This window comes from Lithobates pipiens, unplaced genomic scaffold, assembly GCF_037356315.1.
Source record: "Lithobates pipiens isolate NorthernLeopardFrog02 unplaced genomic scaffold, aLitPip1_a1.2 Scaffold_3, whole genome shotgun sequence".
NCBI classification, from domain to species: domain Eukaryota; kingdom Metazoa; phylum Chordata; class Amphibia; order Anura; family Ranidae; genus Lithobates; species Lithobates pipiens.
Window position 1 is genome coordinate 276,607,174 of NW_027507790.1, and position 72,089 is coordinate 276,679,262.

The window sequence follows — 72,089 nt, forward strand, 5'->3', positions numbered from 1 at the left end:
CAACTTGTGGCAAAATATAAAATATTTAATGGACTCAACATGCCTCTCAGTAAATAGCTTGGGGTGTCTACTTTCCACAATTGGGTCATTTGGGGGGGTTTTGTGCTATTTTGGCATTTTATGGCCTTTGAAACTGTGATAGGTAGTGAGGAGTAAAATCAAAAATTTGCACCCTTAGAAACCCTGAAGGCAGTGATTGATTTTCGGGGTGCGGTACGCAGCTAGACTCCCAAAAAGTCCCACATATGTGGTATCCCCGTACTCAGGAGAAGCAGCAGAATATATTTTGGGGTGCAATTCCACATATAACTATGGCATGTGTGAGCAATATATCATTTAGTGACAACGTTTTGTAAACTTTTTTTTTTTTTTGTGTGTGTCATTATTCAATCACTTGGGACAAAAAAAAAAATATTCAATGGGCTCAACATGCCTCTCCACAACTTCCTTTGGGTGTCTATTTTCCAAAATGGGGTCATTTGGGGGGGGGGGGGGGGTTTGTACTGCTCTGCCATTTTAGCACCGCAAGAAATGAGATAGTCGTAAATTAAAAGCTGTGTAAATTCCAGAAAATGTACTCTAGTTTGTAGACGCTATAACTTTTGCGCAAACCAATAAATATACGCTTATTGACATTTTTTTACTAAAGACATGTGGCTGAATAAATTTTGCCCTAAATGTATGACTAAAATTGAGTTTATTCGATTTTTCTTATAACAAAAAGTAGAAAATATTTTTTTTTCCATTTATTTTTTCCATTTATATAGCAAAAAATAAAAATCGCAGAGGCAATCAAATACCATCAAAAGAAAGCTCTATTTGTGGGAAGAAAAGGACGCAAATTTCGTTTGGGTACAACATTGCATGACCGCACAATTACCAGTTAAAGCAGTGCAGTGCGAAATTGTAAAAAGACCTCTGGTCCTTAGGCTGTTAATTGGTCCGGGGCTGAAGTGGTTAAGGTTCTCTAAAAAATCTTTGAGGGCTTCATAGAACAGCTGTTTTTATACTGAGATTAAATTACACACAGGTGGATTCTATTTGGTTTCTTAGGTTCCACTAGATTTTAGTTGCAAACCATGTATAATTTTCCTTTCACTTCACAATTATGAGCCACTTTGTGTTCGTCTATCACATAAAATCCCAAAAAAACACATTTACGCTTTTAGTTGTAACATGACAAAATGTGGAAGGCAGTGTATATAAAGAAAAAAATAATAATCTCTATGATTTAAGTTCTGACAAGTACTACTTTTTTTTATTAGAACAGAAAAAATATGATAAAGAGACCTTGTTCCATCATTTATAAATTGCATTTCTAGTTTTTTCATTGTCTGAATAATAATATCCCATTAAAATATTTCCCAACATGTCAACCAGGTCAGTTATCAAGTCACTGACACTCGTCTGAATAATGGAAAACTGTATCCAACTTTATTCCACATGACACCAGACAATCGGATCCGTTATGCAGCTATTATAACGTTTTTGCAGTATTTTGGGTGGAACTGGGTTGGAATAATACTATCAGATGATGGCAGCAGTGATCAGGAGTCCCAAGAACTGAGTAAAATATTGAGCCAACATGGGATCTGCGTAGATTATATCATTAAACTGACACTAAATATTGTACGTGATACTGAAAGATTAATGAAAATGAGTAAATCAAAAGCTAAAGTTGTCATAGCGTGTGAAAATTTCACATCACACTTTTATTTCGTTTCTCATTTTATGCCCTCTACTTTAGAAAATATTACATTTATTTTCCCGCCTTCATGGAATAAGATAAGTAATAAAAAATTTGAAGACCTAACAGCCATCAACTGCAGCTTCATATTTCTGTGGGAACAAAGAATATACGTACAAGATGAAAATCCTGAATATGGTATCAGCTTCTCCCGCTGCCTTATTGACCCAATACTGGAAGATATTTGGATTTATTTGTTTTCATGCCTTTCCCCTCACCCACGGAAAAATGACTTTTTTAATTTGTTATATAACATTTCTGCAAAACCTTGTAGAGGTGTAAAATATTGGAGGGCATTTGAGGGTTACACATCTCTGCCTTTCTATGCATACAGGGCTGTAAATGTTCTGGCCAATGCTCTACACTGGATGTACATGAAGAAAAATAAATCTGAACAAAATGGATTCCAGCACAGAGTAAGTTGGATAATAAGTGTTTATATTACTATATTTCCTCCTTCCCAGTCCCCCCCCCCCATGACTTTGCCCTTAAGATCAACAACACAACCATTGATTCCTCCACACATGCCAGGGTCCTGGGTGTAATCCTTGACTCTGACCTCTCCTTCAGCCCCCATATTCAATCACTGGCTAAATCCTGACATCTTCACCTCCGCAACATCTCCAGAATTTGACCCTTCCTGACTAATGACACCACAAAGCAACTTATTTACTCCTTAATTATTTCCCACCTTGACTACTGCAACTCTCTCCTTAATGGCCTACCCTTACATAAGCTATCCCCCCTTCAGTCTATTATGAATGCTGATGCTAGTCTAATACACCTCACTAACTAATCTGTGCCTTCAGCTCTTTTCGGCCAATCCCTTCATTGGCTTCTCCTACCCCACCTTATAAAATTCAAAATGCTAACCACAACATACAAGGCCATCCACAACATCGTCCCATCTACATCACCAACCTCATCTGCAGATATCACCCAAATTGTCCCCTCTGCTCCTCCCAGGACCTCCTGCTCTCTAGCTCCCTCGTTACCTCCTCTCATGATCACCTTCAGAACTTCTCCAGAGCCTTTCCCATCCTCTGGAACTCCCTGCCCCGGTATGTCCAATTAGCCCCTAAGCTGTTTACCTTCAGGAGATCCCTGAAAACTCACTTATTCAGGAAAGCCTATCCCACACCCACCTATCAACTGTCCCTGAGCCACCCCCATCAAATCATTCCCCACATCTATAACCTTTTGTACCACCATTGTCTCCCTTTTGGAATGTAAGCTCTACGAGCCGGGCCCTCCTGTCCCTTCTGTGTTGAACTGTACTGTAATTGTGCTGTCCCCCCTCTACATTGTAAAGTGCTCCATAAACTGTTGGAGCTATAAAAATCATGTATAATAATAATAATAATAATAATAATAATTATTATTATTATTATTATTATGATCCTATCCTATAATATATAATAATTATGTGAATGGACAGCTATCTCCTCCCTCCATCTAATTCCCCAGGCAATAAGGAAAACATCAACCCCCCAAAAAAAAAAATCTTTTATTTCTCTATACAGGTTTTCAATATAGATAAATAAATGGTTGTTGTTTTTTTTTAATGGGGGAAGAATTGATAGTATTTTACTAATTGCTTTGTTTAGGCCATCTTAAGAGATGCATTTAAAATGGTTCATATTCCTATTTCACATATTTTAGCTGTGTTGTATATATTTATATGCAGTTATATTCTGTATACTTATATCATGCATACAGTATCTCACAAAAGTGAGTACACCCCTCACATTTTTGAAAATATTTTGTTATATCTTTCACGTGACAACACTGAGAGGAGTCTAGCAATGGCTGCATGCCGTGAGGATCGCATGATCCCTCTCCCTGCTTGTACAGTGATGGAAGACAAAGGCTGTTGATGCCCCCCCCTCGGGTTTTACCAGCTTACCCACACTCATTCCTCTGACACTCTCTGGTCGACGATCCTTCCCCCCCTCGTAGGGCCCTGTTCTGGTGTGGGCGTGGCACGCTATAAGCCGGTGAGCCAGGGGAGGACGTGAGGGGGCTGGAGGAGTCTCTCTACCCGGCACCGCTAGCCGGGCAGCGTGTTGCTGGAGCGGCATGGTGTGGTGCTTGACCACTAGAGGGAGCAACGATTGGATGTCAGAAAGGCGGTCTGAGACTGCAGGAGGGGACGAGGAGTCCCGAAGGAAGTCAAATAAAGCTGAGCTGGACTGACCGACAGGAGTGAGGATGAGAGACCCCCCCCGGACTCGAGATAAGTAAAACTTATATTAAAACCTTGTTATAGCTCAAATAAATTAAGAGTGAAAGGGACTGTAAAATATTGAGAAAGGTAACAGCTGGGATCAAAGAAAAGTGTGCCTGTTAATCTGTGGATTTATCCTGGGATTCAGAAAAATAACTGTGTACATAAGGAAAGAAATTGAAACAAGCAGATAAAGGAGGAGAAACATCCATTTAAATAACACATCAAATATTATATTCTATGAAATTGATACCCTTGTCTGGTCCATCGTTAAGGTCATTAAGGTGGTAGATTACAGTTGATTGTTCTGATGGAACTTTTTTTTGTTTTTTTGTTTTTTTTCTTCTCTGTCTGTGTGCTTTTTTTTCCCCTTAAAGGGAAGGGGAGAAGGGGAGAAAGGGAAAAACATAAAAGCAAAGGGTCGGTGACTATACCCTAAGGTACTGCCTTTTTTTCCAACGTATATAGAGAAACATATAGGAAATCTCAAGAAATAGGGGGAAGGGAGGAAAGAAGGGAAGGAGGAAAGGGAACACCTATATGAGGTGTTGCACCAATCCAGCCCATACAGTCCTAATTCAACCCAAGTCGCAGACCACAGTCACAGTCGATCGCTCTGCTGGAATTTTTGGAATCACGCACCTGAAAACTAAGGGGAGTATTTGAATTTCCAAACCCATATATATATATATATATATATATATATATATATATATATATATATATAATTTTATTTTATTTTATTTGAAATTCAAATTTTGTAAAATGGCTATATTTTTTCTATTTTTTTTTATTCTTTTTCAAATTTCAAATTTGGTAAGACGGCTATGTTCTTTCTCTTTTATTCAACTCCATTCAATTTTAATCTATTCCACTTTTGATATTTGGGAGACAGCTATATTCTTTCTATTTCAGTTTATTTTTTGTCAAAATTCTAATTTTGATATTTGAAATTTTATTTTGGATGACGGCTATATTCTTTCTATTTTTTTTTTATTCTATTCAAAATTTAAAATTCTAAATTTTGGAATTTAGCTATAGATTTGATTCTATTCCATTGTATTTAAAATTATGGATTTTAAAAGATAGCTATATACTTTCTATTCCATTGTATTCAAAATTTTAAATTCAAATTTCAAACTTTGAATTTCAGTAGAAGGATATATTCTTTTTATTTTATTAAATTATATATTTGTTTCTATTCTATTATTTTCTGTTCAAAATTTGCATTTCAGAAGAGGGCTATATGCTATATATTTTATTCTGTTCTATTCTATTTAAATTTTGAAATTCACATTTCAGAAGACAGCTACATTCTTTCGATTTTATGCTATTCCATTCTTTTCTATTGAAAATTTCAATTTTTAAATTTAAATTTGAATTTTGAAAAACGAATGTATCTTTTTTACAATTGTTTTATTCTATTTTAAATACAGATTTTGGAAACTATCTACCTTTATATTTTATTATATTATATTATAGTCAAAATTCCAAATTTGAAATTCTAAATTCAAATCGTGAACGTCACCTATATCTTATTCTATTCTGTTAGAAATTTGAATTTGGGAAATAGGTTATATTATTTTCTATTTTATTCTAAATCTGATTTTCTAAATTAGATTTTTGAAAGGTGGCTATATTTTTCCTTTTTTACACTATTCTATTCAATTCAAAATTCAAACTTAAAAATTTAAGATTCTGTGAAAATGACACTTTGTTACAATGTAAAGTAGTGAGTGTGGGAGGAAGAGGGAGGAGTCTAGCAATGGTGCTGTAAGGCTGCATGCCGTGAGGAGCCCATGATCCCTCTCCCTGCTTGTACAGAAATGGAAGACAAAGGTTGTTTATGCCGGGGGGCCCTTCGGATTTTACCAGCTTACCAATGGGAGTGAGGATGAGAGACATTCCCCCTGGACTTGAGATAAGTAAAACTTATATTAAAGCCTCGTTATAGTTCAAATAAATTAAGGGAATGAAGAAGTGTCTAGAGGAGATAGTATGTATCGTAGGATGACACTACGAACACACCAATATTAATGTGCCAACATCCCGATATGGGTTACATAAGGAAAAAAGACTAATATTAGGTGGACTTTATACAGCACTTTAGAGCATTCAATCTAAAAAGTATTAGAAATATTTTATTATTTAATTACCAAAAATGTCATACACATAAAACAATCACATAAATACAGCAATTATTTACATAAAACATAGTGTTGCTCGACCCATATTGCCTGACCACTGATAATCTCCAGTCCCAGAGAGTGGTGTCAGGTATGTGGGTCCGTATTTTTAGTTAGCAAGATAGCTCGACATGTTCCGCTCTAGTTTAGCACTTCTTCAGGAGAGATTCGTGCTACAAAATATATACATATACAAATCAGTAAACAATTAAAACAATTTTGTAAATACATAAGTAATCAATAAAAACACAGAAAAATAAGATTAAAAAAAACACCAGCTACAGTGTTAAAACACATATAACGCATGCTGATGCCCACAGGTTGCCAAACCCTACATACCCAAACACGAGAGGGGATGAAGGAGCAGATGGGTAAAAACACATCCCTCTGCTCCTGGGGTGGATAACACACACAGGGTGGATAATACACCTGTTTTTATGAGGCACCAACCTCTGAACAGCAACAGTGGTGGGCGTCTCTTTTTGAGTGCCTCTATTTTTGTATCGAGATATACACTACCTTATTTTTTGTTTCTGAATGAATGAATGAAATACTTATATAGCGCACAATGCGAACTGAATCGCCTCTAGGCGCTGTGGCGAGCTTTGATCATCTGCTAAAAGAGGAAGGTCTTGAGTTTTTTCCTAAAAGCCAGGTGATTTTCTTCCAGGCGGATGTTGATTGGTAGAGCATTCCATAGCCGAGGCCCTTGGACAGCGAATCTCCGATCCCCCTTGGATTTATACCGGGCTTTGGGCACGAGGAGGAGGTTTTTGTTGGCTGATCGAAGACTGCGGTTTGGTGTGTAATGATTTATTTTCTCCATTAGGTATTGCGGAGCTTCTCTATGCACGCATTTGTGGGTGAGGCAAAGGGTCTTGAACGTGATCCGATTTTTTACGGTTAGCCAATGTAAGCTCCTCAGTGAAGGAGAAATGGATTCCCAGGGTTTTTTTCCTGTTATCAGCCTTGCCGCCGTGTTTTGGATCAGTTGTAATCGCGCAAGTTGATATTGTGGTAATCCTATGTAAAGCGAGTTTGCGTAGTCCAGTCGTGAATTAATGATTGTTCCAACTACCACTGCTTTGTCATTCTTTGGGATAAAAGGGATGAGTCTGCGAAGCATGCGCAGCAGATGGTGAGATCGACTGACTACAGATCCTATTTGCGCATCCATTGACATTTGTGCGTCTAAAATAACCCCGAGACTATTCGCTTTGGTCTTTGGGGAGATAGTCTGCCCAAAGACGGTTGGTGGAGACCAGGAGGTTTTGGTTGCGGGCTTATGATTTTGTTGTAAGATAAGAAGCTCTGTCTTTGATTGGTTCAGCTGGAGGGAGTTGGTGGTCATCCAGTCCTCTATTGATTTGAGGCAGTTTTCAAGTTGTTGTTGGTGATCTTTTTTTCCATTGATCCGGAAATAAAGTTGCGTGTCGTCAGCGTAAGAGTGGAAGCAGAGATCTGAGCATCTGATGATTTGAAGGAGTGGGCGAATGTAAATGTTGAAGAGAACGGGTGACAACGGAGAGCCTTGAGGGACTCCGCAGGTGACTGCCCGAGTTTCGGAGAGGAATTTGCCTAGTTTCACTGTCTGTGACCGATTTCCTAGGAAGGACGCGAACCAATGGAGATCTATGTCTTGGACTCCGGCTACTTCTGTGAGGCGGACGAGTAGAGTATTGTGATCTACTGTATCAAACGCTGCACTTAGGTCTAGCAGTACGAGGAGACACGGCTCTCCGTCATCTGCCGCTTCGAGGGCGTCATCCCAAATCTTGAGGAGAGCTGTTTCTGTTCCATGACCCGGGCGGAAGCCTGATTGCAGCGGGTCCAGGAGTTTGTGAGTATCCAGGTGAAGTTGTAGCTGATGTACTACAGCTTTCTCCACGATCTTAGAAACGGTGTTGAGGCTTGTAATTGGCCTACGGTTGTTTGGATCCTGAGGGTCCAGGTTTGGTTTCTTGAGTAGAGGTTTGACGATGCCTTGTTTGAGGATGCTGGGAACAATCCCTTCGTGGAATGATCGGTTTATGAGGTGGGTTATGGTTGGAGCCACGATGTCGGAGCATTCTTTCAGTAGTTTTGTGGGGATGATGTCAATAGGTGAGGTACTGTCACGCAGTTTATTAATGATGTTTTTTGCGGTGTCTACGGTAATTGGGGATAGTGAAAATTTTGCCGGTTGCGGTATGTTGGTGCGGACATCCTCTTTATGTATTTGCTGGCTGAGGTTGGATGTTTTCTTCTGACAAATTGTTTCCCTGATGGTTTTGACTTTATCGATGAAAAAATCCGACAGTTTGTCACAGTAATCCTGGGATTCGCTTTCTGGGGGTTCTAGGCACACCGGATTCATTGATTGATTAACCAGTTTAAACAGTTCCCGTGGTTGGTTTGCGGCCGTTGAGATTGTATATGAGAAGTGGTCCTTTTTGGCTTTGAAGATTGCTTTCCGATAATTCTCTGTCAGACCTTTGTAGTTAAATAGGTTTTCCTCGGTGGGATTTCTTCTCCATGTTCTTTCCGCTCTTCTGCGTTCTTGCTTTAGTACGGAGAGGGAGCTATTAAACCATCCAGCATTTTTCTTCCTGATGAGAGCCCTGCGTTTTGGTGCTACCGAGTCTGCTGATTGCAGTAATGCCTTGTTCAGGGAGTTGAGTGTTTCCTCCGTAGAGTGGTTTAAGGTTATTGTAGATATTTTTTTGGACAGAGTGGTTTTGAAGGCTTCGGAGTACAGTTTTTTATGCGATCTGGTCCAGTGCGTTGTTACAGGTTTCCGTTTTGCGTTGGTGATGTTGGTAGTGATTTTGAATTTGATGGCGTGGTGATCCGTCCATGGCAGAGTTATGTTGTCGAGTATGTTGACGTCGATGTTCTGTTTGAAAATGAGGTCCAGGGTGTGTCCTGACCCATGCGTGGGAGTCTTTATCAGTTGCTGTAGACCCAGTTCTTCTAGTTGATTGATGCAGGCAGTCGCGATGGGGTCTTTAGGCTCGTTTGCCCAAAGGTTGAAATCTCCGAGTGCCAGGAAATTTTTGAATTTTAGGGTGTGCATTGCAAAGGATTCCATGAGGGGTGAAAGAAGATTGGACTTTGGTCCCGGTGGTCTGTAGCACAGTAGTATATGAGTGGTGTCATGGGGTGTTGGTTGAAAATGTAGCGTCAGGGTTTCCATAAAAGACACTGGGTTCTGAGATGATGGTTTAGTGAGATCCAGGTGACCTTTAAAGATCACTGCTAGGCCTCCTCCTTTTTTCCCTATCCGGTGTTCGGTTAGGATCCTGTAGTTTTCCGGCACCAATTCGGTGAGGATGGTGTTGCAGTCAGAGGTTAACCAGCTTTCGGTGATGAAGAGGCAGTCTACATTGTTCTCGATGATGAAGTCGTGTACTTCCAGTCTATGTTTGACTGCAGACCTGGCGTTAATCAAGGCGCAATCTAATTGTAGTGGTCGAGTAGATGTCTTCCTGTGGTTGGGAGCTGGTTGTCGTCCGGTTTTTAATAGTTGTTCTCTTTGAAGTATTTTTTGTATGGAAGATGGCAATGTGGTGTTGATGTTCCTTAGTCTGTGCAGAACTTCAGCTGAGTATTTGAAGTAGCACATGGTTTGTGGATGCTGTTGATGGTACTATGGGCCTAAGATGATGATCCTGATCAGGGTATTGATCCTGAGGTGGGGCTAGGTATCAGACTTGCCGCCGTGCTTGAGGCTATTAGCGCGCAAGTTGATCAGGGGATGCCTATATGGATGTGGAAGGAGTTGTTGTATTCGGTTGCTGGCTGTTCCAGCTGCCTTTACTTAAGGTGGAGGTCTCCGCTTAGAAAAGAAGTCTGGCTGTGATCTGGAATAGTCGTCCTAGGATAGCGTAAGAAATGGAAAGGAGGCCGGAGGTAGGGGTATGCTAACCTATGGTTGTTCCAGAGGAAGGCGAAAAACCCCCTGACAGTAGCAGCCAAATGCACCAGTGGGGCAAAAATTCCTTCCTGATCCCCGTAGGCGGTCTGACGGAGTCCCTGGAACAATCACTGGGGGGGGGGGAGTGGGGGGTGCAAGCTTACCTGGCTGCGGTTGTCCCCTTTAAACACTCTGGTTCCGGTGAATCTGGCTTGCTGTCAGCCTGACGTTTCTGGAAAGCTGTCTGGTTGCCCCTTACAGTGGGATCTTTAAAATGGAGGGGAGGATGGATGTAGGATAGAGGTTAGAGACTCCTGTCTTAACTCCTGTTTTCAACTCCTGGTTATTAACTCTCCACTTTAGTTCAAAAAATCCACTTGTATTCAGAAAATCCACATTTCTCACCACAATAGCTAGTGGGATTGTCATTCCTTACATCGTTGGTGACTCTGAAGTATTAGTTATTCCCATGCTTTGTTTATTACATTATTACCTTGATCATACGGTGGCTGCAATATTATTGTTATAATTATTTTTGTATTTTGTGAATGGTGTTGCTGTAAAGGAGTTCCGCTCCCCCCTGAGGGAAGCTTGGGTCTTTCTTTGACATTACTTATGTATTAACAAACTTGTTTTAATTGTTTACTGATTTATATATGTAGATATTTTGTAGCGCGAATCGCTCCTGAAGAAACGCTAAACAAGCGTGGAACATGTGGAGCTATCTTGCTAACTAAAAATACGGACCCACATACCTGACACCACTCTCTGGGACTCTGAATATTTTTCTACTATTGGAGACCAAACCAATGGCTTTGCATTGTTAACTACTGTATTATATACTTTACTGGAGAATATCAGTGGTCAGGCAATATGGGTCGAGCAACACTATGTTTTATGTAAATAATTGCTGTACCTATGTGATTTTTTTATGTGCATGTCAAATAAATTGAGAGTGAAAAGGACTGTAAAGTATTGAGAAAGGTAACAGCTGGGATCAAAGAAAAGTGTGCCTGTTAATCTGTGGATTTATCCTGGGATTCAGAAAAATAACTGTGTACATAAGGAAATAAATTGAAACAAGCAGATAAAGGAGGAGAAACATCCATTTAAATAACACATCAAATATTATATTCTATGAAATTGATACCCTTGTTTGGTCCATCATTAAGGTCGTTAAGATGATAGATTACAGCTGATTGCTCTGTTGGAACTTTTTTTTGTGTTTTTTTTTCTTCTCTGTCTGAGTTTTATTAATTTTTTTCCCTTAAAGGGAAGGGGGGAAAGGGAAAGGGAAAGGCATAAAAGCAAAGGGTCGGTGATTATACCCTAAGGTAATGCCTTTTTTCCAGCGTATATAGAGAAACATATAGCAAATATGCAGAAATAGGGGGAAGGGAGGAAAGGAGGGAAGGAGTAAAAGGGAAAACAAAAAAAGACAAAAAAGAGAAAAGGAAAATAAATATATACTTATTTTTGAATAAATACACCCTATGTTACATCCTATGAGGTGCTGCTCCAATCCAGCCCATACAGTCCTAATTCAACCCATTGTTAAAGTCGCAGACCACAGTCACAGTCGATCGCCCTCCTGGAATTCATGTTTTTTGTTTGTGCTGTTTCCTCTCTCCTTGGTATTAATGCGGGGTGAAACGGCAAGAGGCGGTGGAGCGGTTGCGACAAACGGAGCCTAAAGATAAAAAGGAGAAGAAAGACAAGAAGGGTCAGAATAAGACAGCAGTGGAAATTAGCCTGGATATGGAATTGGAAGTAAATGGAGGAGACAGAAGGATGGAGGAACAAAAGGCTGTCCAATCACCAACAACAAAATTTGATATTGAAAAAAATGTTTGCTGCGCTGGAAAATTCCTTAAAGGCAGAAATGGCAACAATTCATAAAGACATGGGACATATGCTCTTAAGAGTTGAAGAAGTTGAGCTAAAAATGGAGTCAAACGTAAGAACAATAAAAGAACTGAGGGGAGAAATAAACATATTAAAAAAGGAACAGCAGGAACAAGCATTCAGAATGGAAGACCAAGAAAATAGGGCCTGAAGGAAAAACCTGAGAATCAGAGGCCTTCCTGAATCTACTCAAGAAGAAAATCTAGTTGAAATAATAAATAAGATTTTTAACCCTATCCTGGAAAAGGAAGAGACAAATTTAATAAAAATAGAAAGAGTGCATATATTAAGAAGACCACAAGGGCTCCCATTGTAAATTCCAAGAGATATAATTGTTCAATTTAAAAACTGGGACGATAAAGATCAAATTTGGAGGAAAATTAGGAAAAAGTCACTGATTAGATATGAGGAAAAACTGGTACAAGTTTTCCAGGACTTATTGCAAGAAACCCTAAGAAGAAGAAGGATGTTAAAACCTCTATTGAAAACTTTACAAGACCAGGAAATTCAATATAATTGGGGCTTTCCTGCAAGCTTAATAGCTAGGAAAAATGGATGAAGTGCCAGACTAAAGGCCCATACACACGATCAGACTTTTTGACAACAAACATGCAAATTAGCTGTTTTGGAGCAACATCCAACCGTGTGTACGCTCCATCGGACAAACTTTTTTGGTTTTCATCGGACTTTTGGATGGAGCAAAATCTGATCGTGTGTATAGAAAACCATAGGACTTTTGTACAAAGTACAAACAGGCATGCTCAGAACCAATGCAAAAGATCACACAACAATACAGAAGTTGACCAAAGGTGGTGGTAAAGAGCAGAAAAACCACATGATTTGGTGAAAGTTGGCTGAAAAAGTCCTGCTGTGTGTATGCAATACAAGTTCTCGGCCGACGTCCTTAGTACAAAAATCCAAGGGAAATTTTGTACAAAGTCCTATCGTGTGCATGAGGCTTAAGATTCATGGAAGAAATTCCGGACTTTTGTAAAAGACTAGAAATTTCAATAGCAGAAAACCCCAGGAATACAATTCCCAGACAAGAATTAACAGGGACAAGAAGATGAGCAATGGCAGCTGATCCCAACAAAATAGGTCAATATACTAAAGGAAAAGAGAAATGGAAGAGATAACAGAGAAGGAAAAGGGAAAGAAGGAAAAGGGAAGAGGGAAAGGTAGAGAGGAATGGAGAAAGAAGGAAAAAAAAAAAAAAATTTAGAACTTACATAAAAAAACGAGGTAGCAGGTGGGGGGGGGGGAGAGACAGAGGGGTGGTATATGGGGGGAGGAGAAAAAATAAATAAATAAAATGAGCAGGTAGGGGGGATGGGGAGGTATGGCATGCACAGGGGCAAACCATCTTGTAAAGAAGAGCAGGGGGGACAAGGAGGTGCCCCCAAAAATAAAACATTAACCTGCTCTAAAGACAAAGTGGGGTGGGAGGAGGGGTGAGGGAAGGCTTGAGGTAAGGGTAAGAGAATGGTTGGGGGGGAGTGGTGGGGGGGGGAAGGGAAAGGGAAGGGGGGAAAGGGAGGTAAGGTTGGGATGGGGTTTGTTTTAAAAAGATTGATGGTTTCCTCTTCCTTGATAAGATGTATGATATCCCTGTGTGTCCCCCACGGGGGACCCCAGCCCGTGCCCCCTGGGGGCCAGAGGGGTCTCCCGGGGGATACACTGGGAATGGACTAGGAATAGAGGATACGAATAGTATAACAATCCTGACCTATAATGTCTTAGAATTAAACTTACCAGGGAAGAGACAAAACATTTTATGAGAATTGGAAAGATATCAGGCTGAAATCGTATTCCTTCAGGAGATGCATATCTCCCAGGATTCAAATATTAAAATCTATTCAAGGAATATACCAATATGGTTCTACAGAGATTCGCCAATTAGAAGGGCAAAAGGAGTGGCAATAGGTTTTGGAAAAAATGCTCGATTTGAAATATAAAAAAGAAAAGTGGACCCAGAAGGAAGGTTTCTTTTTCTCTTGGGAACTATACATAATACAAAGTACACATTTGCTAATGTTTCTTGTCCAAATAAAAATCTGAAAAAATATATGGGGAGAATATTGAAAGACCTAATGGTATTTAAGCAGGGTAAATTAATACTAGCAGGAGATTTCAAATTTTTCATGGACCATAAAATGCATAGTACTTCGGATGCATTAGACAGGGAAATAAGGCAGATAAGGAAAATAAAAAAAAACCTATATGAACATCAATTGGTAGATCCGTGGTGACTACAACACCCTAGTATAAAAGACTATACATTTTATTCCGTGGTACGTGGTACATGGAACATACTCCCAGCTAGACTACATTTTGGTAGAACACAGAAGTCTGGAGGAAATATCAGAAACAAAAATAGGGATAATAACAGTTTCAGATCATGTACCAGTAATGTTAAAGATGAAACTGCACGGAGAACCCATGGGCAAAGGTACCTGGAGAATAAACGAAGACCTACTGGAGGATAATGAAAATCAAAAAATAATAAAAGAAGAGATTGAAAAATATTTCCGGGAAAATGATACTCCAGATGTCTCGAAAGCAACTATATGGGAGGCTCATAAGTCCATTATCAGAGGTAAATTGATTTCTATTGTAGCAGGGAAAAAAACAGGAATGGAAAAAAACTATGATGAGAATCACTAAAGAAATACACGAACTGGAGCAAAGACATCAGAAGCAAGTGGAAAAGGAAATATCCTGGAATCTAATAGTTAAAAGAGAACAATTAAAGAACGTGATGGAAGAAAAAGAGAGCCGCAATTTCAATAGAGTAGCGCAGGAGAGATACGCGTGGGGTAATAAGCCAGGAAAATCTCTCTCAAACTTGGTAAGGAAAAGAAAGTCTCTGTATTTTTTAGAAAAGATCAAAAATGAAAAGGGAGAATTAGTAAATAAAACGTCAGAAATTGCAATAGGATTTCAAAATTACTATAGTGCACTATACTCAATAAAAAAAGGAGGAGTGACTCCGTTCTCATCTCACTTCATCTTCTCCTTTCTCTTCACTGCTTTCTTTCTCTTTATTTCGCCTTGCCACGACACAAACAACTGTGTTTTTTTTATATACTGTATATTACTGACTATTGTATACATCATAACTTTTTGCTATCTTGTTGAGATTGTTCCTACAGGTGTCGGATCCCGCACCTCCCTGAGCCCGAACCATGGCGTATTCTGATTTGGGGACGTAACCCAACGGTAGTTTCTCATAATGTCAAAGGGCTTAACATCCCTGAAAAACGAACCACTTTACTAAGAGAACTCAAAAAAGGTACGCCCCACTTTGTATTTTTACAGGAGACTCACTTTAAGACCGGACATATACCAAGACTGACTGACTCATACTTTGTAGAAGCTTACCATGCCACCAGTCCTGGGACGAAATCAAAAGGGGTCTCGATACTGGTGAGTAGGGATGCTGACTTAGAGGTTACAGGCAAGCTGGTCGACCCTGAAGGGAGGTTCCTTTTACTCAAGGGGACCTGCAGAGGGACTCCCCTGACTCTGGCAAACGTATACTTCCCCAACTCGGCTCAACTCACTTTTTGTCGGAAACTGATTGATGAACTGAAATGCTTCAGTTCGGGCAGACTTATTTTGGGTGGAGACTTCAGCGTACCCCTTATACCGACTGAAGACACTTCCAATGGCAAAACCGCCATCCCTTATAGGGCTCTTAAGAACATTAAGAAGCTCCTGCATTCTCTGAATCTGGTAGACTCATGGCGTCACCTGAGTCCTGAGGGCAGGGACTTCTCCTTTTTCTCTATTCCTCATAACCGCCACTCACGAATAGACTATATCTTCGTTTCTCAGAGAGATTTGTCGCAGCTGAGTGCTGCCCACATTGGGATACAATCAATCTCCGACCATGCTCCCATATCCGTGACATTAGATTGGACAAATACCCGGGCCAGACCCACTACATGGAGACTGAACTCGTCATTACTAACTGACCCAGCACTACTACCAGACTTGGCTTCCTCTTTGACTGAATTCTTCAAGCTAAATGACACCCCGGGGATGAACCCCCTGGCGATCTGGGAAGCCCACAAATGTTTTATTAGGGGCGAGCTGATACGCATGGGTACACGTAAAAAACGGGAGAGAGATAAAATGATCAATGAGTTGACCGCGAAAATAAGATCCCTTGAATCACGGCATAAACGCTCCCTCACAGTACACTCAGCAGAATCTCTACTTGAGACACGGAAAGCTCTTAAACAGCTCCTAGACAACACTACCAGGAGGTTCTTATTTTTTAGACGGAAAGTCTACTATGAACATGGGGACAAAACAGGTAAGGTCCTGGCGAGGGCCCTGAACACCCGTATAACACACAATCACATCAGGGGTATCAATGGCAAGGATGGGAAGACAGATTTAGAAACTGAGAAGATTGCCCAACACTTTCAAAACTACTACACAAATTTATACAACCTCCCGAATCAGCAGAGACCGCCGGATCTGGGGGGTGACAGGACCCAGGCGATACAGCATTACTTAGACGCAGTTAATCTACCCAGACTTAATGAAGAGGACAGTAACCAGTTGGATAGACCCTTTGACGATTCCGAAATTAAGGCAGCCATAAGAGATTTGAAGACGGGCAAGAGTCCGGGGCCAGATGGGTTTGGTGCCATTTATTATAAGACATTTACAGAGGTTATACTCAACCCTTTTAGAAATGCAATGAATTCCTTGACAAGCCAGAGACCAAACTCAAATGACTTCCTATCAGCTTTTATCACTGTTCTCCCCAAGGAAGGGAAGGATCCACTTAACTGTTCCAGCTACAGGCCCATATCTCTTCTAAATACAGACGTGAAATTGGTAGCAAAGATCTTAGCCAACAGGCTGAAACCCCTACTCCATGAATTGATTGGACCCGAACAGGCCGGATTCATGCCAGGCAGGGAGGCAAAGGACAATGTGACGAAATCACTGAACCTGATTCATGTGGCACACCAGCGAAAGATCGAGGGCTTTCTCCTGTCAACTGACGCGGAGAAGGCCTTCGATCGAGTAGCTTGGGATTATATGTTCGAGGCCTGTAGGCGTGCTGGCTTGGGCCCCGGCATGATGGCCTGGATTTCGGCACTGTATTGGAACCCTTCAGCTAGGCTTAAAGTGAATGGTTCCCTCTCAGAGACAGTGCTTATCAAGAATGGCACAAGGCAGGGATGCCCTTTGTCACCCCTGCTTTTCATTATTGCTCTTGAGCCATTCATAAGACACACCATCATGAACCCATCGATTAGGGGATTCCAACTTAAAGAGAGAACTTTTAAAATTGCGGCTTACGCCGATGATTTGCTGTTCTATTTAACAGAACCACACACTTCTATTCCTTCGCTTTTGAAGGAATTCACAAAATTTGGATATATCTCCAATTTCAAAATAAACTATTCTAAATCGATGGCCATGAATGTGTCTCTTCCCGAGGCCCGATTGTCGGTGGCCAGAGTCGGTACCCCCTTCACATGGACAGCCTCAGCTATTAAATACTTGGGAGTTTGGCTGACCCCCAGACTTGCACTGACATACGCGCAGAATTTTCCCCCCCTACTTAAAAGCATTACACAGGACCTTCTGAGATGGGGATTGGGCTATTTCTCATGGTTTGGCAGGGCGGCCATCTGTAAGATGACTGTACTGCCAAAGGTACTTTACTTGCTCCGAACCTTGCCCATCAAGATACCCATGAGCTTTTTTAAAGCGTTACACTCCCTTCAGACAAGTTTTATTTGGGCCCGCAAGCCCCCTAGGTTGAAAAAGTCTCTCTTAACCAAACCCAAAGAAAGGGGTGGCTTGGGTATACCCGACTACAAACTTTACTATTATGCTGCGCATGTTGCACGTATCATAGATTGGCACTGTCACTCCCAGATTAAAGATTGGGTCATGTTGGAGGAGGAAGCAAGTGTGATTAACCTCCAGTTCTCTCCCTGGATCCCAAGGCTTAGATACCCCAGATCCATGCTTTCTCACCCCACTATAGGCACTACTCTTCACATTTTTCATACACTGTCCAAACAATCTGAGTTCTCCACCTCTCTGAGCCCTTTAACCCCTATTCGAGATAACCCGGACTTTGTGCCGGGCTTACAGAACCCACTACTTAAAATACAGAGACCGAAAAGACCGCTCTTAGCACTAGACTGTTTTAACGGAAGCTTGATGAAAGACTTCGCTGACTTTAAAGTAGACAATGATTTACCAAGATTACCACTCTGGACATATTTTCAACTGAGGAGCTACTGTAATGATGTAACACGTAGACCACACTTGACGCGAGCAGTGACGGATCTAGAATCAGTTTGCCTGAAAGGTGAACCCACCCCAAAAACTACTTCGCTTACATATGCATGGTTGAGATCACTAGGTCCACGAGAGGATCACGGGCTCAGGGAGAAGTGGGTTCGGGCTTTGGGTTCCCCCGATCTCTGACGATCAGTGGGATAGGGCATGTATTCTATCACACAAATGCTCCCTAAGCACGAAAATGCAAGAAACGTCCTACAAACTGTTGACCCATTGGTATGCTACCCCAGAAAGAATTCACAAATGGTATCCTCAGGCCGCGTACACACGCGGGGACTGTTCGCCCAACTTTGTCCGTCAAACAGTTTTGGCAAACAGTCCGCTCAAAATTAGCATGGACGGACATGGCCACACACGACGTACGAACAGTTTGCTGAAACCGTGCGCGATGACGTGAACGGCACGTACGACGGGACGAAAAATACGACGTCCTATACACTGCATTATAACTTTCGGCGTGAAAATCCTTTCTGAGCATGCGCGCAACTTTGTTTGACGAACAAGCCTACACACGCGGGGACTGTCCGCTGAAACAAGGTTTCAGCGGACAGTTTTTCGGAATTTCCGAAAAACCTTGTTCAGCGGACTGTTCGCTGAAACTGTCCGCTGAAAGCCCACACACGAGCGGACTGTCCGCTGAAACTTGGTTTCAGCGGACAGTTTCAGCGAACAGTCCCCGCGTGTGTACGCGGCCTCACTCTTCGGATAGATGCTGGAGGTGTGAACGGGAGGAGGGCACTCTATTCCACATTTGGTGGCAATGCGACCAATTACAGCATTATTGGTCGGGGGTGAAGGAGCTGATTAGGCAGATCACGGAGACCAGTCTGAGGTTGGACGCGGCAAGTTGTTTGCTCCACATTGCTAACACTTCATTCAAAAGATATAAAAAGTCGCTCACCAGACATATGATAAATGCAGCCAACTCTCTAATTCCACTATACTGGAAATCCAAAACTACACCTACCATAAGAGAATAGCTGCTTAAAATTGCTTCTATCTGTGAGATGGAAGACACGGCAGCCCAATCGAATGAGCGTGTAGAGGGTTATCACCGAACATGGTCTCCGTGGTTTGCCTTTAAATACTCCAAATCCTTTGGGGACATCATGGGCAGCGGCCTGATGGCCTGAAGAGTGGTGGGGCCCAGACAACTAGTCAATCACTACTTTATACCATACAAACACAGCTCTTGACCATGAGCTAGAGCATCCGGAACAAGGCAAATTTCTCCTCCCTTTCTCCCCATTTGTCTTTACTCTCTATTTCTAACCTTATATATTTCTATACTTGACTTCTTTACTAAATTGCTAGTTCTTTTGATATGTTTTCTAGATGTACATTGAGCTTGATGGGTTCCTGAGGGAATCTGGGGTTGGATAATGAATCACCCTTCTAAGTCCGGTAGGGCTCGCAATGGAAGGATCTGATGTTTTGATGATACCCCTATTATAGCCAACTAGAAATGTTATTGACACGAATTCAATCTTGTTAAGCATAATTGTTTTTTGCAGTGTCTTTTTGCATACTCTTGTAATATGTGCTTTTATTTGCTAATAAAACTTTCTTGAATGGAAAAAAAAAAAAAAAAAAAAGGAGGAGTTGCAACAAGAAACAGAAATAAGAAAAAGGAAGATACAAAGCTACCTAAAGGAAGCAAAGCTACCAAAAAATCAACATGAGCAAATAAAAGAATTGGAAGAAAGAATTACACAAGAAGAGATTAAACAAGCTATGAAAGATATCCCATCAGGAAAAAGCCCAGGACCAGACGGTTTTATGATCAAATATTGCAAAAAATTTCAAGAACATCTGATCCCCAGGCTATTTGAATAATTGAATAGTATAGGTGAAGAAATCAGAAAAGAATCGCTACTGGCACACATTACAATTATACTTAAAGAGGGGAAAGATAAAACCAATTGCTCGAGTTACAGACCCATTGCTCTATTAAATGCAGATATAAAAATCTATGCAATGATTTTGGCCACTAGATTAAAAAAAATTAATACCTTTCTGGATAAACCCTTACCAGACCGGATTTGTGCCGGGCAGAGAAGGGAGAGATAATAGTATAAAAACAATCCTGATGTTAGGTAAAAGAAAGCCGAGTGAATCCCCAGCTCTACTCCTGTCAATAGATGCAGAAAAGGCATTTGACAGGGTAGACTGGGGATTCATGATGGATGCATTGCAGCACTTAGGAATAGGACCAAAATACATGAAATGGATTAAAAATATATACAATGATTCAACAGCGATGGTGAAGGTTAATGGGAGATTGTTGCCTGGGTTTGGGATGTGGAATAGAAAGCTTCAAGGGTGCCCACTTTCGCCTCTCTTATTTGTTCTATCAATGGAACCCTTCTTGGCGACCCTACGAAATAACCAGGATATATAGGAGGAGTGAGAGTTAGAGAAAAGATACATAAAATAGCGGCATATGCAGACGACGTCCTGATGTACGTGACAAACCCAAAGGTGACACTGCCATGTATAATCAATGAAGTAAAAAATATGGGGAACTCTCTAATTTTAAAATAAACCCTATAAAAACAGAAATATTATAGTATTGTACAAATGTCAGCTGTTACCAATAGGGATTCCGCAAAGTTTATTTTAAGACAATAGAAAAAAAGGTTGATAAAATATATTTGGCAAAATAAAAAGCCAAGAATAAAATTTGCACTTATCACAAGGAAAAGGGAACACTGAGGGGCTGGCAACCCCAGACATAAACAGGTATTATAAAGCGTTAGTTTTAGCTTTGATTGAGTGGACAAATGAAAATAGCTGAAAAAAGTGGGTGGAGATAGAAAACACATTAAGTAGAAGCACATTACACAAAAATATTAGGATACCACGAAAATATAGGGTTTTAGATCCGGACACACACGAGTTGACTAAAAATGTCTTAAAAATCTGGGACACAATGCATCGGAAAGAAAAATGGGAGTATAATTCACCCCTAATGGCCCTCACGGGAACAACGTTTTTTATACTGGGGAGAGAGATCTTTACAGCACAGAAAATAAAAAACCCACAGCTGAAAGATATTACCATGAAAAGTAAGATGAAAACACGATTAGAAAAATCTAAAGGATAGAAGATAAGTGAATGGAATTTGTTTCAATTAAAACACTTGGTAAAAACACTCCCACACCCACTACGAGATGAAGGGGTTATGATGTTCTTAGAAAAACTCTGCTATATACAGAAGCCATTAAAAAACAGAATATCAAAAATATATGGAATATTGATAGACCTTGAAGGACAAGGAAGACCGGCCTACATAGACCAATGGGAAAAAGACCTTATTTAAAATTTGAAGACAACCAAGTGGAAAAGATGATAGGAGCTGTACACAATAACACCTGGGATATGCGCACCATCGAAATGAACTATACATTTTTAGCTAGATGGTACCTGACCCCAGAGAGGACCCACAAATATCAATTCTAGAAAACATCACTATGCTGGCGGAACTGCAATCAAAGGGCAACAATGGTGCATATATGGTGGGAATGCCCAAAAATAAAGGAGTATTGGCAAGAAATAGTGAACATCATAAAGGAGATAACCGATGAGAAATTAGAAAACAATACAGATGTGCTTATTTCATGATCTTAAAAACTTAAATAAACAAAATAGGAAAATAATTATTCCAAAACTCCTGAAGGCGGCAAAAGGGCAGATCCCAAAAATATGTCTGAATAGTGAAAAACCAGGCATCAGAGAGTGGTTTGACCAAATAGAGTATTAAAATAAAATGGAGCGTTTGGGTAGTAGAGAAAAAGGTTGATGTCGGAACTATATCACTACCTGGGGAAAGCTGGGAAATATCTAAATCCTCAGATAAATATCTAGAGAAGAGAATGGAAGGCAGAGGACAGTAACTTAGGAACATAAGAGATTCAAAATAAAACAAACAAGGGAAAGAGGGGGAGATGGGGGGGAGGATCAGGGGATGGGGAGGGAAAGAAAACAGGGGAAACTATTTTTGCATGTATTTAAAATTGACCTGATGAGATAATAAACTAAAATATTGCATAGTATAAAAGGAAATTATTTTTGTGCTACCATGTACAAAACAAAGGCATAAAAGAGGGGGGAGGGAACTGCTGCAGACACCAATTGTGGATCAAGCTGTCGCCAAGCTCATTTACTTACATCAATATGGAGTGCCTATCCCATTCCTATGCGTGACGTCAAGATCACGTGACTTCATCAGGGAATGCTGGGGGGGCACATTCTAAGTCTTTATACAGTCTCCAATACAGCAATTAACCGGCCATTTTCTTGAAGCTGTACCTATTAATCCTATGGCGGGAATTTTCCAGAAGACCGCGGATGCAGCCATTTTCTTGGTTGTTGATGTTAATAGAGTTAGCATTATGGTACATTCCTGGGCGCGGCCATCTTTATGGTTATCAATCCTATTGAAATTAGACCAGAGGGTTGTATCGCGGGTGCCGCCATTTTATGGGTTATAAACCAGGAGTGTAATACATTCCTGGATGCGGCCATCCATATGGTTTTCAATCCTATTGCGATTAGATAGACAGACTATATCGCGGGTGCTGCCATTTTATAGGTTATAAATACGAAGATACATATCTAGTCCTAGCAATACCCACTATGGACTGTGCATATTAGATACTTCAGTCAAACACAGAGAACAGAGATATAGATATTATTCTATAAACTATAATAGGATATATATATATATATATATATATATATATATATATATATATATATATATATATATATATATATATATATATATATAAACAAGTATTATAAAAAAAATAGCAATTTTAGGAGCAATTTTATAAATAGATAAAATTGATAAGACAAGAAAAATGGAATATAAGGATAGATAGGCGACTCTAGAGAGATGGAGTAAATAATCAACCAGAAGGGTAATTGGCGGTTTCGGATACCACAGAAAATAAAGGGTAAAAAAAGTAAATAAATGAGAAATATATTAAAAAATGTATCCTAAAAATCGCTAAGAAGGCAGTTAAGATCAAATTCAATATTCATTCCTTTGGGCGAGAAAGTGTCTAGTGTAAAGATTCATTTAGACTCTAATTGGCTGAGGGTCCTCACCTTGTGTCCCCCTCTCCAATGTTTAATATATGGTTCAATTACCCAAAATTTCAGGTCAGTGGGGTCTTTATTGTGATGCAATAGGAAGTGTTTTGACATGCTATGTTTGTCATATCCTTTGAGGATGTTTTGGACATGTTCTTTAATACGCACTTTTAAAGGTCGTTTAGTGCGTCCAACGTACTGTAGGCCACAACTACACTCTAGGGCATAAACTGCTCCTTCTGTGTTGCAGCAAATAAAATCTTTAATCTCGTATGTTTCTCCAGTACTTGTGGATGTAAAATTGAATTTCTTTTCGTTGGGGAGCTTGGTTTTAGTACACGCAAATCCTCTCTTGCATGGATAGAAGCCATTTCCAGTGAAAAACATGTAAGGTTTCATAGGGGGATCCAATACATTCTTTACTACTTTGTCCCGAATGGTTGGTGCTCTTTTGTATATAAACCTCAGATGATTCGGCAAGTTATTCTGCAATTGTTTGTCTGCCAGTAGTATATGCCAATGTTGTTTAATTTTTTTTCTATCTTTTTATGTTGTATATTATAGTTGAGAATTATAGGTGTTCCTATCAAAATTAATTCTTGTTTGTTATTCTCTTTATCTTGGATTTGTTTTTTTTACGATCCATTTCTGACACTTCTTTTATTCTCTTCTTGATAAACTCCTGATCATAGCCTTTATTGGTGAATCTTTGTCCCATGTTTCTGCCTGGTCTAGAAAGGTCTCTATCTTGGTACAATTGCGTCTAAGGCGCATACATTGTCCCTTTGGAATATTGAAAATCCAGTTGTTATGGTGGCAGATCTCTATTGGGAGATAGCTGTTCCTGTCTATGATTTTAAAATGCGTTTGTGTTTTGAATGTGGATTCTTCTCATGTCATCTCCAGATCCAGGAACGTTACAGTTTTCTCGCAGATTTCCCAGGATAATCTTATGTTCCTTTCATTCACATTCAGTTTTTCTAGGAATAGAACTAATTGATCCGAATTGCCTTTCCATGACTTAATAATGACTTCCTAATCAGTGGTCCATAACTCCTATGACTCACATGCAGTGACTACTTCCTGATAGGGTCCCAGACCCTTCCGGGATAAGCAGTGAGGAAATTGGATCATGCTTATTCGCCAGTTGATGTTTCTGCGCCCGAAATCTATAAAATGCATATTTTATAAATACAATTTTTTTTTTCTAAATATGAAAGCAGCCATCAAACATGATAAGGTCATAGCGGCTAACAGTAAATCTTAATCCATCCTTGTAGCAAAAAAGGAACAAACAAAAAAAAGAAACAAAAAGTATGTGATGGCTATACACCGGCATCAGCGTCTTAAAAGTCCACGATCCCACCAGAAGTGAATGGTCAAAACGACCCCTGACATCACTTCCGGTCTGGGTGTCCTTGGAGGTGCACATGTGCACAGGCGTCCGCCAAGGCGCCGATGTGTGCGCACCAACAGTCAACTGGAGGCGCACATGCACACAGGCGCTTGCCAGTGGCGCACGTGTGTGCGCACAGACAGTAACCTGGAGGCGTACATGCGCACCGGTGCACGCTGATGGCACAAATGCGCGCGCACAGCCAGTGACCTGGAGACACACATGCGCACATGCGCCTGCTGGTGGCGCTGATGCATGCGCGCCAACAGTCACATCCTGATACAGCATGGCCAGGGTGTGAGGAGGGACAAAAATCCCCTCCTCCTCCACAGGGACACACAAATTTCCCCACTAAGCGTCGAAGGCCGCCGAACGTGAGACTGGAATGCAGAACCAAAGGAGAAGGGGGCAGAGAGCACAACTAACATAGACTAGAGTAAGTTCAACTAGTCAAAACAAAATTGACACAAAATATTTTTATAGTAAAGCAATTTAGCTTTACAAAAAAGAAAATAGAAAAAGAGAAGGTATATACCTTACATTTAATTAGATATCTCTAATATAATACACCTACCGGTAATTCCATTGATTATAATGGTGCCAGGTGAAAGCAACCTTAGATTCCATATGAACCATACTGGCGGTGCGTTTTTGAGTGATACTGACAACAATGACAGTCCATACATAGCTGCGAGAAAAAACTAAAAACAAAAAAATAATGATTAAAATGAAATAATTCAAAGAAAGGGTTTGAATGAGAGAGCAGTATTTAACCTCCGAGGGTAAGTAGCTCTCTGCTCAAAGATCCAATTTGTAAATTTTTGACCTTGTTTTATTTAGGTCCAGAATGCCCAGACCCAGGTTGCAATTCCCAAGTTATCAACCATTTTTTTGACCCCTTCAGCTCCAGAACATTTACCCCCCTTCATGACCAGGCCATTTTTTGCAATACGGTACTGCATTACTTCAACCATTTGCGGACCAGTCGCTGCAGTTTTACTGTGGCAGGTTGGCTACGCTGCATTATTGTATGTGATCTCGTGAGGCTTGGCTAGCAGGCACGCGCCGCTGCAAACTCTGTGAGTCTGACCCCACAGACTCGATGTCCGTGGGGATACCCGTGATCACCTCACGGAGAGGAAGAATGGGGAGATGCTGATGTAAACAAGCATCTCCCCATTCTGCCTAGTGACAGGACACTGATCATAGCTCCTGTAATTGGGAGCTATGATCAGTGATGTATCACACACGCCCCCCCCCCCCCCCCCCCACTGTTAGAATCACTCCCTAGGGCACACTAAACCCCTACAGCACCACCTAGTGTTAACCCCTTCACCGCCAGTCACATTTACACAGTAATCAATGCATTTTTAATCGCACTGATCGTTGTATAAATGTGAATGGTCCCAAAATAGCACCAAAAGTGTCTGATGCGTCCACCATAATGTCGCAGTCAGGATAAAAATCACTGATAACTGATCTAGTAAAAAAAAAAAAAAAATGCCATAAAACTATCCCCTATTTTGAAGATGCTATAAAATTTGCACAAGCAAATCAATAAACGCTTATTGTGATTTTTTTTAACCAAAAATATGTAGAAGAATACGTATCGGCCTAAAATGAGGGAAAACTTTTATTAATATATTTTTTGTGGATATATATTATAGCAAAAAGTAAAAAATAATGTTTTTTTTTTTTCAAAATTGTCAATTTTCTTTTGTTTATAGCACAAAAAAAAAAAACTGGAGAGGTGATCAAATACCACCAAAAGAAAGCTCTATTTGTGTGGAAAAAAGGACATTCATTTTGTTTGGGAGCCACGTCGCATGACCGCAAAATTGTCAGTTAAAGTGACACAGTGCCGAATCGTGCTCTGATCTTTGGCCAGCCAAGTCCTCCGGGGCTGAAGTGGTGAACTGACAATTGTATCCCCCCCCCCAAAAAAAAATCATTTATTTCCCACAAATAGTGCTTTCTTTTGGTGGTATTTGATCACCTCTGCATTTTTATTTATTATTATTTATTATAAAAAATGTAATTATTCAAATTTCTTTATAAATTTAGGCCAACATGAATGAATGAATGAATGAATGAAATACTTGTATAGCGCACATGCAAACTGAATCGCCTCTAGGCACTGTGGCGAGCTTTGATCATCTGCTAAAAGAGGAAGGTGTTGAGTTTTTTCCTAAAAGCCAGGTGATTTTCTTCCAGACGGATGTTGATTGGTAGAGCATTCCATAGCAGAGGCCCTTTAACAGTGAATCTCCGATCCCCCTTGGATTTATAACGGGCTTTGGGCACAAGGAGGAGGTTTTTGTTGGCTGATTGAAGACTGCGGTTTGGTGTGCAATGATTTATTTTCTCCATTAGGTATTGCAGAGCTTCTCTATGCACGCATTTGTGGGTAAGGCAAAGGGTCTTGAACGTGATCCGATTTTTTACGGTTAGCCAATGTAAGCTTCTCAGTGAAGGAGAGATGGATTCCCAGGGTTTTTTTCCTGTTATCAGCCTTGCCGCCGTGTTTTGGATCAGTTGTAATCGCGCAAGTTGATATTGTGGTAATCCTATGTAAAGCGAGTTTGCGTAGTCCAGTCGTGAATTAATGATTGTTCCAACTACCACTGCTTTGTCATTCTTTGGGATAAAAGGGATGAGTTTGCGAAGCATGCACAGCAGATGGTGAGATCCACTGACTACTGCTCCTATTTGCGCATCCATTGACATTTGTGCATCTAAAATAACCCAGAGACTCTTCGCTTTGGTCTTTGGGGAGATAGTCTGCCCAAAGACGGTTGGTTTTGGTTGTGGGCTAATGATTTGGGTGTAAGATAAGAAGCGCTGTCTTTGATTCATTCAGCTGGAGGGAGTTAGTGGTCATCCAGTCCTCTATTGATTTGAGGCAGTTTTCAAGTTGTTGTTGGTGATCTTTTTTTCCATTGATCTGGAAATAAAGTTGTGTGTCGTCAGCGTAAGAGTGGAAGCAGAGATCTGAGCATCTGATGATTTGAAGGAGTGGGCGAATGTAAATGTTGAAGAGAACGGGTGACAAAGGAGAGCCTTGAGGGACTCCGCAGATGACTGCCCGATTTTTGGAGAGGAATTTTCCTAGTTTCACTGTCTGTGACCAATTTCCTAGGAAGGACGCGAACCATTGGAGATCTATGTCTTGGACTCCGGCTACTTCTGTGAGGCGGACGAGTAGAGTATTGTGATCTACTGTATCAAACGCTGCACTTAGGTCTGGCAGTACGAGGAGACACGGCTCTCCGTCATCTGCTGCTTCGAGGGTGTCATCCCAAATCTTGAGAAGAGCTGTTTCTGTTCCATGACCCGGGCGGAAGCCTGATTGCAGCGGGTCCAGGAGTTTGTTAGTATCCAGGTGGAGTTGTAGCTGATGTACTACAGCTTTCTCCATGATCTTAGAAATGGTGTTGAGGCTTGTAATTGGCCTACGGTTGTTTGGATCCTGAGGGTCCAGGTTTGGTTTCTTGAGTAGAGGTTTGACAATGCCTTGTTTGAGGATGCTGGGAACAATCCCTTCGTGGAATTATCTGTTTATGAGGTGGGTTATGTTTGGAGCCACGATGTCGGAGCATTCTTTCGGTAGTTTTGTGGGGATGATGTCAATAGGTGAGGTACTGTCACGCAGTTTATTAATGATGTTTTTTGCGGTATCTACGGTAATTGAGGATAGTGAAAATTTTGCTGGTTGCGGTATGTTGGTGCAGACATCCTATTTATGTATTTGCTGGCTGAGGTTGGATATTTTCTTCTGACAAATTGTTTCCCTGATGGTTTTAACTTTATTGATGAAAAAGTATTCTGCTACATATTTTTGGTAAAAAAAAATCCCAATAAATGTATATTGATTGGTCTGCACAAACATTATAGTGTCTACAAAATATAGTGGGACTACAATATTGTGGCGGACAAATCAGACACTGACACTTTTGACACTTTTTTGGAAACCAGTGACACTAACACAGTGATCAGTGCTAATATATATTATTTTGTTTACAAACTATTTTATTTGGTACAAAAGGCAGCACAAACAGCTTTGACATATGCCATAGAAAAGTATAATACAGGTATTTTACATACAAGATAATACAAGAAAATCTTTTTTGATATATGAGGAATATAGTTTGTTATAGTATTTAAACGATATTATTATATATCGGGTGTTCACCTGTTTGCCGAATAGAGAACAATTTGGGGTGTTTGCAGCAAATTTGAAAACCGCGGAACACCCTTTTAAAGTCTATGGTAGAAATCATAGACTTTTAAATGCTGTCTCGCCCCCCCTCTTTTCCTGCAGCCTGCCAGGTTGCGAGCTGGGATAAGCATCTGGTATGGATTTTTGGGGGGACCCCACACCATTTTTGTTTTAATTTTTGGCACGGGGTTCCCTTTAAAATCCATACCAGACCTGTAGGGTCTGGTATGTATTTTGAGGGGGGACCCCCATGCCATTTTTTTTTAATTTTGGCATGGGGTTCCCCTTAATATCCATATCAGACCTGAAGGGCCTGGTATGGAATTTGGGGGATCACCACACTTTTTTTTGTTTGGTTTGAGGTTCCCCTTAATATTCATGCCAGACCCGAAGACTTTAGGGGAATTCCATGCCATTTTTTTTAAAGACTTTTACCTGTATTGCCGGGACCGACAATTCATTATAGCCACAAGTACTTTTGAATGACTTTTTTTCCTTTAAAAATGTAATTTTGCTCTTGGACTGTTCTATACACAGGAAACACGCGCCACTTTACAGACATATTATAGACACCCCCCATGTACAAAATTGAAAGGAATATTTCACATTTATTGTTTCCCTTTAATCTTGGTTTACAGGTGTGTTAATAGAACTGATGGTGATTTCCAGTGAGATGCTAATAACCAGTGTATCGCTACACATATTGTGTGGATCAGTCTCATATTATGGGAAGTAAGTCCAGTGATAGTGGAAAATAATAAGCAGTTGTGGAGCATTAGGTTAATAGTATTATCTGAGATTTTGAAAGCAAATTTTTCTAATTGTTTCCATATATGTGTGATTTTCTCACAATTCCAAAAAATATGTGAGAATGAACCCATAGGGTTGCAACCTCTGAAACAAGTCTGGGGAGTTGTGGGGAAAATGGTGTGAATTTTAGTTGGTGTATAATACCATATTGTGAATAATTTGATTGCAGTCTCTTTTATTGTGATTGATATGGTGCACTTATGTAAATTATTGATGCAATTGTCCCAGTTTTCCATTGTATACGTAAATTCACATTCTTGTTCCCATTTATGCATATAGGGGAGTTTGTTTTGTTCTATATTATTTATTAAATTCGAGTATATTTCTGGGATTAGTCCTGATCTTCTTGGTGATTTTAGACAACTACTTTCGAACAATGATGGAGATTGTGCATTTGTAAATTGTATTTTTATTGAAAACATTTTCCAAAGAGAATATACAAAGGGAAGTATAACATCAAACAATTGTCAGTGTCAGCAATGTTACAGACAAAGGCCGAAAAACAGGAGAAAAAAACAAAAACAAAAATGCAGTGGTCGGGCAATATCTGGTCACAAACACACCCAATGTACTAATTCACCCAGCATGTTTAAAGGGGGTCGGGGGGAAGCGACAGGAGGGGGGTGGGGAAGGATCCAGTGTGCGGGTAGGCCAAACACATGGGCAATCCACATAAGAAGCATAGTCAACCACCGGATCTGGGATACGCTCATTCCCTGAGGAGCCTATACCAGACTGAGGCAGACTCAGGGTGAAACACACATAGGTGGAGGGGTGAGGGAGAATACCAAGGATTCCTGAGCGGGCTATAGGTAGGGGGGCAGTGGAACTACCCCACCGCACTTCTGTTCAAGGGGGTGAGCATTGCCAGGGGGGAGCTGTAGGAAGTCCTGGGTTAAGCTGTGAATGGTCCCACAAGTCCCAAACTCGGAAGAACCTAGGCAATGTGTCATGAATAATAGCGGTAAGGTGCTTCATTCTATGGATCTGTTCCAGAGTTTGTAATACCTGTGGGAGCGTGGGCGGAGATTGCGATAGCCATCTGACTGGTATGGCTCGTTTCGCTGCAAGTAGAATAAAACCTATTAGTTTCTGGGCGTTTGCGGGTAGGTCAGGGAAGGGCAAGCCTAGCAGAAAATGGATTGGGGTTAGCGGGAGGGAGGTGTCGAAAAGGTTTTGCAGATATGTATGGATAGAGGACCAAAAAGGTTGAATTACAGAACATTCCCAGAAGATGTGAAAAAGAGAACCAGTAGCCTTCCGACATCTCCAGCAAAGTGGGGAGACCCCGGGATCGTATTTATGTAGGATCTCCGGAGTCCTATACCAAAACATTAGAGTTTTATAGATTGTCTCCTTTTTGTTCTACACATCGAGATGATTTAGAGGCTACCTCCCAAATTTTCTGCCACTGGGGAGTAGTAATGGTCCGGCCAATAAGCCGGGACCACTTGTGCATATAGAAGTGACTGGGTCCAGGGAGAGAGGGAGTGGCCTGTAGGTATCTGTAAATCTTGGAGATGAGACGGGTTCGGTATGGGCCTTGGGAACATAGAAGCTCAAAGGGAGTAGGTTTGTTCAGGGTAAGGGTGGGATTTTTGGAGCTAAAATAGTGTCTAATTTGAAGATAGGAGTAAAATAGACCTTTGGGGACCTGAAGTTTACGTTGGATGTCGGCAAAAGACAGAAGCGAATGAGTAAGTGGGTGTACCAAATTACGAAGTTGGAAGATACCAGCATGCGTCCAGGGGAGCATACGAGAGTAAGATAGGCTGTCTGGAATGTCAGGGTTAAACAGTACATTTAATAATGGTGAACATGGGGAGGCCAGGGAGAAACGCTGGGCACATTTCTTCCATATAGAAAGAGTAAAGAGCATGGGACGTAGGCAAAGATTCCTAAGCTGATGCATGGAAGTCTCCAACTCTGCCCAGATCATCGAGCAGGGGTGGATCGGGGTGGTAATACTCATTTCGGAGATTGTGCATTTGTTGTTTGAAATTATGTGGTAAAAAGGTGTCTAATTTGAAGAAATGTATTGAACTCAGCATTGAGAATCTGATGTCTACATTTTAGTGAGGAGAATGAGGTAAAATTGTTGTTTTCTATAAAATTAGAGAGGTATGTGAGGTTGTTATTTATACACCATGAAAAGTCTCCGGTGTTATGTGTATAGAGGGGGAATTTTTGATCTCCCACAAAGGATGCTTGTGGAGATGTGTTAGATATCAGTTTGTATTTTTTGTTATGTAGATTACATAATTGGTATGAATGTGCGACTAATTGGTTGAGAGTGTCTAAAACATGAATTGAAATTGTATTTATCCCTAATATACCAAAGATAGAGTATAGTAGGATTGAGTCTTTCTCAAATCTAACCCATGGGACCCTGGGCATAGGAATATGCCATTGTGCCAATTGTGACCATTGGGCGGCTAAATAGTATGACCAGAAATCTGGAAGGCCAGCATGGTATTTTCTCCATGTCAGATCACACAGGGCTGATTATTGATGCATTGTCCACAAGGTTGTGGACCATATGGTAAATCACCTGAGAATCTATCAGTTTATAGCATCCTGGGGTTTCCTTCTGGTCAAAGGCCTGGGCTGGGCTAAAGCCATATGCTTATCCCTGTGGGTCGTCTGGTAAGTGTATTCTCTGTGTGGTGGCAGTTCACTTGTCTGAATTAAACATCATTGGAGTGTTATGTGGGCAATGCAGTGATTGTCAAATCATTTCCCACAGAGCCACAGATCTATGGTATCCAATTGAGAGTTTCATCAACTTGTATGCTGAATCCTAATCGTGAATAGTGATGGACCGAACACCCCCTGGTTCGGTTTGCATCCAGAACATGCGAACGGATTGAAAGTTCATGCGAACATTCAAACAACATTAAAGTCTATGGGACTCAAATGTGAGAAATCAAAAGGCTAATATGCCAGTTATTAAGAAGAAAAATCCCCCTTGAATGGGACTTTGGAAGACCACCAACACCAAAATACAGTTAAAACATATATATACTTAATAATTAGCGAACAAATATGTATAAAAAGAGACATGCAGACCTACAATATCTCTGATACATAAATGCAAACACATAGGTTGTTACAATAGGCTAGGGATGAGCCGAACACCCCCCAGTTCGGTTCGCACCAGAACTTGCGAACGACCCCCGCGTTCGGTACGAACGTTAGAACCCCATTGAAGTCTATGGGACTCGAACGTTCGAAATGGAAAGTGCTAATTTTAACGGCTAATATGCAAGATACTGTCCTAAAAAGGGTTTGGAGACCTGGCTCCTGCCTCAGGGGACATGGGTCACTGCAAAAAAAAGTTTTAAAAACTGCCGTTTTGGCGGGAGCACTGATTTTAATGACGATTAAAGTGAAAAAAAAAAGTGAAATATTCCTTTAAATATGGTGCCTGGGGGGTGTCTGTAGTATGCCTGTGAAGTGCCACGTGTTTCCCGTGTTTAGAACAGTCCCTGCACAAAATGACATTAAACGGAAATAACACCATTTAAAACTGCTTGCGGTTTTAATGTTATATCTGGTTCCTGCAATATGGTTGAAAATCATTCAGAAAAAAAATGGCCCTCCCTGCCCATTACCAGCCCCTTTGGGTCTTGTACGCATATTAAGGGGAACCCCGTACCCATATTAAAAAAAGGAAATGCGTGTGGCCCCCAGGCCCTATATACTCAGAACAGCAGTATACAGGCGGTGCAAACAAGACAGGGACTGTGTAGGTTTGTTGTGTTAAGTTGAATCTGTTTGTCATTTTCAACCGGTACATTTTTAAAGTGTAGCTCCAGTCAAAAAAACTATTTTTAAGCTTTTTGGAAAACATAGGGAAGGGTTATCACCCCTGTATAATTTGTTTTGTCGTCCATCTTTTTTCATCTCACTTGCTGCTGTCTTCCTTGCGTTTGCAAGTAGGAGATGTTTGTAAGTTGGATGTTTGAAAGTAGGGGCCTGTCCTATATTATAGCGGTATATACTGGGTACAGAGCACGCAGACAGCACGCACTATCTCCTAACACTACTGACTGCAAGCTCTATTATTAACCACTTGTTAGCCCAATGTTTGCATAAAGTGAAAGATGAAGTTATGCTGAGTAAATAGATATCAAACATGTCACTCTTCAAAATTGCACATGCCCGTGGAATGGCGCCAAACGTCGCTACTTAAAAAATCCCCATAGGTAAATTTTTTTTTTACTGGTTACATGTTTTGAGTTGCAGAGGAGGTCTAGGACTAGAATTATTGCTCTCGCTCTAACATTCTCGGCGATACCTCACATGTGTGGCACATGCGAGCACATGGGGACATTTTATTTTTTTATTGTTCATTTTACTTTATTTATTTTAGTTTGAAATTTTTTTCCCCAAAAATATATTTTTGATCACTTTTATTCCTATTACAAGAAATGTAAACATCCCTTGTAATAGGAATATGGGGTGACAGGTCCTCTTTACAGTGAAATCTGGGGGGTCAATATGACCCCACATCTCACCTCTAGGCTGGGAAGCCTGGAATAAAAAATAAAAAAAAGATTCTGGCTTTGATCGTACTGGCGAGTTGGTAGAAGCACCGGAGGGTGGTGAGGGGTGGGGGGCGTCTATGGCTGGATATTTCAGGGTATCACCGAGTATGGCTGGGTATCTCTGAGTATGGCTGGGTATGGCAATTTATGGCAGGGTATTACAGAGTATTGGCGGGGTATTGGCGGGGTATTACAGAGTAATAGCAGGGTACTGCAGAGTATTGGGGGGTACTACAGAGTAATGGCAGGGTACTGCAGAGTATTGGGGGTACTGCAGAGTAATGGCGGGTACTGCAGAGTAATGGCGGGTACTGCAGAGTATTGGGGGGTACTGCAGAGTAATGGGGGGTACTGCAGAGTAATGGGGGTTACTGCAGTGTAATGGGGGGTACTGCAGAGTAATGGCAGGGTACTGCAGAGTAATGGCAGGGTACTGCAGAGTAATGGCGGGGTACTGCAGAGTAATGGCGGGGTACTGCAGAGTAATGGCAGGGTACTGCAGAGTATGCACTGGTATTGCAGAGTATTGGCAGGGAATTGAGGGGTTAAATTCGGTGAGCAGCGATGTGGGCACTGCAGATGCAGCCCACATCGCTGCTGACACCGATCTCTTTCCCCTCCGCTGTACCGATCGTCCACAGGACCCGGAGGTCACGGATGCTCTCGAGTGCGCGCACCTCGGGGCACGTGAGAGCAGAATTCTGGGAGGCCGTTAATTAACGGCCTCTCAGAGTTAAACAACCGCCCTGAAGCCGTTAATCGGCAATGGGCAGTTAAGATCACTAGCTATATAGGTGAGGTGAATATAGTGGTGTATACTGCGGTCAGGGCACAGACAACAACCACTACACAGCAGCAAGATAGGAAATCAGCCAAAAACGATTGGTGTGTACTGTGTTGAAGGTACACAGAACACCCACTGCTTCAGATGCTAAGTAACACACTACAGGAGGCCGCCTCAAAGGCGGCCTTATATAGTGTGGGGCGTGCACTACACAGCCTGAGCTATGATTGGCCACAGGCAGGATGCCTGTGGCCAATCATGGCTCTCCTCTCTGCCGGTGCTACGATTGGCCAAGCATGCGGGGTCACAGTGCATGCTTGGCCAATCATGGGGCAGCAATGCACTGCGCCACCGCAGTGCATTGTGGTCCGCGCGCGCGTCACTCGAATTTTGACGCAAACGGCCCAAACGTTCGGAATTCGCCGAACGGCCGAAAAGCCAATGTTAGAGTCGAACGTACGTTCGACTCGAACACGAAGCTCATCCCTACAATAGGCCAACCAATAAACAGTTAAAGTAAATACTCTCCTAGAAGACCCACACCCGATGCGTTTCCAGTTGCTGTTGTCACAGAACTTTCATCAGGGGTGGAGAGCAAAACTTGATGGCACAGTAGTATTTCTGGTAAATTGCGTGTGTAATAGATACACTTGAGTACACTCAAAATGTATCGCGCATCATAGTATACTAATGAGAGATGGTAATACTGTCGCCAGACAATGTCCTTTTTGAATGATCACAATGGACTACCACTTCAACATCCACCATTCCCAATGGCACATAGAGGGGGTTTATTAGCTTAATAGCAAATATCCCCGTTGGACCTAATTGTCCCCCCAAAAAAACTTGGGTTGTCATTGATGCCTGTGGGCTTGTATACCCACAAATGGATCGACATTATCTGGTCAAAGGCGTGTAAGTGTCGACACTTACTTACGCTATTTATAAAGTATATATATGTTTTAACTGTATTTTGGCGTTGGTGGTCTTCCAAAGTCCCATTCAAGGGGGATTTCTCTTCTTAATTCTACTGGGGATGGGACCACCTCACCACAGACTTTTGACTTAGTGATAATCCCTTCCATTGCAATATGCAAGTTATTGTCCTAAAAAGGGTTTGAGGGCCTGGGTGCTGCCCCAGGGGACATGTATCAATGGAAAAAAAAAAGTTTAAAAAAAGCACGTTTTAATGATGCTCAAAGTGAAAAAATAAAAGCAAAATATTACTTTAAATTTCATATCTGGGGGGTTTCTATAATATGGCTGTAAAGTTGCGTGTTTCCTGTGCTTAGAACAGTCCCTGCACAAAATTACATTACAGGCAGGTGATTCAGTGAGCTGCAGTGCATAAAATATATATATATACATTTATCCACTGCATTCCAGTCAAGCCAAGCCTATATCTGACTGCAGGCCATTCCTGGTGTACGTTTTCAAATACACTTTCAGGCAGGCGATTCAGTGATCTGCAGTGCATTAAATATACATATATACACAGAAATTAGATCAAAGCTGGCTAGAGAAATGAATCTGTGTAAGCAGCACTGGAAACAACCATAATAATCAAACCATAATCCACTGCAGAAATAAATAAATTACTGAATAATGACTATAATAATAATCAAATGAATAAAAGTCTTTAACTGCAGTAAAAAGGTGTAAGTTTCACAGTCCAAAGTGCAGGTAATGAGCATATATAAATAACCCCGTAAGTGAGATCACAAGGAATTATCCTTTCAACCACTCTGCAATCCTGGATCGAGGAGATTATATCCCCTATAGATTAAATTCTTACCACACATAGCTGGAACTTGAGCTTATACCAATGGATCGTTCGTGGCTCCAGATCTCAGCTCAGGTTGCTGCATACCAGGATGGGCTAATGGCGGGATGAACACCTCTTTTACTCTATGGGCTCGTTCACATAAAGGAAGAAAATAAAACAGGCTCCATAGCGTAATACTGTTTCAAAAAGTTTATTACAGAATCTCCCCCTTTACAGTATTGCACTTACACTTTTCCAGAATATAAGAGGCATATAACAAAGTTGTATCCGACAGAATCCAATGATAGTAACCCTTAAGCCATTCAGCACGGTATTCAAACCCCGGTATACGGACACAAGGTATTTCTTTCAAAGGTTCTCACTCAATTCCAATGCTTGTCATGTCGCCATGCCCTGATGCATTTCATCATTGATAGACATCATCTGATTGGTAGACATCACCGGAGTTTGAATATCACACTGAGCAGATTAAGGGTTGCTATCATTGGATTCTGACGGATACAACTTTGTTATATGCCTCTTATATTCTGGAAAAGTGTAAGTACAATACTGTAAAGGGGGAGATTCTGTAATAAACTTTTTAAAATGTAATAAAATTGTAATTTCAATTTTTGCTATAATATTTGCAGCAGGGCTCGTTCCTGTGCTCAACCAGAGTATCTGTGAGGGTCTTCAGTGTTGTGGCACCACCACCACTGCCTAAGGCCCAATTTGTCTGCCCCTTTTTAACAGGGGTGTGCAATTAAAATTTTTGCTGTAATATTTCACAGCAGGGCTTGTTCTTGCGCTCAACTAGAGTTTCTGTGAGGGGTTGCAGTGTTGTGGCACCCCCACCAGTGCCTAAGGCCCAATTTTTCTGCCCCTGTTTAACAGGGGCATGTAATTACAATTTTGATTAAATATTTAACAGCAGGGCTCGTTCCTGTTCTCAACAAGAATATCTGTGAGGCTTTACAGTGTTGTACCACCACCATCTAAGGCCCAATTTTTCTGCCCCTGTTTAACAAACAGATTCAATTTAAGAACAAACCTACAGACCCTGTCTTGTTTGGACCACCTGGGGCCTCACAACTTTTCTTTTTTTCAAAGGGCCTGGTAATTGGCTTGGGAGGGGGTACCAATGCAGTTTTTCTCAATAATTTTCATCCATAATGCCGGGACCCGACATTACATTATATGATGTGTGTGTGGGTAGACAAACACCCCAGGCTGGCATATGAGATTTTGGGGAGACCTAAACAGGAGGGGAGAGTAAGGCTTCTGGACATAGCAATGTATTACAGAGCCATGTCCTTGGTGTGTATTATAAACTGGTGCCATGACTCTGTCAGTAAACTTTGAGTGCCTTTGGAGAAGACACTAGAAGGTAGGATTTTGGCGGGAGCCCCATGGATCCCAGCCTCTTATAGGGGTTTATTGGAATGGGTATTACCTTTAACAAAATCAACACTATCCTTATGGGATAGAATGAATAATACCGGAAAGTTTTCTCCACCAATATCCCCCATGACACCATTAGAAGGATTCCCCTGGTTTCCCCCAGGGGAAGAGAATGGAAGTTTAGATCGATGGGGAATGGATGGAAAGGTTAATTGCCCTAGAATGGCCCTACAGGGCAAATTATTACCCTTGATGAAGTTAACTTCGACTTTAGGGGAAATACCAATGGCCACATGTCAATTGGTGGATTTTTTTTTAACAATTGGAAGCATCAGATAAGTCTAGCAAACCCACTTACTACTTTATGGTGTGCTAATATATCAGAGGCGGGCCACATGTTGCCCCAAATGTATAAATTGGTTCTGAGTGCCCAGTGTACAACTCCCTATTTTATTAGAGAATGGGGAAGAGAGATATGTCATCATTTTACATCTGAACAAATTCAAGAGTTGATTAGGACAACACACCATATTTCAATAAGCTCTCATATACAGGAACGTTCTTATAAGTTTTTGACAAGATGGTACCATACACCAGTTCAGTTGGCACAGATGTACCCATCGGTAAATGTTAACTGCTGGAGGGGATGTAACCAAAAGGGCTAATTTCTTAATTTATGGTGGTTAAGGTATTAAGGTATTTTGGGAGGCAATAGCACCATGGATTAAAAGAATGACACTCAGACCTATAGAACTTTCCCTATTACATTTCCTCTTTCATGAGATGCCATCATCAGTTCTATAAGAGAAGCATTACTCCACATTTGCTAAATACAGATAAAACATTGAAACCTAGATTTTGGTAACAGTCCAGATGTCCCACTATAATGAACTGGAAAAGGGAGGTAGAAAAAATAATGGAAGCAGAGAGATGGGTACATATGGTTAAGGATCAATATAATAAATTAAAAGACATATGGGCAGGATGGTTGTTTTACTCCTCAGAAATAGGGGCAGATTAAACAATCCTCTGGGGAGCATTGTTGTGCTATGGATCGGATAGCCTGGGCATACATCTGGTGAGGGGAAATCAAGGTTTTTTTTTTGTTTTTTTGGGTGGGAATCACAATGGAGTGATGGTTAATTTCATTAAAGGAAGAGAATAATTTATAGTAATGAATTAGGCACGGGATTGGTAACACTTTATTAATGCACATAAAGGAGGGTGGAAGGAGATATTGATATGGAATGAAGAGAGGAATGAATAAATATTTAATGAAGTAGAAGGGCGAGGTTACACTAAATAAATATTCTTAATATTACTGAGGATGATGAAAATATATATTTTTTTTTTGGCATCAAGTTTGACACGTTTAAAAGGGTGCTCTAAAGCCTCCTTCTTAATTATATATTGAATAATATGTTGCACACATTTAGTGTTGGTTATGTTTTTATTTTGCATAAATTGCTGTGAATTATTATTATTTTTTTCTGTTTGCTTTCAGTTTTCTATCCTGATTATGATATGATCACAGACCTTATGTATTTCCCTTGGGGGGTTTCTCTTCTTTTTTTTATTCTGTAAATTAGAAGAGTAGGTGGAAAGATTTATATACATATTTTTGTTGTGTGTATTTTTATGTTGCACGATGAAATTTGTGTTAATAAAGAAAAAAGTGATTATAAAAAAAAAACTGTCTGCCTAGTGGTACCATATTTTATGACTGTTTTTGCAACCTTCTGAAAGTATTTTTTATATTATTGACAGTTGCTGCAGTTTTTATTGTTTCCACTTCAAGTGCAATAAAATCACCTTTTTATTTATCCAAAGACTTACAAGTTATTATGCTTTTCCTATTGAGCGCTGCTCCTTGTTTTATGAATTCTGTTATCCATTTTTCCAGTGGTTGGCAGCTGCACTGGGTATTGGCTTATATTATTTTATATTCTTAAAGGAACCGTGTATATATTTACACACAGCCACACACAGAAATTATGCCTCATCTATGCCACCTGCCATTGCCACCTGACAGTGCCCAAAGTGCCCACAAGTGGCACCTATCAATGCCCACAAGTGGCACCTATAAATGCCCACCAGTGGTGCCAATCAGTGTCACCTAACAGTGCTGCCTATCAGTGTAACCGATCAGTGCCCATCACTACCACCTATCAGTGACCATCACTGCCACCAATTTGTGCCCATTAGTGTCGCCTCATCAGCGTACATCAATGACAGACAAAAATTACCTGTTTTAAAATTTTATAACAAAATAAAAAATATATATTTCCTGAAAGGCTCCATGGCAGCATACGTGTGGGTAGCCCCGCCTCCACGATTACCCAATAGGACCCAACTCCCATAAATCTTTGCTCCCGGCTACTATCAGTGTTCCTTTTTTGTCCTCCCCAGTAGGACCAGATGGTTTCTTTCCTGGAAACAAAACTTCACGACGATCGATTGGCTGATTGACTGAGAATTTTTCCTCCGATAGGCCCTGACTGTTAAGCAGGGTATGGAGTGTATCTGCAGAGTAGCGCTGAAGAAAGGATTTCCTACCTGAGTGCGCACGGTCTGTGTCCCGTTGCTATGGGTGACCATTATCTGCTTGGAGGTGCGGCGTGTGTGTTCCAGTCCGTTCGACCAGGTGATCGTTGGTGGAGTGGTGAGACTTTTGTCTATCCATGGCAGCATTGTATTTGTGTGTTTTTCTCCTCTTGTTTGTCTAGCGGTCTCCTCCATGCCGTTTGCGTTCGCTTCCACGTTCCAGCAAACCTCTCTCCTACTTTAGGGTTATGCAGGCGTTCTGCGTATGTGCGAACACGGTGTGAGACCGAGGCTTGGTTCCCGCACATGCGCGCGTGCTCCTCGCGTCTGACGTCGGCGATGACGTCACGGGCGCCAAATTTAAAAGGCTTTGGAAGCTGTCAGAACCCTGGGAATGTTTGCAGTGGTCGCAGCGACTTCCCGGGGCTGTCAGTGCGGTGGTTTAAGGTAAGAGCATGTCCCTTAGGCTGGGGAAATGCTTACTTAAAAAAAAAAAATGTATTTTTATTTTTTCTCTTTGGTTGCAGTGTTTCTTAAACTGTGGGTTTATTTTGGAATATGGACGCCTTACTGCCTCCTAGTGGCCAGCCCGCTCATGTTAGGTAGGTTGCTAGCATTCATGTTTTTTATATATTGGAGAGAGTTTTGCATAGGTAGGATTGACTGTGTATCTTTTTCTATCTCTGTCTGTTTTATCTTTACAGCCCTTCTGGGTCTGATCCACAGCCTAACACTTCTAGACGCAGTGGATCATCAAGATCACACCGCCATAAATCCTCCTCAAGGTCTAGCCAGCATAGGTCAAGGTCTGAACAGCGTGATAAGAATTATTCTCACCCCCCTGCTGCTCACTCCAGCAAGCATACGGAAAAATCATGCTGGGGGTGCAAGATGCCTGTTCCATCAGACAAATCCTTATGCGATCATTGCTTCTCCAAAGCTGCAGATGAAAGGGATGGTGCAGACCAGCGTTTGGAGTCATTAGTAAGACGGGTTGTGAAGGAGTCCTTGCAGGAGAGGGACGCTCTACAGCTGTGTGAATCCCCGTCAGAATTATTAGCTCCTCCAACTGGAGAGAACCTATTGCAGGAGACATGGGAATCCTCTCAACCAAGTCGCCTATCTGCTCCCATCTCAGACAGTGAATCTGACTGTGGGGATCCTGGTTTAGGATTTGACTATGGACTGGTGCCTTCATTGGTCAAAGCAATGAGAGAGGCTCTGAAGTGGGAAGACCTTGTTACTTCCCCACGAAAGCAGAGAAAGTTCTTTAAACAGCTCAATAAGGAGCGACAATATTTTCTTTTCCTTTCAGAGTTGGGTGACATTATTACCGAGGAATGGAGCAAGATGGATAAAAAGGGTTCCATGCAGTCAAAAATCCTGAAGTTATACCCTTTTAAAGAAGAGGATGTGAAGCACCTGGAGTCAGCACCACTAGTGGATGCAGCGCTCATGCATTTGGTGAGATATGTAACCCTACCCTTAGAGGATACGGTATCTTTTAAAGATCCTTTGGAAAGGCGGATCGATTCAGACCTTAAAAGGATATACCTGACTTCTGGAATGGCTTGCAAACCAGTGCTTGCAATGGCAGCGGTATCTAAGGCCATAGAATCCTGGGCTGATTCCGTAGAAGATTTCCTGAGGGGTATTTCTATTGAAACACCCAAAGACTCCCCTATTCAAGATCAGGATGGCGTCTGCCTTTTTGGGGGAGGCATCTATTGATGTTATTCGCCTGATATCTCGGGATATGTTAGCAGCGGTCTCAGCACGCCGCACGTTATGGCTCCGTCCATGGCTGGCGGATCCAGCATCCAAACAGGCCTGGTGCCGTATTCCTTTTGAGGGGTCATCTTTGTTTGGTAACAAGCTGGATACTGCCATATCCCGGGCTACAGGTGGGAAATCTGGGTTTCTTCCCCAGGACAGACGTCTTCAAAATCAAAAGCGTCCATTTCCTAGAAGACAAGGCCCTGATCGTGCCAGGGAGGCGCGGAGCTATAGATCTGGTCGAGAATTCTCAAGGTCATGGAGATCCAGGCAGTCTTCTTTCAAAAATACCTCAAAAGGGGGTTCGTCCGGCAAGCAGGATTCCGCAAAATCCTTTTGAAGTTGGGCCCGCTCAAACTTGTCAGGTGGGGGCTCGTCTTCGCCACTTCAGGCATGTTTGGGCGGCCTCAATTCGGGATTTTTGGACAGTAAAAACAGTTTCCTCAGGTCACAAGTGGGGTTTTATCAGCACCCCAAGGCTAAGATTTATTCCCACAAATCTTCCAGAATCAAAAGAGAAGAAACAAGTCCTATTGACCTACGTGAACTCTTTACTGGGTCAAGGCGCAGCCGTTCCCGTTCCAGAAGAAGAACGTGGAGAGGGCATGTATTCCCCTCTGTTTCTGGTTCAAAAAAAAAACGGCACATGGAGGCCGGTAATAGATTTGACCCATCTCAATTCCTTCATTCACAAAGAGAAGTTCAAGATGGAATCTCTGCTTACCATACAGCAGTCAGTGTATCTGGGGGACTGGATGATATCATTCGACTTGAAGGCGCTTACTTCCATGTCCCCGTGGCAAAGGAGTTTCAACAGTACCTCCGCTTTGCGGTAGGCAATCAACATCTTCAATTTACATGTCTTCCCTTTGGGTTAACAACGTCCCCACGGGTCTTCTCCAAAGTTCTTTTGGCAGTTGTGGCCTTTCTCAGAGTCAAAGGTGTTCGTCTCCACCACTATCTCAACGACCTTCTTCTGCTATCCCAGAACAGAGAGCAGCTCTTGGAGCACAAAGACCTAGTCATCTCCACTCTACAGGAGTTTGGGTGGCTTCTGAAATTAGAGAAGAGTCACCTAGATACAACTCAGTCTCTTATTTTCCTAGGGGCACAGTTCAACACAGTAGAAGGTACTATTGCCCTTCCAGAAGAGAAGGTTGGAGTCATACGAGACAGGATTCATGCAGCCCTTGCATCATCCCATCTCTCGGCTCTCCAATGTCTGAAGGTGATTGGCACAATGTCAGCCACCATTCCCATGGTAAAGTGGGCCCAGTGGCACACTCGTCCCTTTCAGAAGGGGTTTCTACAGCAGTGGGACTTATCCAGCCAGACACAGCGCATATTCCTCACTCCAGCCATGAGGACGTCTCTTCTTTGGTGGCTGCAGGGGAAGAACCTGCGCAACCACCATTTGATCATTCCCATCTCATGGGTCACGATAACTTCAGATGCCAGCAACCGAGGATGGGGTGCTCACTGCCTTTCGGATGTCGCTCAGGGCAGGTGGACATTTCCATCACAAAGAGTCGTCTCCAATGTTCTGGAGCTAAGAGCGGCCTTCCAGGTGCTTCGGTCATTCCACCATCTGACAGCGAATGCCTCGGTCATGCTAAGGTTGGACAACACAACCGCGGTGGCTTACGTAAAGAAGCAAGGGGGAGCACGCAGCTGGTCCCTGTTACAGGAGATGGAGCCGATAATGAATTGGGCTCAGAAGAATTTGTCCAACCTTTCTGCAGTCTACATCCCAGGGGTGCAGAATGTTCAGGCGGACTTCCTATCGCGTGTCGAGTTGGACAACAACGAATGGTCCCTACACGGAGAAGTATTCGATTGGCTCCTGACCTTAGGATTGTCCCTGGAAGTCGACTTGTTCGCTTCCCCGTGCAATCGGAAGCTTCCGAAATATTACTCAAGGTTCAGGGATCCTCAGGCATAGGGGATAGATGCCCTCACAGAACATTGGAAGTTTCAGACAGCTTATGCCTTCCCTCCAGTTCCGGTGATCCTGCAGTTCCTTCGGAGGCTCAGGACAGAGATGGTGGAGATTCTCGCAGTGATTCCATTCTGGCCCAACAGACCTTGGTTCCCTCTACTGCTGCTCCTCAGTTATCAAGAGCCAGTTCCCCTGCCTCTCAGGCCGGATTTGCTATCTCAAGGCACAAGGTTACATCCATGCCCATCATGTCTGCACCTCAAGGTATGGTTTTTGAGAGGGAAAGGCTAGAAGCTCTTGGTTGTCCAGAAGAAGTCATTCCAACCTTTCTCAATTCCAGACGTGGCAGTACTAATAGGGTATATGAGCGCATATGGTCCAAGTTTTCAGCCCATATGTCCTCCAGAGAAAATTCTTGCAGTTCTCCAACAGTACAAGACATACTTAGCTTTCTCCAAACAGGCCTTGATTTACCTTTAGCTATCAGTTCATTGAAAGGCCAAGTGTCGGCTATTTCAGCCTTTACGGGTATTTCCTGGGCAAACCATGCACTGGTACGACAATTCTTCAAGGGAGCTATCAGGCTCAGACCCCAAAGAAAACCAAGGTTTCCTAAATGGGACCTCCCTTTAGTGCTGGATTTTCTCTCAAACTTTGGAAGGGATTCTACAGAGCCTCTGTCCATAAGGGATCTCACTCTCAAGACCATCTTCTTGGTAGCTATAACCTCAGCCAAGAGAGTTTCTGAGATTAGGAATCTAGGTTCGGAGGAACCTTTTCTGACTTTCTTTCCAGACAGGGCAGTATTGATTCCCATGTTGGGATCGAATCCCAAAGTAACCTCGGTCTTCCATGAGAATCAGGAAATTGTGCTTCCCACTTTCAAAAACTCAGAGAGTCAGGATGTTCATCCTCTGGACGTAGGACACGCGCTTAAACAATATTTGGAAGTCACAGCTCCTTTTAGACAAACAAAATTTCTTTTTGTTCTCCCTCATGGCAAGAATAAAGGTTTGCGAGCTTCGGCTAGATCTATCTCTACCTGGATCGTTCAGATCATTCAGAGGGCATACAGAGCAAAGGGCTTGGCTCCTCCTGAGGCATTAACGGCTCATTCAACACGGGGTATTTCAACATCGTGGGCAGCTTCTCGTCATGTGGCGCCTGAAGTTATTTGCAGAGCGGCCTCTTGGTCTTCCATTAATACCTTTGTTTCTCATTACTGTGTAGAGCCAGCGGCTCTGTCTTCTGTTAATTTTGGTTTGCAAGTTTTGTCGGTTGACAATGCTAAATAAACTTTTGTTCTTTGCTCGACATTTTGCCCACCGGGTGTGTTTGGCGAGATATTTTCCACACGTATGCTGCCATGGAGCCTTTCAGGAAAACGGAAAATTTATATCAAATACTTACCGTAATTTTCCTTTCCTGATAGGCTCCATGGCAGCAGGAGTTCCCTCCCAAATGTCTGGAGTTGGCTAGTTACGGAACACTGATAGTAGCCGGGACCAAAGATTTATGGGAGTTGGGTCCTATTGGGTAATCGTGGAGGCGGGGCTACCCACACGTATGCTGCCATGGAGCCTATCAGGAAAGGAAAATTACGGTAAGTATTTGATATTAATTTTCCGTTATATTTTTTAACTTCTGTCTTTTTACATTATTTTTAACAAAAAATAAAAACCACAGAGGTGTTCAAATACCACCAAAAGAAAGCTCTATTTGTGGGAAAAATTTCATTTGGGTATAGTTTTGTATGACCGCGCAATTGTCATTCAAAATGCATCAGCACTGAAAGCTGAAAATTGGTCTGGATAGGAGGGGGTTTAAGTGCACAGTAAGCACGTGGTTAAAGGATAAGTTCACATTTAAAATAAATAAATAAATGCATGCACATGTTTTTGCAGGTAAAAAATATGCAATTATTTATTTTTTCTTTCCTAGGAGTCTGGAAAGTACCAACAACTGCTGAGGCTGTCGTGACTTATAGTCTTCCTATTCAAAAAATACTATTAAAGAATGAAGCATCTGGGCAGGCCGAGCCCCGCAATGCCAATTTTTTTTTTTCAAATAGTGATAGATAGCAGGGAGAGGAGATCCCCTGTTAGCTGTCAAAATGGGGGGGGGGTCAGGGGAAGCGGGGGCCGGTGCATCTGTAATATGTTAAACTTAAAAAAAGATTAACTTATCCTTTAAATTGGTGTTATGGTGATATGGTAAACTTTTGTATTTCTGTCTTCCATGAAAAGCTGCACAAATATGTGAGAAATGTTCATTACATGGAACCATCTGGTGCCGAGATCTATTTCAATGAGAGAAGAGAAGTTCCAACCAATCTTATTTTAGAAAGCTGGGTTTATGTTAACAGTACACATTATTCATATAACAAAATTGCCAGTATAAGACCAGACTTTGTGGCTGAAATACTTACCAATCCGAGTAATCCCATCTTCTGGAAAAAAGGCAAAGTAAGACATTAGTTGATTGTTTTCTGTTTGTATTGTTTGCTAAAGAGATTTACAATTAGAATTTATAGGGATTGTTTAGTTTCATATTATGATATACTTGCAAATATACCTGTAATTGAAAGGGGTAACTCATGGAGTGATTTTCTATTCATGGAGTAAGTTTCTATAATGCTGCACTGTATATATAGTATAGGAGGTCCACCCGAGAAAGTCTTATCTATGTGGTCAATAGGGATGAGCTGAACACCCCCGGTTCAGTTTGCGGCAGAACATGCAAACAGACCAAAAATGTGTGCGAACACGCAAACCCCGTTAAAGTCTATGGGACTCAAATGTGAAAAATCAAAAGTGCTATTTTTAAAGGCTAATATGCAAGTTATTGTCATAAAAAGTGTTTAGGGACCTGGGTCCTTCCCAGGGGACATGTATTTGAATAATGCTTAAAGTGAAACAATAAAAGTGTAATATTCCTTTAAATATCCTGCCTGGGGGGTGTCTATAGTATGCCTGTAAGGTGGTGCATGTTTCCTGTGTTTAGAACAGTCCCTGCACAAAATGACATTTCTAAAGGAAAAAAAAGTCATTTAAAACTGCTTGTGGCCTGCAGAATATTACAAAATGTTTCATAATAATCTGGTTCCTTACTTAGGAAAACTATTCAATCAGGTGGCAGTGGGAGGGGATTTTCCATCCGAAATGCTGAGAGCAGTAATAGTAACACTCCCTAAACCAGGTAAATCCCCGGACTGCACACAAAACTTTCGCCCCATTTCGTTGTTGAACTCCGACCTCAAAATATATGCCAAAGTCTTGGCGAATAGACTGGCTGCTCTTTCTCCTAAATTGATCAAACCTGATCAGGTGGGATTTATCCAGGGTAAGCAGGCCCCAGACGGCAACCGCCGCATGCTTGACTTAATTCGCACTGTGGAACTGCGGAAAACGCCTAAGATCTTCTTGGCCCTTGATGCCGAGAAGGCATTTGATAGGGTGCACTGGGGCTATTTACGAGCTACCCTGGATAAATTCGGCATACATGGGCTGGTGCAGTCTGCTATTTTGGCTCTCTATTCTAACCCTTCGGCATGTATATACACCTCTAATGCTCTATCTACGCCCTTTCAAATAACCAACGGCACTAGGCAGGAGGGCCCACTGTCCCCTATCATTTTCACGCTCATAATGGAACCCTTGGCTGAAGCAATTAGGAACAGTCGGGAGGTTACGGGAATAATGGTGGCGGATCAGCACCACAAAATTGGCCTTTTTGTGGATGATGTGGTGCTGACCGTCACCAACCCAGATGTGTCCCTCCCTGCTGTTCAGTCCATACTTACTAAATTTAGTGGTGTTTCCTATTATAAACTCAACACAACTAAGTCTACTATATTACCAATTAACATCTCAGCCCTTAAGATCACTCATCTACAGAAACAATTTCCATATGTATGGGAACGCTACAAATTACCTTATCTGGGTATAACCTTGACAACCCCTACCTCCAACATATTTAAGGTCAACTTCCAACCACTGCTACAAACTATCACCCTAGACACTCAACGTATTGCCAATTATGAACTCAACTGGCTAGGGCGTGTAGCGGCATTTAAAATGTTAATACTTCCCAAAATACTGTATCTGTTTAGGACAGTGCCAACTGTGCTTCCCCCTACCTTTTTTAAGCAGACTGACCTATTATTGAAAAAATTGATCTGGCAAGGGAAGATCCCTAAAATCCCATTTCTCACTATTACAAAAAACGAAAAAAGATGGGGGGATAGGTCTTCCGATTTTACATCAGTACCATACTGCAGTACTCCTGGAACAGCTCCACTCATGGTTCAACAAGCCATCTACTAAATTGTGGGTGGGCCTGGAGGAAGCTCTCACGCATTCGAGGGATCTCCCCTCTCTATTACTAGCTAATAGGACGGGCCTCAAGACGCACATGCCAAATCTACCAGCCATTAAGGCCACCATACGTGCTTGGTAATCAGCCCATCAAACTCAAATTGCACAACAAGATTACCTTGAGGTTACAACCCCAATTTCAGCTTTAGAGTATCTAATCCCATCACTTAAGGTTCTCCCATGGATTCAGAAAGGACTAAGATTTGTCTCGGATCTATCCACTACCCTTCCGACTTATAGCAACTATGAAACGCTCCAGGTCAGACACTTGCTTAAATGCAATCCCATAAATAGCGTAAAGGTGAATGAAGAGTTGTGGAGGGGCCTCACGAATAGACCATATAAAGGGGAGGTATCTCCAGATACTATACGTATCTACAGACTAGAATGGCCAGTGTTAAATCATCTTACATGCAAACATGGGAAAAAAAAAACCTCAATTTAATCTTTGAGGTTGGGGATTGGGAAAAGGCCAGACTAGCAACCTTTAAAGCCTCCAAATGTGTCAACCATTGGGACAACTTTTTGAAAATGTCTAATAGAAGCTATTTAGTTCCCTCTAGATTATCCAAAATTTTCCCAACCGCAGCCCCCAGATGTTGGAGAGGATGTGGGGAGTATGGGTCCATGTATCAAATATTTTGGTCCTGTAAATGCCTACGTAGCTTCTGGAATGGCATATTCTCACTCATTTCCAAAATTACAGGTTTCTTTACCTCTCCAAAAGCGGAATTAGCTCTTCTTCATTTGAACATAGGAACCATACCTAAACAATTTCGTACTGTGGTAATCCAGATTTTCACTGCAGCCCGTATGACCATTGCATACTTGTGGAAGTCGAATAATGCCCCTAACGTGTCAGAGACTATTAAAAGAATACAGAGTGTTGTACAATGCGAAAAAACCCTGGCCTGTAGCCAGGACTCTATTCAAAAATGTAATGATAACTGGAAATATTGGTTAACTGAATATCCACTCATAGAAGTGTAACTCAAGCTTATTCACTTAATAATTAGAGTCTCCAGAAAGGAGTAAGGTGAGGGGGGAGAAGGTAGTCAGCAATTGGTACTGTTTTCCTTATTTGTTTTTTTATATTACCCTTTATGATGTATCTCTTATTGCTAAATATTTCAATGATACTACATACCAGGAAGTATACAGGTCCACCATAGTGGAAAATAAAATCAACACCTTTCTATAATGCATTTGCAGACTGGCAACAGTCTCCATCTGACTGACTTAAGGCACTTACAGGTTCATGGAGGAGGGAGGTTTCCCTGAGGGAGGAATCCCTCTGACGACAAGGGAGGGGGGCCGTCATGCCCCACACCAGGGCACAGTTAGATCCCATTGGAGTGCTGGGTGTGGGGAGGGCGTCACCGCTCCAGAAAGGTGATTGTACACAGCTGGGAAACTAACCTGTTTATCTGTATGAGATTGTACCTCTGCAATGTAAATTTGACTATCTGTATAAGTTATGCTAGTTGATAACAAGTATATACCGACAATGATGCATTGTAACTTTCTGTTTGCTCTTGTAAACTCAATAAAAACGAATTAAAACAAAACTTCTTGTGGCTGTAATGTAATGTTGCCCCCCCCCCCCCCCAGCCCATTACTGGGCCTTTTGGGTCTGGTATGGATACTAATGGGAACCCTGCACACAAATAAAAAAAAAGGCGTGGGGCCCCCAGGCCCTATATACTCTGAACAGCAGTATACAGGCAGTCCCCGGGTTACAAACAAGATAGGGAATGTAGGTTTGTTCTTAAGTTGAATCAGTTTGTAATTTGGAACAGGTACATTTTGTAAGTGTAGCTCCAGCCAAAATAACTATTTTTAAGCTTTTTGGATAAAATAAGGAAAGGGTTATCATCACCCCTGTAACATTTGTCTGTGCCCCATGTTCAAAAGATTTCACCTCACTTTCTGTCCCAATGACAATTGGATTTTGAAAATTTTGGGTTATTAGGGAAACAAGGATTGGTGATAAAGCATCAGTGGGGAGGCACCTTTTTCCCATATTAACTCTTACAGGAGAGAATTTCCCTTCTTAGGGGTAGATTTGCTCTCACTTCCTGTTGTCTCCCTCCGTTTGTAAGTAGGAGTCATTTGTAAGTCAGATGTTTGAAAATAGGGGACCTCCTGTATATACTATATGGCCTGCCTTATACACTCTGTGGAAAATTGGGCCTTAGGTGTTGGTGGTACCAGAACACTGTAAGCCCTCACAGTTACTCTTGGTGGATGTTGGAACGGGCCCTGCTGTGAAATATTAGATCAAAAATTGTAATTACAATACAGTGCAGCCGTAGTACTACTATTTTTCTGGTGGTGTACAGTGTAGTGTGTTGTTGCAAAACAGAAGACCACCAAGGAGAGGCAGACAATCACAGTCCACTAAAAGAGGGCAAGCAGGCTCTGTGTCTACAGTCAACAGTGCTGGTCATGGACATGGTGCATCCTCTGCCGGTGGCCGTGGGGCACGCTTGTCCTTTTTTTCTGCTGCTGGATGTGTTATTGAGCCAGAACATGCAGAATAGTTGGTGGAGTTGATAACAAAGCAGCCCTCAGAGTATATTCCTGAAAACATTCATCTCCAAACATTTAGTTACAAGTAAAATGCAGTCCTTTCCCATAATTACCCTTTGCATCAAGGTTCCATTCTGATAGTTGCTCTCCCATAAAAGTGTGTGTTTCCCTCCCATCTGGTCTGTGTATATCATTACACGCTGATATCTCATTGGTTAGCATAGCGTGGCTCTGATTGGTGAGCTTTCCTATTCCTCTTTATGGACTGGCTACTTCTCCAATCCCTATACTTTGCATAAGTCAGCCACCTTTAATGCAAATCCTTGTGACTATTCTGAGCAGGAACTTAACTTGAATTTTCCCGGGAAGTTAAGTATTGATTACGGGTTGGCCTCCCTTCATCGCATATCCCAGCATGGGAGCCTTTGAAGTGAGTATGTGTAAAACAATGCTGTTTGGATCTAATTTTTTTCTGCATAGACAAGCCTAGGCACTGACTTGTCTGGTCTACCAGAGATTTCTGTGAAGATAATATGTTCTGCCCTACATAGATAAAAGATACATTAAATATATTCATTAAATATAAATAAACTAAATATAAATAAAATATACATTAACCACTTGCCGACCGCCGCACGACGATATACGTCGGCAGAATGGCACGGGCAGGCATATGGGCGTATATATAAGTCCCTGCCTGCCCGCGGGTGGGGGGCCCGATCGGGCCCCCCCCGGTGCCTGCGGCGGTCGGCATTCCGTCGAGAGCGATCCGGGATGAGGGGGCGGCCATTCATTCATGGCCACCCCCTCGCGATCGCTCTCGACGAATGGAAATCCCCGGTGACATCACTTCCTCTCCTGTAATGTAAACACAGGAGAGGAAGTGATGTATTCTCTCCTCCGTGTCGGTAGTTTTCGTTCCGACACGGAGGAGAGCGGATCGGTGAGTTGCACCAACACTCTACACACACAGTAGAACATGCCAGGCACACTCACACCCCCCCTTTACCCCCCGATCACCCCCCCAATTACCCCTGCCCCCCAGTCACAGTGACACCAATGTCATTTTTTTTTTTTTTTTTTTGCATTGGTGTCATTTGTGACTGTAATAACTGTTAGGGCAGTTAGAGTTAGCCCCCTTTAGTTCTAATGTGCCCCCCTAACCCCCCCCCAATAAAGGTTTAACCCCGTGATCACCCCCCGTCGCCAGTGTCACTAAGGCTGGGTTCACATTGCAGCGGTTTATGAGAACGAATGTGATTCGCACCGCACTGCAGTGCAAATCACATCCGATCTCTGTGCGATTCGAGTTCAGCCATTCGCCGCACCCGCCACACCCGCCGCACCCGCCGCAAATTCGCACGGGACCCTTTTTTTGGCCCGCAGCAGAATCGGATCGCATGGGTGTTCACACCATGCGATCCGAGTTTGCAGATCGCACTGCGATATGCGAACTGATCTGGGGGTGTCAGTAACATTTCACTGACACTCCCAGCAGTTCGCATAGGGCAGTGTGAACTGCCGCCGGGAGGCATGCGATGCGGGAACCCGCCGCGGATTCGCGGCGTTTCCGCATCGCTCCAGTGTGAACCCAGCCTAATAAGCGATCATTTTTCTGATCGCTGTATTAGTGTCACAGGTGACGCTAGTTAGGCAGGTAGGTATTTAGGTTCGCCGCAGCTTTTTATAGCGCCAGGGACCCCCATATACTACCGCATAAAGCCCCCTGATTGCCCCCTAGTTAACCCTTTCACCTGTGATCACCATATAACTGTTACAGGTGACGCTGGTTGGTTAGTTATTTTTTTATAGTTTCAGGGCACCCGCCATTTATTACCTAATAAAGGTTTAACCCCCTGATCACCCGGCGGGTGTCATTTGTGACTAATAACTGTTAGGGCAGTTAGGGTTAGCCCCCTTTAGTTCTAAGGTACCCCCCCAATAAAGGTTTAACCCCGTGATCACCCCCCGTCGCCAGTGTCACTAAGGCTGGGTTCACATTGCAGCGGTTTGAGAACGGATGTGATTCGCACCGCACTGCAGTGCAAATCACATCCGATCTCTGTGCGATTCGAGTTCAGCCATTCGCCGCACCCGCCGCAAATTCGCACGGGACCCTTTTTTTGGCCCGCAGCAGAATCGGATCGCATGGGTGTTCACACCATGCGATCCGAGTTTGCAGATCGCACTGCGATATGCGAACTGATCTGGGGGTGTCAGTAACATTTCACTGACACTCCCAGCAGTTCGCATAGGGCAGTGTGAACTGCCGCCGGGAGGCATGCGATGCGGGAACCCGCCGCGCATTCGTGGCGTTCCCGCATCGCTCCAGTGTGAACCCAGCCTAATAAGCGATCGTTTTTCTGATCGCTGTATTAGTGTCACAGGTGACGCTAGTTAGGCAGGTAGGTATTTAGGTTCGCCGCAGCTTTTTATAGCGCCAGGGACCCCCATATACTACCGCATAAAGCCCCCTGATTGCCCCCTAGTTAACCCTTTCACCAGTGATCACCATATAACTGTTACAGGTGACGCTGGTTGGTTAGTTATTTTTTTATAGTTTCAGGGCACCCGCCATTTATTACCTAGTCTCACTAGTGTACCCCTAAATTTAGGGGTGTCTACTTTCCAAAATGGGGTCATTTGGGGGGGGTTTGTGCCATCTTGGCATTTTATGGCCTTCAAAACTGTAACGCCCTTAGAAAGCCTGAAGGCGGTGCTTGGTTTTCGGGGCCCCGTACGCGGCTAGGCTCCCAAAAAGTCCCACATATGTGGTATCCCCGTACTCAGGAGAAGCAGCAGAATTTATTTTGGGGTGTCATTTCACATATGCCCATGGCATGCGTGAGCAATATATCATTTAGTGACAACTTTGTGAAAAAAAAAAAAAAAAAAAAAAAGTTTGTAATTTTCCCGCAACTTGTGGCAAAATATAAAATATTCCATGGACTCAACATGCCTCTCAGCAAATAGCTTGGGGTGTCTACTTTCTAAAATGGGGTCATTTGTGGGGGTTTTGTGCCATCTTGGCATTTTATGGCCTTCAAAACTGTAATAGGTAGTGAGAAGTGAACTCAAAAATTTACGCCCTTAGAAAGCCTGAAGGCGGTGCTTGGTTTTCGGGGCCCCGTACGCGGCTAGGCTCCCAAAAAGTCCCACATATGTGGTATCCCCGTACTCAGGAGAAGCAGCAGAATTTATTTTGGGGTGTCATTTCACATATGCCCATGGCATGTGTGAGCAATATATCATTTAGTGACAACTTTGTGAAAAAAAAAAAAAAAAAAAAAAGTTTGTAATTTTCCCGCAACTTGTGGCAAAATATAAAATATTCCATGAACTCAACATGCCTCTCAGCAAATAGCTTGGGGTGTCTACTTTCTAAAATGGGGTCATTTGTGGGGGTTTTGTGCCATCTTGGCATTTTATGGCCTTCAAAACTGTGATAGGTAGTGAGAAGTGAACTCAAAAATTTACGCCCTTAGAAAGCCTGAAGGCGGTGCTTGGTTTTCGGGGCCCCGTACGCGGCTAGGCTCCCAAAAAGTCCCACATATGTGGTATCCCCGTACTCAGGAGAAGCAGCAGAATTTATTTTGGGGTGTCATTTCACATACGCCCATAGCATGTGTGAGCAATATATCATTTAGTGACAACTTTGTGTAAAAAAAAAAAAATTTTTTTGTCATTATTCAATCGCTTGAGGCAAAAAAATAAAATATTCAATGGGCTCAACATGCCTCTTATCAATTTCCTTAGGGGGTCTACTTTCCAAAATGGGGTCATTTGGGGGGGTTTTGTACTGCCCTGCCATTTTAGCACCTCAAGAAATGAGATAGGCAGTCGTAAACTAAAAGCTGCGTAAATTCCAGAAAACGTACCTTAGTTTGTAGATGTGACAACTTTTGCGCAAACCAATAAATATACAATTATTGACTTTTTTTTTACCAAAGACATGTGGCTGAATACATTTTGGCCTAAATGTATGACTAAAATTGAGTTTATTGGATTTTTCTAATAACAAAAAGTAGAAAATATCATTTTTTTTCAAAATTTGCGGTCTTTTTACGTTTATATCGCAAAAAATAAAAATCGCAGAGGCAATCAAATACCATCAAAAGAAAGCTCTATTTGTGGGAAGAAAAGGACGCAAATTTTGTTTGGGTACAACATTGCATGACCGCGCAATTACCAGTTAAAGCAGCGCAGTGCCAAAGTGTAAAAAGACCTCTGGTCATTTACCAGCAAAATGGTCCGGTCTGAAAGTGGTTAAATATATTCATAATTGCAATATCCATTAGACATGTGCAGAGTAAAATATTTTGTTTCGGAATTTCGTTTTCGTCCGAAAACGTAATTTATTTAGTTACTCCCGAAATTCGTTTTTATTTATTTCGTTTTTCGTTCAAAAATTGCATTCGTCCGAAAATCCACATGAATTACAGTCGAATCTGTCTTTGAGGGCTTATGGTGTCTGTCGAATGTATAAAGAAGATTCGACGGAGCTAGTATATAGAATACTTTAGAACCCCTGTTAAAGTCTATGGGACTCCAACGTTCAAAATCTAAAGTGCTAACTTTAAAGACTAATTTGCAAGTTACTGTCCTAAAAAGTGTTTGGGGACCCGGGTCCTGCCCCAGGGAACATGTATCAATGGGAGCAGTGATTTTAATAATGATTAAAGTGAAACAATAAAAGTGTAATATTCCTTTAAATTTCGTAGGGGGGGGGGGGGGGGTCTATAGTATGCCTGTGAAGGGGCGCATGTTTCTGGTGCTTAGAACTGTCCCTGCACAAAGTGTCATTTATGCAGGAAAAAAAGTCCTTTAAAATCACTTGCAGCTATTATGAATTGTCGGCTCCGTAATACAGAGAACACTCATTGAAAGTCATTGATAAAAAAATAAAAAAAATAAAAAAAAAGCGTGGGGGTCCCCCAAATTCAATTACCAGGCCCTTCAGGTCTGGTATGGATATTAAGGGGAACCCTGCCTCAAATTTAAGAAAAAAATTGACGTGGGGTTCCCCCTAAATATCCATAACCAGACCCTTCAGGTCTGGTATGGATATTAAGGGGAACCTCTTGTCAAATTTAAAAAAAATTGACATGGGGTACCCCTAAAAATCCATACCAGACCCTTTATCCGAGCACGCAACCTGGCAGGACACAGGAAAAGAGGGGGGGACGAGAGAGCGCCCCCCCTCCCTCCTGAACCATACCAGGCCACATGCCCTCAACATTGGGAGGATGCTTTGGGGGTCTGTGACCCCTCACAGCACCCTGTCCCCATGTTGATGAGGACAAGGGCCTCATCCCCACAACCGTGGCCGGTGGTTGTGGAGGTCTGCGGGCGGGGGGCTTACCAGAATCTGGAAGCCCCCTTTAACAAGGGGACCCCCAGATCCCACCCCCCCCCCCTGTTTGAAATGGCAAGGGGGTACAAGAGTACCCCTACCATTTCACAAAGAAAGTGTAAAAAATTGTTAAATAAGACAAACACACTTTTGAAAAATTCCTTTATTAAAAATAAAAAAAATAAAAAAAAAGATTCCAGCGGAGGTAATCCACTCTTGCTATCCAGCGACGGACGGTCATCTCTCCAGCGATGGCTCATCTCATCCAGCGCAGCGTATCCATCCTTCTTCTGTCTCCGTGGGGGAGGCGGCCTGACGTTTCTTATATACGGAGGGCGGGGCCACCTGTCACCTGACCCCGCCCCCCTCTGACGCAAGGGGAAACCCGGGGTTCCCTGTGACGTATGGGTGACCCCGCCCCTCTGATGTAACGGAAACCTGCCTGTGTTACATCAGAGGGGTGCGGGGTCACCCATACGTCACAGGGAACCCCGGGTTTCCCCTTGCGTCAGAGGGGGGCGGGGTCAGGTGACGGGTGGCCCCACCCTCCGTATATAAGAAACGTCAGGCCGCCGGAATCCTTGCAGTGTCTCCACCGCGGAGACAGAAGAAGGATGGATACGCTGCGCTGGATGAGATGAGCCATCGCTGGAGAGATGACCGTCCGTCGCTGGATAGCAAGAGTGGAATACCGCCGCTGGAATCTTTTTTTTTTTTTTTTTTTTTTTAATAAAGGAATTTTTCAAAAGTGTGTTTGTCTTATTTAACTATTTTTTACACTTTTTGTGAAATGGTAGGGGTACTTTTGTACCCCCTTACCATTTCAAACAGGGGGGGGTGGGATTTGGGGGTCCCCTTGTTAACCCCCCGCCCACAGACCTCCACAACCACCGGCCACGGTTGTGGGGATGAGGCCCTTGTCCTCATCAACATGGGGACAAGGTGCTGTGAGGGGTCACAGACCCCCAAAGCATCCTCCCAATGTTGAGGGCATGTGGCCTGGTACGGTTCAGGAGGGAGGGGGGGCGCTCTCTCGTCCCTCCCTCTTTTCCTGCGTCCTGCCAGGTTGCGTGCTCGGATAAAGGGTCTGGTATGGATTTTTAGGGGTACCCCCACGTCAATTTTTTTTAAAATTTGACGCGGGGGGTCCCCTTAATATCCATACCAGACCTGAAGGGCCTGGTAATTGAATTTGGGGGACCCCCACGCTTATTTATTTTTATTTTTTTTTTTATCAATGACTTTCAATGAGTGTTCTCTGTATTACGGAGCCGACAATTCATAATAGCTGCGAGTGATTTTAAAGGACTTTTTTTCCTGCATAAATGATACTTTGCGCAGGGACAGTTCTAAGCACCAGAAACATGAGCCCCTTCACAGGCATACTATAGACACCCCCCCCCCCACGAAATGTAAAGGAATATTACACTTTTATTGTTTCACTTTAATCATTATTAAAATCACTGCTCCCGAAAAAACGGCCGTTTTTAAAACTTTTTTTTGCATTGATACATGTCCCCTGGGGCAGGACCCGGGTCCCCAAACACTTTTTAGGACAGTAACTTGCAGAATCTTTTCTCTCTGTCAAATCTTTTTTCTCTGTCGAATATTTTCTCTATATAATCTTGGACTAATAGAGGTAAGGTTAGGCACATTCGACCACAGGTTCTATAGACAGATTGCTATTGTCAGAGTCATGTCGAATCTCCTATTCTATATCGAACTGTTGTAACAATGAAAACGAAAATAAAGCATTTATTTATGTCGGATCTTTCGTTTTTCGGATTTTTTGCTTTCGTTATCGTTTGTCAAAACGAAAACGAAAATAGCTGAAATTCGGACGAAAATGCATTCGGACGAAAACGAATGCACATGTCTAATATCCATTGGCAACAGCGCTTGAAAGACCCACATCCACGAAAAAGGAAGACTTCTCCTTGCTCCTCATCTGGGATCTCCAACCCTACTTCAGTCCTCTTGAAAACCTGCACAGAGAGGAATGAAGGTATAGAAATAGGTGTCCCAAGTACTTGCAACAATCAGCTAGCAGTACACCACCATCTGATTTTAGCAGGCAAATTTCCCTACCCCATTTGCTAAACCGTAAAAAGAAATTTGGTCCCAGCCATCCACATGCTCATAGTCTGAATGCTAGCTTGAATGCCAGCTTGGCCAAATTGCTAGCATTGAAACTACTGCCTTTTCAGCTGGTAGACTTAACCCCCTTTCGTAAATTTGTGGAATGTGCTGTACCTCAGTTGCAGGTTCCAAAACTCCATTTCTTTTCACGGAAGGCCATTCTAGCTCTCTACCGGCATGTGGAAGGCAATGTTTTTGTCTTGTTGGACAGGGCGGTCAGCAGTAAGGTGTATATTACCGCTGACTCATGGTCTAGCAGGCATGGGCAGGGATGTTACCCTTCCTTCATGGCGCACTGGGTAACTCTGCTGGCAGCTGGGAAGAATGCAGGGCAGGGTTCAGTATTGTTGGATCTTGTTCTGCCACCACGCCTCCAAAATGCTAGTGGTGATTCTGCCACAGCTCTCTCCTCCACCCCCTCCTCTTCTTCCTCTATGGACTCTTCTGCATATTTGTTCTCTGAACCAGCGGTGCTCCATAAGCATTTAAGGGGCTACGCAAGCACTCAGGCAAAAAGATGCCATGCAGTGCATGAGTTACATAGTTACATAGTAGGTGAGGTTGAAAAAAGACACAAGGCCATCAAGTCCAACCTATGTGTGTGATTATATGTCATTATCACATTGTATATATGCTGCGGTCTTTCAGGTGCTTATCTAATAGTTTCTTGAAACTATTGATGCCCCCTGCTGAGACCAACGCCTGTGAAAGGAAATTCCACATCCATGCCGCTCTTACAGTAAATAATCCTCTATTTAGTTAAAGGTTAAACTACTGCTTAGGGGACAGGAGCCACACTGGGGCAGAGATTCTGTCAGCTCTGCAGAGGCAGGCTCAGAGGTGGTTGACGCCATACCAGCTTCAGCCAGGAATGGTTGTATGTGACAATGGCACCAACCTTCTCTTTGCCCTCCAATAGCGACACTTGACCCATGTTCCATGTTTGGCACACATCCTAAATTTGGTGGTTCAGTAGTTCTTGATCAGAAACACCAAGCTCAAGATCTCCTGAGGCAGGCCAGAAAAGTCTGTGGTCATTTCCAATGGTCATACAATGCCAGTGCTCACCTGGCTGACGTTCAAAGGGAATGCAACCTTCCCACCAATTGCCTCATTTGTGACATGTTCACCAGGTGGAAGTCAACGTTGGCAATGCTGTAGCAGCTGTACACACAGCAGAGGGCCATCAACGAGTACTTGTGTGAGTATGGCTAGAAAGACAGGGTCAGGGGAGCTTGGCTTCTTTTTCGCCATGCCAGTGGCTACTGATCAAGGAAGCATGCACTGTCCTGTCAGCTTTTGATGAGGCCAAGAGGATGGTGAGCAGCGACAATGCATGCATCAATGAAACTGTCCCTCTTGTCTTCCAGTTGGAGCACACGCTTCATGGAATAATGGACAGGGCACTTGAGGCAGAACAGTGTGAGGAAGAGGAGGACTTCCTTGCCTCTCAGGGTCCCCTTTATCCAGATATTATTCCTGCAGGCCCGCCAAACACACAGGAAGAGGAGGAGGAGGAGGAGGAGGTGGAGGAGGATTGTGTCAGCATGGACATGGAGGATAACACTCAGCAGCATTCTTCAAGGGATGGTTTTCAGTCCCCAGAAACCCAATGAGTTAGCAGGAGGTCGATACGGATCATGTGATCCTTGGTGACCCAGAGGACTTAGAATCGAATGCCTTTGAAAACTTTTGCAGGCTTTGCAGATTCAGGGAGGCCATGCAGCGTAAGAATCCTAGGATTCATGGTATCAAAGAGAAGGAATCATTACTGTCTGGCAACCCTTCTTGATCCATGTTACAAGGGTAAGGTTGCAGAACTCATCCTGCCTTTGCAGAGGGAGCAGAGGATGAAACATCTTCAGGAGGCCTTGAATAAAGGTTTGCGCAATGCATTTCTAGACTCTGTGAGATTACAATTTCCTGGTGCTGGATAATGTGTTGCTGAGGCTTCTATCAGGTCACCTGAGGCTAGGTGACAGATGCACACTGTTGGGGTCAGGAGTGCACCAAAAAGGTAGTGGATTAGTGGTTAAGGAAGGCAGGTCCACTTTAACACCAAGAAGGATCTCCAGGGGCTAAAGCGTAAGATTCCCCAGGGCGCGGAGTCTAAGAGCCAGCAGGTGTTCACCAGAGCCTCTAGTGGTGAGGATGGACTGGGCTGCAGCTGGCTACAGGTCACAACCGCCAGGGTCTCCCAGCTCACGCCCACCTTAGGTTACAGGAGGACAGAGATAGTAAGAGAATAAGGTTGGGGCGACTAGCAGACAAGAATAAACATAGAACACGGCAAAGGTCAGGGTCACAAGCAGGCAGGGATAGTCGAGATCAAGTCAAGATCGTTAATCGAGTTCCCTGATAGGGGCTGAGGTGGAGCCATGCTTTGAGGAGAGACTATTTAAGTAACCAGGTGAGAGTGGCTGGCCTCTAAAGGTGAACACATGGAGGAGAGGTAGGCTGACAGACAAAAATTACTGCATAACCATGACAGCTTTGTTCAGTCAGAGGAAGAGCAGTGGAGAAGGTGTCCGGCTGACCGATGCCTTTAGACAATTTTCAGTCCTCAGCGCCAAGGTCTGATCGATTCAAGCAATCATCTCCAGCGTCTGCATTACATGGTGCAGGAATATCTAGGGGCAAGAGCAGACTTGGAGAACTTTCCAAGAGAGCATCCACTGGGTTACTGGGTCTTGAGGATGGACCAATGGCTAGAACTTGCTCAATATGCAACTGATTTACTGGTCTGTCCTGCATCCAGCCATCTTTCTGAACGCACATTCTGTGCTGCTGGAGGGTTTGGATCATAGAGTGTGCCTGTCCACAGACTCCTTTGATAAGCTCACATTCATAAAATTAATCATTCTTGGATCAGCAGCAGCTATCAAGCACCTGATGCTGATGTAACTGATTGATTTTTCTATGGATGTGGGATCCCTTGAAGACTCCCTATGCTGAGTGACTATATTATTCCTCCTGAATCATGATAATGATGCTGGATTGCAACAATATTTTTGGTTTTGGTTACCACCACCACTGCCTGATGCCATGTACACACGATCGGAATTCTAGTCAGAATAGCCTTGGATGGTTTTTCCGACGGAATTCCACTGAAGCTTGTCTTGCATACATACGGTCACACCAAATTCCAACCGCCAAGAACGCAGTGAAATACAACACGTAAGAGGGGACTATAAAAAGGAAGTTCAATAGCAGGTGCACCACCCTTTTGGCTCCTTCCGCTAATCTTGAGTTTATCTCGTGTTAATAAAAGTTTGGTAAGAGGCGATTTTCACTTTTCAGCCTCATGCTTTTCAGATCGTTGCTGCTCTTCAGTTTGTGCTTGTGGGTTTGTATTTGGTTTTCAGTGCATGTAGTCAGTTTGCATTTGTTTGTCAGTGCGTGCTATTTATAGTACTGTATTTGATTTTCAGTGCGTTCTTGTCTGCTTGTTTTTGATTTTCAGTTCGTTCTTTCAGGCCTTGCTGTTTTTCAGTGCTTTCTGTTTAGTTTGTTCTGACCAGCGACTGTTTTGAAGCCATGTTGCAGGTATGTACTCATCATAGAGTTTGTGCTGTGTGGGGGCTTGGTGTTGGGCTCCTTCCTTTGACACAAGCCCAGTCCATGAACAGGGCGAGGAGGAGTTCATGGACGAAGAATTGGTTGCTCCAGTATGACCAATTCTCTCACATGCATTTGCTGTGGGAGATCCAGAAGGATAACCCTGATGATTTCAGGCATTATCTCTGGATGAAGGATCCCGTTTTTCACAATTTGTTGGCTTTGCTGTCCCCTTATATTAGCAGGCAGGATACCTGCATGCGGAAAGCCATCACTCTCGAGAAGAGGCTAGTCGCCACATTGTGGTACTTGGCAAAGGGGAGAAGTCTGCAGGACATCAAGTTCTCAACAGGCATCTCCCCCAGGCTCTGGGAATCATTATTCCAGAGACCTTTTCTGCCACATTCAGGTCTGGCAGAAGGACTGTATTAAGGTAAGTTTTATCCTTTTACATCACATTCTATATATTTAATATTTGCTAATGTATTGTATTTCTTTCATCATTCCCCAATTACCATGGTTGTAATATTCTGTGAATGTCCCCTTTGTCCTCATGCATATAGAGGCTTATTTTTGTTGGCCCAAACTCATTTGGAACCCTCCCTCCCCCCAACCGCTAAGTCAACTGATACCAATCCTCTATCTGCTGACTTTGCCAAACCCATACACACTATACCTGCCTTTTTTGTGGTCATATTTCAAATGACAAATTTGTATGTTTTTGTTTGACTCCACAGTTTCCTTCAACATCACAGGAATGGCAAACTGTGGCATCCCACTTTGCTGATCGTTGGGACTTTCCCAATTGTGGAGGGGCAATTTATGGGAAACACATCCACATCGTCCTACCACCCCATTTGGGGTCATACTATTTTAACCATAAGGGGTTTCATAGTATCGTGTTGATGGCTGTGGTGTCGGTGACATATGAGTTCCTCTATGTGGACATGGGGAGGAATGGGCGGATGTCGGATGGTGAAGTCTTTGCCCGGACCGAGTTCTATCGATGTCTCCAGAGTGGTGGCTTGGGATTGTCACCTGTGGAAGATAACATTGAGGGACTGCCATTTGTGTTTTGTCGCAGATGAGGCATTCTGTCTGGGTGATCACATGATGAGGCCATTCCCCCAGAGGACCCTCACTGCGGAGAAGAGGGTTTTTAATTACCAGCTGTCAGAGCCAGAAGAGTGGTGGAGAATGTGTTTGGGATACTGGCCAGCCAGTTCTGCCTATTCCAAACTGCCGTAAATATGGTGGAGTACAAACTTAATCACATTGTCTTATCTTGCTGCATACTACACAACTTTTTAAAACGAAAAACTGGGCCTAAGGCTTGACTTAATGAAACACTGATGGCCCTGGAAGTGGGCCATCCTGGCTTGCCCCCCCCCCAAAGCGCTCGTGAAGTGTGGGAAAATATGTTGAATATTTTACGGGTAGGGGGGCCATTGCTATGCCAGCAAATTTGTAATACAATTTCTATTTTATTAGATAAAATCTTGATTTTCATTTACTGCTTGTGTTTTTTTTGCTGTCTCCTAGGTTCTCCTAGTGCACTTGTAGTGCCAAGTGGTTTTTCCATAATTTACCGATTCCCGACCAGCGCATGCTGATGTACATCGGCAGAATGGCACGGGCAGGCATATTGGTGTACAGGTACGTCCAATATTCAATGCCGCCCTGCCATCGCGAGTGCGCCGCCGGCAGCGTGCTCGCATGCCGGTCGGGACCCCCGTGAGTCCGGTCGCGGGTCCCGTGAACTCGATCGCCGCGGGCATACCCGCGATCGTCTCACGGGACGGCTGAATAGAGGAAATGCCGTGTAAACAGCATTTCTCCATTCTGCCTAGCAACTGGTGACGCTGGTCTCTGCTCTATGTGATTGGAGCAGAGATCAGTGTTCACTAAATGAAAGCCCAACCCCCCACAGTTAGTAACACACCCCTAGGAACACTTAACCCATACACTGCCACCCACTGGTTAACCCCTTCACTGCCAGTGTCATTTACACAGGAATCACTGCATTTATATAGCAGTGATTACTGTACAAATGACAATGGTCCCAAAAATGTATAAAAAATGTCCGATGTGTCTGCCACAATGTCACAGTCACAATAAAAATCGCTGATCGCCGCCATTACTAGTAAAAAAAAAAATAATAAAAAATTATTAATAAAAATGCCATAAAACTATCCCTATTTTGTAAACGCTATAACTTTTGCGCAAACCAATCAATAATCGCTTATTGTGATTTTTTTTTACCAAAAATATGTAGAAGAATACGTATCGACCTAAACTGAGGGAAAAAAATGTTTTTTTTTATATATATTTTTGGGGGATATTTATTATAACAAAAAGTAAAAAAATAATGTGTTTTTTTCAAAATTGTCGCTCTATTTTTGTTTATAGCGCAAAAAATAAAAACTGCAGAGGAGATCAAATACCACCAAAAGAAAGCTCTATTTGTGGGAAAAAAAGGACATCAATTTTGTTTGGGAGCCACGTCGCACGACCGCGCAATTGTCAGTTAAAACGACGCAGTGCCGAATCGCAAAAAGTGGTCTGGTCTTTGACCAGCAAAATGGTCCGGTCTGTAAGTGGTTAAGTAACACCCATTGTCACTGTAAACACATTGTTGAGTTTTACTCCATACACGGGCACATGTACGTTGTAAAACATTTTTTGTTTAAAAACCAAAAATCTGGCTTTCCTAAAGTTTTACCTTGATTTTTTTTTAGGGTACATAAACAGGCATGTTTTAAAACATGAAATATCTGTAAAATAGTAAACAATTGGTGCGCTTCTGTCAACCTTTGATAAATACGCAGTGCCACCTAAACACATAATAGATGTGCCAATGTGCACATAAAATGAACCAAAAATCGTGAATAAATCAATACAATACGAATCTTCCGTGTCAAAATATGATAATGCAATATCAATGACCACCTGTGAAATACCCAATTACCTTCCAACAAACTAGGCACAAAAAGGTCTCTGGAATTTTCACATACATATGACGATCAAATTAACTCCACTCTGCGGTGAATTTCATTTAAGTTCTTCAAACCCCTTTTCAATGTCCGTAATCCTCGATGCAAACTCATTTTTTCACCATGGATGCCCATTCTCAAAAGAAAGGATAAAAAATATTGCACAATATAGTTAAGGACAACTGAGCTATGTAAGACTAAGATGGATACACTCACATGTGCCCAGGTAAATAAAACGTGTAACAGTCAGGCTCATAGGCTTACTCCTCCTCACAGCACCTCCATGTAACTCAACACTGGAGTGATGTCCCTGGCTCCTCCTCCCGATGCATTGCATCACAGGTCACATGACTTTTTCAAGGGAATAAAGCCTTGTGACGAGCGCGAAGGGATTTATAACCACACATTGTTTGTGGGTTGCCATAGTGACGTAGGATTTGTTGTAAAATCATGCTGTTAAACACTACGAATAACTTAGTGCAATGATAGTTACTAGTTGCTAATACAAAATACAAAATCGTATACATTGTTCACATGTTGCAGTAAAGATAGGGTACATATTTGGCAATTGGCTGTTACATAATAAAATACATTAATACTTTAATAAACATACAAGATACAAACTAAAGGGGTTATAAAAACCACTAATGTGACAAATCCGTCAGACAATTCCACCGTGTGTGGGCTTCATCAGACCTTTGCTGTCAAAAAATCAGATGGACTTGAGATTTAGAACATGTTTTAAATCTTTCAGATGGACTCAACTCCGGTCGAAAAATACGTTCGTCGGTATGCTAGTCCGACGGACGAAAACTGACGCTAGGTCAGCTATTGGCTACTGGCTATGAACTTTCTTATCCTAGTCCTGTTGTACGTTCTAGCGGTTGAATCCATTGGACTTTGGTATGATTGTGTGTAGACAAGTCCGATTCTACAGAAGTCCATCAAGAGTGCATGTGCATAGTCTCTGCTGTCTCTGGAACCCGTGTGTTTCCCAACAGACAGTGGGGGGGGGGGGGGGGCAGGAAGTGGCGTAGCTAGCCGCCGAATCTGCGTCTATCTATGCCTGGAAATGGGTGCAGATACCTGTATTATACAGTTGTTCGAGTCAAACTCATGTTCGACCCAAACATAAAGCCCATCCTTAGTGATAAAGTAAGAGAATTGAGCAAAAATTAATCAAGGTGGAGATATGAAATCACTTGCGCCGTTAGGGTTAAACATTGACTTTGATTTAAATTGCTTCATATCTGATTTTTAGGTGTAGTATCATTATCTGCCACTAGAGGGGATCCTCAATTAATTTCCCATGATTTTAATTTCCTGAGATTTGAAATTTTAAATTGTATCTAATATTAATTTTAATTTCATTTTCAGTTTTAAACGCATTTTATTATGGTCTAGTTAGTGGTTTTTGTAAACCCTTTATTTTGTATTTTTTATGTTTATTAAAGTATTCATATATTTTATTATGTAACAGCCAATTGCCAGCTATGCACCTTACCTCCAGACCACCCGACCACCCCAAATGGGATCAAACTGTGGACAAATGGAGGCATGATCTTAAGATAATGAATTATTAATTTACAGAATAGAGGGAATGTTTGATTAATCTTAGCCTTTGTACACACGGTCGCAGATTCCGTCGGAATGTGTCCTATCGGACCGTTTTGTCGGATATTCTGACTGTGTGTGGTATGCATCGGACTGTTTGCGTCGGAATATCCATCAGACCAAATTTTCCAACTTGCTGGAAATATTTTCTGACAAACTGCTCTGATCGGACATACTCCGATCATGTGTAGAGAATTCCGATCGGACAAAGTGCCACGCATGCTCAGATCAAATTACGAGACCAAAGCTATTACTACTAGCCTGAACGTAGTCCCATCGTAACTAGACATGTGCAGAGTAAAATATTTCGTTTCGGAATTTCGTTTTCGTCCGAAAACTTAATTTATTTAGTTACTCCCGAAATTCGTTTTTATTTATTTCATTTTTCGTTCAAAAATTGCATTCGTCCGAAAATCCACATGAATTACGGTCGAATCTGTCTTTGAAGGCTTATGGTGTCTGTCGAATGTATAAAGAAGATTCGACGGAGCTAGTACTATATAGCATACTTTAGAACCCTATTAAAGTCTTTGGGACTCCAACGTTCAAAATCTAAAGTGCTAATTTTAAAGGCTAATTTGCAAGTTACTATCCTAAAAAGTGTTTGGGAACTCGGGTCCTGCCCCAGGGGACGTGTATCAATGCAAAAAAAAGTTTTAAAAATGGCAGTTTTTTCGGGAGCAGTTATTTTAATAATGATTAAAGTGAAACAATAAAAGTGTAATATTCCTTTAAATTTCATAGGTGGGGGGGGGGGGGTGTCTATAGTATGCCTGTGAAGGGGCGCATGTTTCTGGTGCTTAGAACTGTCCCTGTACAAAGTGTCATTTATGCAGGAAAAAAAGTCCTTTAAAATCACTCGCAGCTATTATGAATTGTCGGCTCCGTAATACAGAGAACACTCATTGAAAGTCATTGATAAAAAAATAAATAAATACATTTAAAAAAAAGCGTGGGGGTCCCCCAAATTCAATTACCAGGCCCTTCAGGTCTGGTATGGATATTAAGGAGAACCCTGCCTCAAATTTAAGAAAAAATTTGACGTGGGGTTCCCCCTAAATATCCATAACCAGACCCTTCAGGTCTGGTATGGATATTAAGGGGAACCCCGCGTCAAATTTAAAAAAAAATTGACGTGGGGTTCCCCCTAAAAATCCATACCAGACCCTTTATCCGAGCACGCAACCTGGCAGGCCGCAGGAAAAGAGGGGGGGACGAGAGAGCACCCCCCCTCCCTCCTGAACCGTACCAGGCCACATGCCCTCAACATTGGGAGGATGCTTTGGGGGTCTGTGACCCCTCAAAGCACCTTGTCCCCATGTTGATGAGGACAAGGGCCTCATCCTCACAACCCTGGCCGTTGGTTGTGAGGGTCTGCGGGTGGGGGGCTTATCAGAATCTGGAAGCCCCCTTTAACAAGGGGACCCCCAGATCCCGCCCCCCCCGTTTGAAATGGTAAGGGGGTACAAAAGTACCCCTACCATTTCACAAAGAAAGTGTAAAAAATGGTTAAATAAAACAAACACACTTTTGAAAAATTCCTTTATTAAAAATAAAAAAATAAAAAAAGATTCCAGCGGCGGTAATCCACTCTTGCTATCCAGCGACGGACGGTCATCTCTCCAGCGATGGCTCATCTCATCCAGCGCAGCGTATCCATCCTTCTTCTGTCTCCGTGGAGGAGACACTGCAAGGATTCCGGCGCCTGACGTTTCTTATATACGGAGGGCGGGGCCTCCCGTCACCTGACCCCGCCCCCCACTGACGCAAGGGGAAACCCGGGGTTCCCCGTGACGTATGGGTGACCCCGTCCCCCTCTGATGTAACGGAAACCTGCCTGTGTTACATCAGAGGGGTGCAGGGTCACCCATACGTCACAGGGAACCCCGGGTTTCCCCTTGCATCAGAGGGGGGCGGGGTCAGGTGACGGGTGGCCCCGCCCTCCGTATATAAGAAACGTCAGCCGCCGGAATGCCTGCAGTGTCTCCTCCACGGAGACAGAAGAAGGATGGATACGCTGCGCTGGATGAGATGAGCCATCGCTGGAGAGATGACCGTCCGTTGCTGGATAGCAAGAGTGGATTACCGCCGTTGGAATCTTTTTTTTATTTTTTATTTTTAATAAAGGAATTTTTCAAAAGTGTGTTTGTTTTATTTAACCATTTTTTACACTTTCTTTGTGAAATGGTAGGGGTACTTTTGTACCCCCTTATCATTTCAAACAGGGGGGGCGGGATCTGGGGGTCCCCTTGTTAAAGGGGGCTTCCAGATTCTGATAAGCCCCCCGCCCGCAGACCTCCACAACCACCGGCCAGGGTTGTGGGGATAAGGCCCTTGTCCTCATCAACATGTGGACAAGGTGCTTTGAGGGGTCACAGACACCCAAAGCATCCTCCCAATGTTGAGGGCATGTGGCCTGGTACGGTTCAGGAGGGAGGGGGGGCCGCTCTCTCGTCCCCCCCTCTTTTCCTGCGGCCTGCCAGGTTGCGTGCTCGGATAAAGGGTCTGGTATGGATTTTTAGGGGGAACCCCACGTCAGTTTTTTTTTTAAATTTGACGCGGGGTTCCCTTTAATATCCATACCAGACCTGAAGGGTCTGGTTATGGATATTTAGGGGGAACCCCACGTCAAATTTTTTCTTAAATTTGAAGCAGGGTTTCCCTTAATATCCATACCAGACCTGAAGGGCCTGGTAATTGAATTTGGGGGACCCCCACGCTTTTTTTAAAATTTATTTATTTATTTTTTTATTAATGACTTTCAATGAGTGTTCTCTGTATTACGGAGCCGACAATTCATAATAGCTGCGAGTGATTTTAAAGGACTTTTTTTCCTGCATAAATGACACTTTGTGCAGGGACAGTTCTAAGCACCAGAAACATGCGCCCCTTCATAGGCATACTATAGACAACCCCCCCTACGAAATTTAAAGGAATATTACACTTTTATTGTTTCACTTTAATCATTATTAAAATCACTGCTCCCGAAAAAACGTCAGTTTTTAAAACTTTTTTTTGCATTGATACATGTCCCCCCGGGGCAGGACCCAGGTCCCCAAACACTTTTTAGGACAGTAACTTGCAGAATCTTTTCTCTCTGTCAAATCTTTTTTCTCTGTCGAATATTTTCTCTATATAATCTTGGACTAATAGAGGTAAGGTTAGGCACATTCGACCACAGGTTCTATAGACAGATTGTTATTGTCAGAGTCATGTCGAATCTCCTATTCTATATCGAACTGTTGTAACAATGAAAACGAAAATAAAGCATTTATTTATGTCGGATCTTTCGTTTTTCGGATTTTGTGCTTTCGTTATCGTTTGTCAAAACGAAAACGAAAATAGCTGAAATTCGGACGAAAATGCATTCGGACGAAAACGAATGCACATGTCTAATCGTAACGAAATAACGTCATGACGTTCTGAAAGATCGGATTTTCCGACAACTTTGTCCGACCGTGTGTATGCAACAGTTTCGGACAAGATCTGTCGGACAAAATCCGAAGGACAAAATCCGACGGACAAAATCCAACGGATTTGGTTGTCAGAATGTCCGACCGTGTGTACAAGGGCTTAGAGTGATCAAGGTAAATAGGCAATAACTTGTGTTTTCTTCACGTATAGAGTAAATTTAGTCTATACAAAATAAAAAGGTGATATTATAAGAAAAATAAACAATGTATGACTGAAGTTTCATTACCGTTAAATGATCTCATGTATGAGGATAATAGGTTGGAAATAAAAAGGAAAAAACAAGAAAAAAGGAATGGAGAAACAAGGGAAAGATACTATTAATAGAACCAGAAGTGAACAACACAAGCTCTAATCTACATATGAGAAAACAAATGTAAAGTAAGTATCATTCATCTCTAACTTAATGTTAGTAAGCAAATATGTGGAGAGAGAAGAAAGTAAGAATGAAAGTCTCTCGTGGTGGTGGTGCGGCCCCCACCCGGGCAGTGCATATGTCTAATAACAGGGAGTGGAAGGAAGAAGAGTAAACTTAGCAAGGTAATAATAACGATTGGTCAAAGTCAGTCAGTAAGTAATGTTTGACAAAAGGTTGCCAAATCTTGCAAAATGTATTTATATTATTATTTTCTATAGCCGTCATTTTGGAAAAAGTAACGGCTCTGTTCATCCTATGTTTAGCCTCAGCCACTACCAAAGTTTGATATTTCCATGTTTTGGCTATAGTTTGTTTAGCTTCAGTGGCAAGGTGAATGAATAATTTGAGTTTGAATTAGGTCCGATGGTTTGAGATTCAAAAGCGCCATTGCCGGGTCAGGAAGAATAGAGGTGCCCAGAGCTTTGGAGGCTATCTCAAATATTTTTTTTTTTAATTCTTGGGCTATAGCCACCAGATATGAAAGTGTGTACCAGGTGTTGGACATCCCTGAAAACAGGAGTCTGAATAGGAAGGAACAAATTTTGCTATTCTGACCGGTACTAAATACCATTGTGACAAAACTTTAAAGTTGGTTTCTAATGCAAAGAAATTCAGGGAAGAAGTTTTAGTACCTAACCAGATATTAGACCACTCTTCTATGTCAAAAGTGAGATCCATATCTTGTGACCATTTGACAGTATATGAGGGTAGTGTTTCATTGGAAGGCATATTAATGTGTATCGATATAGGAGTGAAATCAGGCCACTGGTTGTGTGGGTCGTTCTTACGAATGTGCTCAAACTGCAACATCTGGTTGAGTGGAGAACCTGTCCTAATGAAGGGTGTATAAAAGTTTTTAATTTGTAGGTATCGAAAAATGTCAGTTCTGGGAAGTCCAAAGGTTTCACATAATTTGGAAAATGTGTATAATGTCTTGTTGGAAACCAAATTATGCAATCTGATTAGGTTAGTAGAGGACCAAGCTGTGAAGGACATTGGAAATTTCCAAGCTGGGTAGAAAGCTGGGTTTTTAATAAAGGAAAGGA

General features: G+C 42.4%; 1 protein-coding gene across 1 annotated transcript; it reads left to right on the top strand.

The window, feature by feature from the left end:
* The first annotated feature begins 1,393 nt into the window (after positions 1-1,393).
* Positions 1,394-47,066, top strand: LOC143941278 (vomeronasal type-2 receptor 116-like). Its single transcript, XM_077463315.1, has 2 exons — positions 1,394-2,163; positions 46,836-47,066. The coding sequence occupies exons 1-2, from the start codon at positions 1,444-1,446 to the stop codon at positions 47,064-47,066; spliced, it is 951 nt and encodes a 316-aa protein (XP_077319441.1). The 5' UTR covers positions 1,394-1,443.
* The last annotated feature ends 25,023 nt before the right edge of the window (positions 47,067-72,089 follow it).

Coding starts and splice junctions, on each gene's coding strand:
- LOC143941278 (XM_077463315.1), top strand. CDS start 1,444: ATGACACCAGACAATCGGATCCGTTATGCAGCTATTATAACGTTTTTG. Junction 2,164..46,835: donor AAAATGGATTCCAGCACAGA/GTAAGTTGGATA, acceptor TTCCATGAAAAG/CTGCACAAATATGTGAGAAA.